The 72,089-nt window shown below is 44.0% G+C and overlaps 2 protein-coding genes across 2 annotated transcripts in view; both read left to right on the forward strand.

Annotated features, from left to right (window-relative positions):
* The first annotated feature begins 1,108 nt into the window (after positions 1-1,108).
* On the forward strand, positions 1,109-19,063 carry LOC106612850 (geminin coiled-coil domain-containing protein 1-like). Its single transcript, XM_014214424.2, has 5 exons — positions 1,109-1,498; positions 5,102-5,276; positions 6,119-6,207; positions 10,926-11,042; positions 16,898-19,063. The coding sequence occupies exons 1-5, from the start codon at positions 1,496-1,498 to the stop codon at positions 17,792-17,794; spliced, it is 1,281 nt and encodes a 426-aa protein (XP_014069899.2). The 5' UTR covers positions 1,109-1,495; the 3' UTR covers positions 17,795-19,063.
* A 27,606-nt stretch (positions 19,064-46,669) lies between these two features.
* Positions 46,670-72,089, forward strand: part of cpda (carboxypeptidase D, a) — a 42,578-nt gene continuing 17,158 nt past the window's right edge. The window contains exons 1-4 of the mRNA XM_014214420.2: positions 46,670-47,483; positions 48,669-48,916; positions 71,385-71,527; positions 71,823-71,992. Coding sequence (XP_014069895.1) covers positions 46,825-47,483; positions 48,669-48,916; positions 71,385-71,527; positions 71,823-71,992 — 1,220 coding nt within the window. The 5' untranslated portion in view covers positions 46,670-46,824. The remainder of the gene's footprint in view (positions 47,484-48,668; positions 48,917-71,384; positions 71,528-71,822; positions 71,993-72,089) is intronic.

Below are 72,089 nucleotides of genomic sequence, written 5' to 3' on the forward strand. Positions count from 1 at the left end.
CCCTTTATTTTTTTGAGCAGTGTAGTTAGCAACATATTGATGAGTTGAATGTCCCCCACAAAAAACATTCCACTGGCACTCAGCCAACTAAGTATCATGTACTGTGATTATAATTTAGGGCCTACCTGTTACACCTGACCCTGGTTAGATTTAGCCCGTCTTCCCTACGCATTCAACGGCATTGGTGAGCGCTAACACCCACAAACCATGACCATGCAGGTTCTAAAATTGTGTATTTTATTAATTTCTTGGATTTGAGAAATAAGTGTAGCCTACTAACACAATAAAGCTCTGTGATCTTCCTCTTTTAACAGTGGGCATCAAAACGGCTTTCATAGTCGTGTTTTCCCACGACTACATTAAGAACATTGTACAATGACTGGGCATGTATATTTCTCTCCGTGTGCGGCACTTGCAATTTCAATGAGCCTCGAGAGGAATATTGTTTTCTCATATAGAATGCGACAGGCTGAGCAATTGAATAGGTATACTATTCGTTCTACTGTGGGATTGTCTGACTTTGCTGTTACTTACTTGTGTTGTTGGCTGTGGAAAATTACATGTGGACAACCATTTTTTATTTGATAATTCAACTAACCAAAGGTACCGGGTGTCAGCTCCGCCTGGCTCTCATTTGGATCATAGGTGGGACCTGGACCAATTAAACCCCTGGTCGAGCCCCCCAAAGGGCGCAGGACCTTCCTTCATTTGAGGGGTGAAAAAATGATAAACAATTATGTAGCGAACTTTATACGGTTCCATTGATCGAGTGCACATATTTAGCTAGAAATCATTCAGAAAATATACCACCAGCATCATTACAATTAATACAGTACAACCCTACCCTCTCCCCCCCCCCGCGCGCTCTCTCACCTCATCTCTCATACAAGACCATGTTAATGTGTCACTCAAAGGTACCTTTCATTTAACTGCAAGTTGAGTGGAGGTGTGGGTATATGCATGTCTACCCATGACACACATTTGGTTAAATTAATTCCTCATGTCTCTTAACTATCTCTTCTTGGTTTAAACGTTAACTCGGTGCCATCCAATAGACAGAGTCCTGCGCACAGGTGCGCTCTGAGGATTTTTATCTCTCCATCATATCTCCTCCTTCGCAGAATGACTTGATGATTCGGCTATACACTCACACACATTGCGAAATAGAATAAGTATTGGTGTATGCTACTGCATTAAGTGACGTGCATAACTTAACTTGATTTATTCTGATTTAATGAAACAGGCGGCAAAGATGTGGATTACAATGACACCAACGGTCCAATATATCACGTCACAAGTTTAACAGCTTTAGATCCTCAAATTAGATTGCTTGGAGAAAAGGGGATATAGGGCTCAGGCGTCACTGCTACTGCAAAATGAAGATTAGTTGTAGCCTACATACTCACTGACCCCCAACCCAGCAGCAGCTCTCTTTACAGGTTCGGAGCATTCCCGAAGCCCCACACAGTCTACTCCGTATAACCCTACCAGATCAATGGTGAGTGTCCTGGTCACATCATTTGACACTTAAACATTTATGAATGTCTTGTTGTCCATTTTCCTAATTAAAATCAACTTTTTCCTGAGTTAAAGGTCCAATACAGCTGTATTTATATCAATGTCAAATCATATCTGGGTGACTGCGATTCTTTTTTTTCAATTAAAATTATCAAAAAGAAACAAAAATGGCTTCTTGGTAAAGATCAATTTCTCAAGGAAGATTTTTGCTAAGACTGTCTGGGAGTGGTCTGGGTGGAGAGGGGAAAACTGAAAACTAGCTGTTATCGGCAGAGAGGTTTGGAACTCTCTTTCTTATTGGTCTATTAACCAATTTACTGCCTGGTGATGTCATCCCACCAAAACAGGCTGAAATTTCAGGCAGTCTTTTCAAACAGTCTTTTCAAAAGTGCAATATCATCGTTTTCACAATTTCACAGTATTATTCTAACTGTGGAAGTATACAGTACCAGTCAAAGGTTTGGACACACCTACTCATTCCAGGGGTTTTTTGTCACGTCCTGACCAGTAAAGGGGTTATTTGTTATTATAGTTTGGTCAGGACGTGGCAGGGAGTGTTTGTTTTATATGGTTTTGAGTGTGTGTTTATGTAGAGGGTCGTTTTATTTATGTTTCCGGGGTTTTTGGTTTAGTTCTATGTTGTACAGTTCTATGTCTGTTTCTAGGGTGTTTATTTCTATGTTTAGTATTTGGGATTGGGGTCTTCAATTGGAGGCAGCTGGTTATTGTTGCCTCTGATTGAAGGTCCTATAATTAGGAGTTTGTTTGTTTTGGGGATTGAGGGAGATTGTTCTTTGTACTGCTGTGTGAGCCTACAAGGCTGTTTGTCGTCTGTTCATCGTTTTCTTGTTTTTTTTCGTGTTAAATAAAATTAGCATTCACATACCCGCTGCGCCTTGGTCCATCCATTACGACGATCGTGACATTTTCTTTATTTGTACTAATTTCTACATTGTAGAATAATATTGAAGACATCAACACTATGAAATAACACATATGGAATCATGTAGTAACCAGAAAAGTGTTAAAGAAATCAAAATATATTTTATATTTGCGATTCTTCAAAGTAGCCACCTTTTGCCTTGATGACAGCTTTGTACACTCCAAGCATATGTGTAATTTCATAGTTTTGATGTCTTCACTATTATTCTACAATATAGAAAATACAAAAATGTAAAGAAAACCCTTGAATGAGTTGGTGTGTCCAAACTTTTGACTGGTACTGTATATAAAACATAGGAAAATCACATTTTTGACTGCACTGGGCCTTTAATGTTCATCAGCACATTGTGATTGTGTTCACCGGCAATTTAGTGCTATTGCAGACTTGCATGTGACTAGTTTTATTTTAAAAAGATGTACTGTGCATTCGGAAATTATTCAGACCCCTTCCCCTTTTCCAGATTTTGTTACGTTACAGCCTTATTCTAAAATTGATTAAATGAATGTTTTCTGTCAACAATCTACACACAATACCCCATAATGACAAAGCGAAAACAGGTTTTTAGAAATGTTTGCACATTTATTTAAAATAAAAAAAAATGAAATTCCTTATTTACATAAGTATTCAGACCCTTTGCAATGACTCAAAGTTGCACTCAGGTGCATCCTGTTTCCATTGGTCATCCTTGAGATGTTTCTACAACTCGATTGGAGTCCACCTGTGGTAAATTCAAATGATTCGACATGATTTGGAAAGGCACACACCTGTCTATATAGGGTCCCACAGTTGACAGTGCATGTCAGAGCAAAAACCAAGCCATGGGGTCTAAGGAATTGTCTGTAGAGCTCTGAGACAGGATTGTGTCGAGGGACAGATCTGGTGAAGGGTACCAAAACATTTCAGCAGCATTGAAGGTCCCCAAGAACACAGTGGCCTCCATCATTGTTTAATGGAAGAAATTTGGAATCTATGATCACTCTGACAGAGCTCCAGAGTTCCTCTGTGGAGATGGGAGAACCTTCCAGAAGGACACCCATCTCTGCAATATTCCACCAATCAGGCATTCAGGGTGGTGGCCAGAGGGAAGCCACCCTTCAGTAAAAGGCACATCACAGCCTCCTTGGAGTTTGCCAAAAGGCACTTAAAGGACTTTCTGACCATGAGAAACAAGATTCTCTGGTCTGATGAAACCATGTTTGAAGTTATGGTGGTGGCAGCATCATGCTATGGGGATGTTTTTCAGCGGCAGGGCCTGGGGGACCAGTCAGGATCGAGGGAAAGATGAACGGCGCAAAGCACAGAGAGATCCTTGATGAAAACCTGCTCCAGAGCGCTCAGGACTTCAGACTGGGGCGAAGGTTCACCTTCCAACAGGACAACGACCCTAAGCACACAGCCAAGACAACGCAGGAGTGGCTTTGGGACAAGTCTCTGAATGTCCTTGAGTGGGCCAGCCAGAGCCCGGACTTGAACCCGATCAAACATCTCTTGTCCTGAAAATAGCTGTGCAGCGATGCTCACCATCTGACCTGACAGACCTTGATAGGATCTGCAGAGAAGAATGAGAGGAAGCCCCCAAATACAGATGTGCCACGCTTGTAGCGTCATACCTAAAAGACTCAAGGCTGTAATCTCTGCCAAAAGGTGCTTCAACAAAGTACTGAGTAAAGGGTCTGAATACTTATGTATATGTAATATTTATATATATATATATATATATACACACACATTTGCTAACATTTCTAAAAACCTGTTTTTACTTTGTTATTATGTTATTATCCCCAAATTAAAGTTTGTCTGTAGATTGATCAGGAGAGAATTAAAAATTTTTTTTTTTAGAATAAGGCTGTAACATAACAAAATGTGGAAAAAGTCAAGGGGTCTGAACACTTTCGGAATGCACCGTATTTAAGTTTGATTCAAAGTTTTATAAAACATAGCGTGGCCTACACTGTTGACTGAAGTGCTGAGATTTTGTGAACGTGCCAAGGGATCAGGAATTTGCACAGTTTGGATAAGTTGGACAAAACAGGTAGATGATGCTGATCGCTACAACTGTTGAGGAACCTTCTACACATTTCATATTACGACATGGGAAATTGCAGATAGCTTGAGACAATCTACTTATTTAGTTATATTTTAAACACATCTGGTTGTTGAATTTATTCGATCTAACTGGAATTCACATCAAATAAGGATGTTGCATCTAAGGTTCCTTGAAGCCAATTTGTGATAGTTCCATACAAGAGAGACAGATCACAATTCATTACATCTATCTGCATTAGGTGATCAATTATTGTCACAATTGATGATCATGAACATGTTATAATGTACAATGATATACTTCCAATATGACATTTTTGATAGTTCGACTGAACAAATATGGTCTACTTTAGGCTATCTACTATAAGGCCTTTAACTGGCCCTCATACCATCACGGCCACCTAATCATCCCCAACTTACAATTGGCTCATTCATCCCTCTCCTATCCCCTGAAACTATTCCCCAGGCCGTTGCTGTAAAATGAGAACGTGTTCTCAGTCAACTTACCTTGTAAAATAAAAAAAATTAAAAAAATAAAAAAATTGATAAGCTATGACTTTATTGATGAGCTATCCCTCGTGCCTATTTGTTTTACAGCGCACTGCCCAGACTTGCCAAGATCTGAGCTTCGTAGGGGGCCAACTCTACGACTGCCCTTACCCCGCCCCAACGTCAGCAGACAGTGTTGATGTTTCCACGGTGACTCTGGCCTCCTTTTGGGCCGCTGGTTCCCCGGACAACACAGCCTGCCAGCAGGAACCGACACAGAGGGGTAAGTTGTTTGAAATACATTTTTACTTAGCAGCAATATGCTATGTTCAGCGTGAGACTCCGTTGGGCTAGCACGTTTATCACTGGAATTATCCGCATTTGGATGTCACAGAATATGATTGATCTAACGTCCTGTCCTAAGTCTTCTGACTGTTTCCTTTCTTTTTCTTTCTTTCTTTCTTTCTTTCTTTCTTTCTTTCTTTCTTTCTTTCTTTCTTTCTTTCTTTCTTTCTTTCTTTCTTTCTTTTTCTTTATACTGTACACATTATTTACTAATGTAGGCCTGTCTATCTCTTGCTGACTAAACTCAACTCCAAAATGTGCATCACATCCACGGAGTTGAGTCGAGACTAAAGTTTGTGAAGTGAATCTTTGACTACTTTGAGTCGCTGTGCAATCAATACTTCTAAAATTGTAAATTCTTAAACCCTTACTGTGTACCTATGTTGGTCCACTGTAGCTGAGTGAATTTCTTTCTTTGCTGAAATCCATACTTTTTAGTAAATTGTTAATCAAATACAACCACTGACTGTTTGCTCGTTGAGATTCAATTGGCACATTCGCACTTAGTTGCCATTTAGAGCAACAGCAGCAGTGGTTGTATTTGATTAACGTTTTATTAAAAAGTATGGTTTCAGCAAACAGAAAGGCATGCAGCTACGTAGGACACACAGCGACTCTAAGTAGTTGGAGGTTAGTCTCCACTCAACTCCATGGATGTAATGTACATCATGCGGTTGAGTTTAGTCAGTAAATCTATCAAAAGCCTTTACTGCAATTTGCTGTTATTGGAATTATATGTTTTATATTTAGGGTCATGTCTCTGTCTCCTCTCCCACCTAGAACTCCTCTCCTGCTTGGACTGTGGGACCTCTCCACCTGACCCCAACTGGAATGACCACCTGTCGCCACATTTGCAGAGAAACAAGCAGGTATTTACACAAAAAAACTGGAGGGGTTCTTTCATCAGAATCTCATGTGCTACCTGCTGTTGGGTCCTTTCAAGGCACTCAAGCCCCTTACCAGGCACTTAACCCTGTTATAGTGCATTCGGAAAGTATTCAGACCCCTTGACTTTTTCTACATTTTGTTACGTTACAGCCTTATTCTATTTTCCTCATCAATTCTTATTTTCCTCATCAATCTACATACAATACCCCATAATGACAAATCAAAAACAGTTTTTCAGAAAACTGAAATATTACATTTACATACGTATTCAGACCCTTCACTCAATACTTTGTTGAATCATCTTTGGCAGCGATTACAGCCTCAAGTCTTCTTGGGTATGACGCTACAAGCTTGGCACACCTGTATTTGAGGAGTTTCTCCCATTATTCTTTGCGGATCCTCTCAAACTCTGTCAGGTTGAATGGGGAGCATTGCTGCATAGCTATTTTCAGGACTCTCCAGAGATGTTCATTCAGGTTCAAGTCTGGGCTCTGGCTGGGCCACTCAAGGACATTCAGAGTCTTGTCCCAAAGCCACTCCTGCGTTGTCTTGGCTGTGTATTTAGGGTCGTTGTCCTGTTGGAAGGCGCTCTGGAGCAGGTTTTCATCAAGGATCTATCTCTCTGTGCTTTGCTCCATTCATCTTTCCCTCAAACCTGAATAGTCTCCCAGTCCTTGCCGCTGAAAAACATCCCCACAGCATGATGCTGCCACCACCATGCTTCACCGTAGGGATGGTGCCAGTTTTCCTCCAGACGTGAAGCTTGTCATTCAGGCCAAAGAGAGAATCTTGTTTCTCATGGTCTGAGAGACCTTTAGGTGCCTTTTGGCAAACTACAAGCAGGCTGTCATGTGACTTTTACTGAGGAGTGGCTTCCGTCTGGCCACTCTACCATAAAGGCCTGATTGGTGGAGTGCTGCAGAGATGGTTGTCCTTCTGGAAGGTTCTCCCATCACCACAGAGGAACTCTGGAGCTCTGTCAGAGTGACCATCCGGTTCTTGGTCACCTCCCTGACCCTTCTTCCCCGATTGTTCAGTTTGGCCAGGCGGCCAGGTCTACAGTCGTGGCCAAAAGTTTTGAGAATGACACAAATATTAATTTTCACAAAGTCCGCTGCCTCAGTTTGTATGTTGGCAATTTGCATATACTCCAGAATGTTATGAAGAGTGATCAGATGAATTGCAATTAATTGCACAGTCCCTCTTTGCCATGCAAATGAACTGAATCCCCCAAAAACATTTCCACTGCATTTCAGCCCTGCCACAAAAGGACCAGCTGACATCATGTCAGCAATTCTCTCGTTAACACAGGTGTGAGTGTTGACGAGGACAAGGCTGGAGGTCACTCTGTCATGCTGATTGGGTTCGAATAACAGACTGGAAGCTTCAAAAGGAGGGTAGTGCAATCATTGTTCTTCCGCAACCACGGCCATCTCCTAAAGTTGAAATTCAGCTGCGGGATTGGGGCACCACCAGTACGGAGCTTGCTCTCAGGAATGGCAGCAGGCAGGTGTGAGTGCATCTGCACGCACAGTGAGGCGAAGACTTTTGGAGGATGGCCTGGTGTCAAGAAGGCCAGCAAAGAAGACACTTCTCTCCAGGAAAAACATCAGGGACAGACTGATGTTCTGCAAAATGTACAGGGATTGGACTGCTGAGGACTGGGGTAAAGTCATTTTCTCTGATGAATCCCCTTTCCGATTGTTTGGGGCATCCGGAAAACAGCCTGTCCGGAGAAGACAAGGTGAGTGCAACCATCAGTCCTGTGTCATGCCAACAGTAAAGCATCCCGAGACCATTCATGTATTGGGTTGCTTCTCAACCAAGGGAGTGGGCTCACTCACAATTTTGCCTAAGAACACAGCCATGAATGAAGAATGGTACCAACACATCCTCCGAGAGCAACTTCTCCCAACCATCCAGGAACAGTTTGGTGACGAACAATGCCTTTTCCAGCATGATGGAGCACCTTGCCATAAGGCAAAAGTGATAACTAAGTGGCTCGGGGAACAAACATTGATATTTTGGGTCCATGGCCAGGAAACTTCCCAGAGCTTAATCCCATTGAGAACTTGTGGTCAATCCTCAAGAGGCGGGTGGACAAACAAAAACCCATAAATTCTGACAAACTCCAAGCATTGATTATGCAAGAATGGGCTAACATCAGTCAGGATGTGGCCCAGAAGTTAATTGACAGCATGCCAGGGCGGATTGCAGAGGTCTTGAAAAATAAGGATCAACACGCAAATATTGACTCTTTGCATCAACTTCATGTAATTGTCAATAAAAGCCTTTGACACTTATGAAATGCTTGTAATTATACTTCAGTATTCCATAGTAACATCTAACAAAATATCTAAAGACACTGAAGCAGCAAACTTTGTGGAAATTAATATTTGTGTGATTCTCAAAACTTTTGGCCACGACTGTGGGAAGAGTCTTGGTGGTTCCAAACTTCTTCCATTTGAGAATGATGAAGGCCACAGTGTTCTTGGCGACATTCAATGCTGCAGAATGTTTTTGGTACCCTTCCCCAGATCTGTGCCTCAACGCAATCCTCTCTTGGAGCTCTACGGACAATTCCTTAGACCTCTTTTATTTTTATTTCACCTTTATTTCCTTTAGTAGTGGTTTGGTTTTTGCTCTGACATGCACTGTCAATTGTGAGACCTTATACAGACAGGTGTGTGTCTTTCCAAATCATGTCGAATCAATTGAATTTACCACAGGTGGTCTCCAATCAACTTGTAGAAACATCTCGAGGATGATTAATTGAAACAGGACGCACCTGAGCCCAATTTCGAGTCTCATAGCAAAGGGTCTGAATACTTACGGTACTTGTCAAAGGTTTGGACACACCTACTCATTCCAGGGTTTTTCTTTATTTTTACTATTTTATACATTGTAGAATAATAGTGAAACATCAAAACTATGAAATAACACATATGGAATCATCTAGTAACCAAAAAAGTGTTAAACAAATCAAAATATATTTGAGATTCTTCATAAGTAGCCGCCCTTTGCCTTGATGACAGATTTGCACATTCTTGGCATTCTCTCAACCAGCTTCATGAGGTAGTCACATGAAAGGCATTTCAATTAACAGGTGTGTCTTGTTAAAAGTTATTTTGTGGAATTTCTTTCCTTCTTAATGCGTTTGAGCCAATCAGTTGTGTTGTGACAAGGTAGGGGTGGTATACAGAAGATTGCCCTATTTGGTAACAAGCCAAGTCCATATTATGGCAAGAACAGATCACATAAGCAAAGAGAAACGACACTCCATCATTACTTTAAGACATGAAGGTCAGTCAATACGGAAAATTTAAAATATTTTGAACGTTTCTTCAAGTGCAGTTGCAAAAATCATCAAGCTCTATGATGAAACTGGCTCTCATGAGGACTGCCACAGGAAAGGAAGACCCAGAGTTACTTCTTCTGCAGAGGATACGTATATTAGAGTTAACTGCACCTCAGATTGCAGTCCAAATAAATGCTTCACAGAGTTCAAGTAACAAGACACATCTCAACATCAACTGTTCAGAGGAGACTGCGTAAATCAGGCCTTCATGGTTGAATTGCTGCAAAGAAACCACTACTAAAGGACACCAATAAGAAGAAGAGACTTGCTTTTGCCAAGAAACATGAGCAATGGACATTAAACCAGTGGAAATTTGTCCTTTGGTCTGGAGTCCAAATTGGAGATTTTTGGTTCCAACCGCTGTGTCTTTGTGAGATGTGCTATTGGTGAACGGATGATCTCTGCACGTGTATTTCCCACTGTAAAGCGTGGAGGAGGAAGTGTTATGGTGTGAGGGTGCTTTGCTGGTGACACTGTCCCGGAGTCACCTCTTCACTGTTGAATTTGAAACTGGTGTTTTGTGGGTACTATTTAATGAAGCTGCCAGTTGAGGACTTGTGAGGTGTCTGTTTGTTTCTCAAACTAGACACTCTAATGTACTTGTCCTCTTGCTCAGTTGTGCACCGGGGCCTCCCACTCTTTCTATTCTGGTTAGAGCCAGTTTGCGCTGTTTTGTGAAGGGAGTAGTACACAGCATTGTACGAGATCTTCAGTTTCTTGGCAATTTCTCGCATGGAATAGCCTTAATTTCTCAGAACAAGAATAGATTGACGAGTTTCAGAAGAAAGTTCTTTGTTTCTGGCCATTTTGAGCCTGTAATCGAACCCACAAATGCTGATGCTCCAGATACTCAACTAGTCTAAAGAAGGCCAGTTTTATTGCTTCTTTAATCAGAACAACAGTTTTCAGCTGTGCTAACATAATTGCAAATGGGTTTTATAATGATGAATTAGCCTTTTAAAATGATAAACTTGGATTAGCTAACACAACATGCCATTGGAACACAGGAGTGATGGTTGCTGATAATGGGCCTCTGTACGCCTATGTAGATATTCCATAAAAAATCTGCCGTTTCCAGCTACAATAGTCATTTACATTAACAATGTCTACACTGTATTTCTGATCAATTTGATGTTATATTAATGGACACATTTTTTTGCTTTTCTTTCAAAAACAAGGACATTTCTAAGTGACTCCAAACTTTTGAACGGTTGTGTATGTGTGTGTATATGTATGTATGTATGTGTATATATATATATATATATTCAAATGAGTAAATAAAATAATGAAGATATAATTTGTCCTGTTGATATTTACTGATTTTTCCTCAACTTTCCTAAGCTTCAAGACACATTGATACAAAGAGAGGAGGAACTGGCAAGACTGCAAGAGGAAAATAACAATCTCAAAGAATTCTTAAACTCCTCAAGTGTGAAAGCCTTGGAGAAAAAAACTAAGGTAATTACTTCATAGATGAATTGGTTGATTAATTTCATCTGAGTTGCTCTAAAGTTTCATCTCTAAACATAGCATAGTAAATAAGGTTGCCCTTTGGAAAGCCTGCAACCAATGTTCCCTCTAAACGGCGCGCGTGCCCCGGCACGCAGCAGACCCGAGACTGCCGCGCAGCTCCCCTTTGACTGCGGGATAAAAGAAATACAGTATCAGCCCATGGAGAGATGCACGAGATTGAACTTCACTCAATTTTCTAGATTTTTTCTTGTTAGTTAACACTGTCAACGTTTCCATTTACTGTGGCAATTGTGATCAAATCAACACAATATTAGTATTGACATGCTCTACACAGACCGGTGCTGCATAACCAATCAGAACTGCAGTAGGCTTATTTAAGCAATAAGGCCCGATGGGGTGTGGTATATGGCTAATATACCACAGCTAACGACTGTTCTTATGCCCAACGCAACGCGGAGTGCCTGGACACAGCTCTTAGCCGTGGTATATTGGCAATATAGCACAAACCCCCGAGGTGCCTTATTGCTATTTTATACTGGTTACCAACATAATTAGAGTAGTAGAAATACATGTTTTGTCATATCCATGGTATACAGTCTGATATACCACGGCTGTCAGCCAATCAGCATTCAGGGCTCAACCCACCAAGTTTATACAGTGAGGGAAAAAAGTATTTGATCCCCTGCTGATTTTGTACGTTTGCCCACTGACAAAGAAATGATCAGTCTATAATTTTAATGGTAGGTTTATTTGAACAGTGAGAGACAGAATAACAACAAAAAAGCGCATGTGTTATAAATTGATTAGCATTTTAATGAGGGAAATAAGTATTTGACCCCCTCTCAATCAGAAAGATTTCTGGCTCCCAGGTGTCTTTTATACAGGTAACGAGCTGAGATTAGGAGCACACTCTTAAAGGGAGTGCTCCTAATCTCAGATTGTTACCTGTATAAAAGACACCTGTCCACAGAAGCAATCAATCAATCAGATTCCAAACTCTCCACCATGGCCAAGACCAAAGAGCTCTCCAAGGATGTCAGGGACAAGATTGTAGACCTACACAAGGCTGGAATGGGCTACAAGACCATCGCCAAGCAGCTTGGTGAGAAGGTGACAACAGTTGGTGCGATTATTCGCAAATGGAAGAAACACAAAAGAACTGTCAATCTCCCTCGGCCTGGGGCTCCATGCAAGATCTCACCTCGTGGAGTTGCAATGATCATGAGAACGGTGAGGAATCAGCCCAAAACTACACGGGAGGATCTTGTCAATGATCTCAAGGCAGCCGGGACCATAGTCACCAAGAAAACAATTGGTAACACACTACGCCGTGAAGGACTGAAATCCTGCAGCGCCCGCAAGGTCCCCCCTGCTCAAGAAAGCACATATACATGCCTGTCTGAAGTTTGCCAATGAACATCTGAATGATTCAGAGGACAACTGGGTGAAAGTAATGTGGTCAGATGAGACCAAAATGGAGCTCTTTGTCATCAACTCAACGCGCCGTGTTTGGAGGAGGTGGAATGCTGCTTAAGACCCCAAGAACACCATCCCCATCGTCAAACATGGAGGTGGAAACATTATGCTTTGGGGGTGTTTTTCTGCTAAGGGGACAGGACAACTTCACTGCATCAAAGGGACGATGTACCGTCAAATCTTGGGCGAGAACCTCCTTCCCTCAGCCAGGGCATTGAAAATGGGTCGTGGATGGGTATTCCAGCATGACAGTGACCCAAAACACACGGCCAAGGCAACAAAGGAGTGGCTCAAGAAGAAGCACATTAAGATCCTGGAGTGGCCTAGCCAGTCTCCAGACCTTAATCCCATAGAAAATCTGTGGAAGGAGCTGAAGGTTCGAGTTGCCAAACGTCAGCCTCAAAACCTTAATTACTTGGAGAAGATCTGCAAAGAGGAGTGGGACAAAATCCCTCCTGAGATGTGTGTAAACCTGGTGGCCAACTACAAGAAACGTCTGACCTCTGTGATTGCCAACAAGGGTTTTGCCACCAAGTACTAAGTCATGTTTTGCAGAGGGGTCAAATACTTATTTCCCGCATTAAAATGCAAATTATTTTATAACAATTTTGACATGCTTTTTTCTGGATTTTGTTGTTATTCTGTCTCTCACTGTTCAAATAAACCTACCATTAATATTACAGACAGATCATTTCTTTGTCAGTGGGCAAACGTACAAAATCAGCAGGGGATCAAATACTTTTTTCCCTCACTGTAAATGCAAATAAACCATTACCATATATGGATCTGTGCCATTTACTTTGAACTGGACTGTTTAAAGCATGAGCAGTCTTGAGTAGATGCGCTTGTTTTGAGATCAAAGCGAGAGTAGCATGTAGCCACGTGTGCACATTTTGTTAATATCCTTTGTTAGTTCGTGAGTTATTAGCCCAGTTATAGATCATTTGTGGTCAGCAATTGTCAGGGATTTCTTCGTCGGAGGACGATATAACGAAATCATCGTCGGAAAAAGATGACCAATACGCAGCAGAGTTGATATAGTTCATTTTGAACATTTAATAAACTCAAAATGGATATACAAAATAACAAAAACAAACTCACGATAAACTGACAGTCCTGTTAGGCTTACTTACGCTAAACACGAAACAATCACCCACAAATAACAAACACACACACACCCTAATATATGGGACTCTCAATCAAAGGCAGATAGACAACACCTGCCTTCAACTGAGAGTCCCAACCCCAATTAACCAAACATAGAACCAGACATACTAGACTAAACATAGAATACATGGAAACCAAACAGTGCCAAAAAACCCCGGAATACTAAATCAAATGCCCCTTCAACAAACACACCACCCCGAACCACATGAAACGAATACCCTCTGCCACGTCCTGACCAAACTACAATACTAATTAACCTTTATACTGGCCAGGACGTGACAGTACCCCCCCCTTAAAGGTGCTAACCCCGGAAGCACCTTAAAAAAAAAAAAAAACAACCCCAAACAACAAAACCAAAATTCCCCTCTACTAAAGGGAGGGAAGGGAGGGTGGCTGCCGTCAACGATGGCACTGTGCTACACCCCCCCTCCCCAACCCACCTATATCTGGAGGTGGCTCTGGTTCCGGGCGTTCCAGGCTGTCCGGCCACTCTGGCATCGCCGGGGGGCAGTCGGACCAGTCTGGCGGTTCGGGACAGTCTGGGCAGTCTGGCAGTTCGGGACAGTCTGGGCAGTCTGGCAGTTCGGGACAGTCTGGGCAGTCTGGCCACTCGGGACAGTCTGGGCAGTCTGGCCACTCGGGACAGTCTGGGCAGTCTGGCCACTCCGGCAGTTCAGGGCAGTCTGGCCACTCCGGCAGTTCAGGGCAGTCTGGCCACTCCGGCAGTTCAGGGCAGTCTGGCCACTCCGGCAGTTCAGCGCAGTCTGGCCACTCCGGCAGTTCAGCGCAGTCTGGCCACTCCGGCAGTTCAGCGCAGTCTGGCCACTCCGGCAGTTCAGCGCAGTCTGGCCACTCCGGTGACTGTTGACTGGCGGGCAGCTCTGACGACTGTTGACTGGCGGGCAACTCCGACGACTGTTGACTGGCGGGCAGCTCCGACGACTGTTGACTGGCGGGCAGCTCTGATGACGACTGTTGACTGGCGGGCAGCTCTGATGACGACTGTTGACTGGCGGGCAGCTCTGATGACGACTGTTGACTGGCGGGCAGCTCTGATGACGACTGTTGACTGGCGGGCAGCTCTGACGACTGTTGACTGGCGGGCAGCTCTGACGACTGTTGACTGGCGGGCAGCTCTGACGACTGTTGACTGGCAGGCAGCTCTGATGATGACTGTTGACTGGCGGGCAGCTCTGATGACGACTGTTGACTGGCGGGCAGCTCTGATGACGACTGTTGACTGGCGGGCAGCTCTGATGACGACTGTTGACTGGCGGGCAGCTCTGATGACGACTGTTGACTGGCGGGCAGCTCTGGTGACGACTGTTGACTGGCGGGCAGCTCTGGTGACTGTTGACTGGCGTGGCTGGGTTTACGCACTTGAAGGCTAGTGCGGCGAGCGGGAACAGGACGAGTCGGACTGGGTTGATGCACTTCCGGGTCCGCACGAGAGACAGGAGCTGGAAACCCAGGGCTATGGAGGCGCACAGTCGGTCTTGATCTTACCTCCTGCACAACCCGTCTTAGCTGGATGGAACTAGTAGCCCTGTACGAGCGGGGTGCTGGTACAGGGCAGACTGGGCTGTGCAGGGGCCTGATGGTAGCCGTGCGTAGAGCGGGAGTTGGGTAGCCTGGTCCTCGGAGGCGTACCGGCGACCAGATGCGCTGCGCAGGCATCCTCCTACCAGGCTGGATGCCCGCTCTAGCACGGCACCTGCGAGGGGCTGGAACAACGCGCACCGGACTGTGCGTGCGTATGGGTGAGATAGTGCGCTCCTCAGCGAAACATGGCGCTCTCCACCCCATACGCTCCTCCATATAACCACGGGTAGCTGGCTTCCGGCTCTTCCTATGCCTAGCCAAACTACCCGTGTGCCCCCCCAAAAAAAATTATTGGGGGTGCCTCTCGTGCTTAAACGCCAGTCTTGATCCTCGGAAACGTTACCGGTCCTTACCAGCCATACTCCATGGGCCTTCTCCGGCCATAACCTGCTCCCATGTCCATCTCTCCACATAGTCCGTATCCTGAGCGTGCTGCTCCTTTCTCCGCTGCTTGGTCTTGGTTTGGTGGGTGATTCTGTCAGGGATTTCTTCGTCAGAGGACGATATAACGAAATCATCGTCGGAAAAAGATGACCAATACGCGCAGAGTTGATATAGTTCATGAACATTTAATAAACTCAAAATGGATATACAAAATAACAAAAACAAACTCACGATAAACTGACAGTCCTGTTAGGCTTACTTACGCTAAACACGAAACAATCACCCACAAATAACAAACACACACACACCCTAATATATGGGACTCTCAATCAAAGGCAGATAGACAACACCTGCCTTCAACTGAGAGTCCCAACCCCAATTAACCAAACATAGAACCAGACATACTAAACATAGAATACATGGAAACCAAACAGTGCCAAAAAAACCCGGAATACTAAATCAAATGCCCCTTCAACAAACACACCACCCCGAACCACATAAAACGAATACCCTCTGCCACGTCCTGACCAAACTACAATACTAATTAACCTTTATACTGGCCAGGACGTGACAGCAATAGGGGAGTGGTTGCTTCAGGTAACAAGCTTTTTTTTTTTTAAAGGGACAGTGGTGTATTTTGAGACAGGCTTCAATAAGCTAAGTAGCCAATAGGCAGAGGGTAGCGTAATTTGTCTGATTCTCTTAAATAATGGTATGGGAATAATAATGCATTTTATTTTGTGAAGTGGTTTCTTGCATCAAACAACACAACATTTTCAGTCACCTCCTTGTCTGAAGAACAAGTGGATAAACAGGTTAATGTCAAGCCCTGCATGTTTTCTCATGGAATGTAGGTGTACATTGAACACCACACATTGGCTACTACTGTAGGCTGAATTATAGAACAGCTATTTCCATGTTAAAATGTTATGGGATGCATTTTCTCCATTGTTTTAGTAGGTAGGCCACTGTTAACTGTAACTTAAAGCAGGAACAGCCTCAGTGTTCACAGTAAATGTGCCCTGGAAGTTGCACAGAATTTTACAACATTCAAGTTTGTGCTCAGTAGACCTGAAATTTGGTCAGTGCCTAACATTTGTTTAGGGAATATTGCCTGCAACATGATGGTGCATTTACTTCATATTCCCACTTTACATAGGTATAGTTTCTCTCAAACTGTCTCTTTCGCTTGTGTTCCTCCTTTTCCATAGAGCCTTCTCTCTGCTCAGAGTGGCGATGGGAGGAGGAACCGGAAGCGGAATTCTGAAATCCAGAATCTGCAGGGTGTTGGAGAATTCCGGAACCTCAGTGCCAGTCAGCTGCTCCTTGGTTCTCAGGTGAAACGGACCTGCCAGAACTTGTCCCTGGAGTTCTGTTCCGAAGAGGAGCTAGCCTGCACCGATTCTGTGGACCTGTGGATCTTGCAGACCTTGGGCCTGAAGGACGAGGACACCATCGATACATCATCCACTGAATACAGCTTCAACTGCTCCATTAGCTCCCTCACCAAATGCAGCTCCGTCACAGACTCCTCTGGTGACTACTGCCAAACAACCGATCATAAAAACACAGCTTATGACTCACCTACTGATGGCCTGTGCAATGGTGCCAGTATAGGACTATCCAATGATTACTGCTTTAACACCAACAGTGACTACAGTGTCTCTACAGACTCCGGCTCTGACTTCACTGGAACTGTGCTGTCTGTCCTATACAGCCCTAGCATAGAAGTCCCCCCCAATTTCCATGTCAACCCTTATGAACCTCCACTGCCCCAATCGGTCAACGCTCTCTCGCCACCTGATCCAATACAGTCATTCAGGCCCATCTTAGCCTCCTCACCCAACCTATCTCAGGACAGGAGTCCCGGACTGCACCACACTCCCAGCCTGCACTGCGGTAGCCCCTCCAGTCCCATAGGGGGTGACGTGATGACTACCCCATTGTCTACCCCAAGTAGCCAGACAGAGCTGGCCTTCAGCATATCCCTAAACCCTTCCAGCAGCGTCAGACTCAATACACACAGCTTTCCTCAGGGACAGGCCTTCGTCCGCAAGAACACCCAGGGAGGCTGGAACTTTACCTGGGTCCCCAAACAAGGCCCGTAAGCCTCATTTATACCCTACGTACGTACAAACGCAAGCTCTACAATTAGCTATGCAAAGTGCGGACCCTAAGTAGTTGGATAGCAAAAACATATTAACCCTATTTTGAGTGTCAATGATGATAGCAGTGATGTCGGTAAGAACTTCCTGTGTTCCTGTATAGGGACCAGAGTTTTTCATGGTCAGGTCAATTGGATAGGAAAGACTTGTGACCCTAGCTATTATCCTACTCCCCTTCTACAGACCAGAAACCGAGCCTGTCATCCAATCAGAGCTCAATCAAACCAGTACCCAAGGAAAAACTCCCTAGATCAGTGCTCACCCACTAGTCGATCACGATCTTGACTTGATTCAGCAGCCCTAGTGCCAGGAATGCAAAGTGTTCCCATGTTGAACCATTTAATGTGTCTGAAGGTAGAACACCGCCTACCCAGCAGTTCCAGAGAACAAATCAAGTGCACCTATTAGGTGGCCAATCAGATAGCTCAGATCACAGTGTCTGCACAATTTCCTTGAACACACAGCAAAGTTGATAATGTAATATTTCAAAACTATAAAAACCATGACTAGAGAGAGACTCAACAAATACAGCAAAGAGCAACTTTTTTAAATGAGTAAGTTTAAGTTGTTATTCAGCACCGTCAACACTTATACGTTTTATAAGCCATAAAATGTGTGTTATCCCTACTTCCACTCACACCACAACCAGCACTGCAGCTGTAATGAATGAGTATAGCAAAGTGTTTCAATAAACTTATGTTTTTATTATTTTTGGCTTGTCTTTTTTAATATCGTGGAATATTTCACTCATAGGAGTAACATGAATTGATGCATGAGGCAGAAATAATACTGTGTGACTTAAGTTTTGCCATCAGCTTATAAGAATATTTTGTAGATACATACACAACGCAGAGGACGAGAGGACTAGAATGAATGATCAATAGGGAATTCTCAATGGAAATAGTTGGTTTTCAGTTCAACAGCTGTTTAGAATCTGTGGAATGTCAGTCCTGAACTCAGAGCTACGTGTGTCACGTTTTCATTGGTCTGTACATTGAGTCTGGAACAGGATACTTGTTATTTGGCCATTGGCCCAGTTGTACTGCAAGGACTTCTGATTGGTCAACCCCAGGCTAGGGTGGGGGGTTATAAGTGTCATCCTGTTTCTTTGTTCTGTGGATTAAAACTGAGGACAGGGAAGACTGAACGTCTACTTCTCAGCATAACATCTATGATTTGTCCTTCTCAAATAAAGCTATTTTCTCCCCCTGATTTGCTTTGGGGTCTGTGTTATTGAAGAATAACATAAACTGCTAACAAGCTGGAAGACTGTGTCCCCTTTTCTCAGCGGAGAGAGGAGGGACGGTGATTCGGTGAAGGTGTAGGCTACATTACATGGATTTATTAGACTTTTTAAAATGTAGATGTTCCAAAGGTCTGCATCAGTGGCTTGTAGGTTATGTGTGGAAGCCAGTAGATGCTAAATGGGTTTATGTTAATTAACAGTCAATTACCATGAGACCGGCTGTTATTTGCTTGACAATCACCGGCTGAAAGTTTCGTGACCGCCACAGCCCTACCCTATGCCTCTTAAATAAATTTGAGCTGAACATTTTTTTCAGGTTATTCTGTTAAAACAACTAAAGCCTATGCGCTTTTGTTGTTATCACATTTTTTATCTTAATTGGCGCCTTTAATACTGTCCTTTTGTTAGGCGCACCCGGGAACTAGTTCTGTACAATGGTGAGTGGTGGGGTCAATAAACCAGAATTGGAGGGTCCTCCATCATCGTTTAAATCTCTAGTTTGATAAACTTTTTGGCTTCCCAGTAGATTACAACCACGATGGCCAGAGAGTTGCGGATAAAACTCTTAACAGTATGTTGCTTTGCTCAATGAGAATATCCTATGCAGCTGCCAATACCTCATATGTTGACACATTTACGCTGACATCACTCCCAGAAAGACTGAAACGTAAAGAAACAACACAACATCGCCTCTTCTCTGCATTCAAACAGCCCTTGAAAATAAATGACAAGAGCGGTAGGTAGGCTATGTTTATATTTTTTACAGTCTTTGATTTATAGCCGTGGATAGATACCCATTCCCTGTGGTCGAGAATAGGGGGTTTCAGCACCTCATGAAAGTGCTCGAGCGACGTTACGAACTTCACTCTTGCACCCATTTCAGCAAACAGGTAGTACCCGCTCTATACAAGCAAGCCAAAGACTATGTTTTCAATGAATTAGCCAATTGTCACGGCTGTCGTGGTGAATGGATGACCAAAACGCAGACGGGATGTGAATGCTCATCTTTCTATTTAATTAGAATAAAATTAACACAAAAAACAAGAAACAATAGACCGACAGGAACAGTTAGCAGGCTAACATAAAGCAGTGTTAAAACAAAACAACCCACAACCCCAAGAGAAAAACACACACCTAATATATGACTCCCAATCAGGAACAACGATATCCAGCTGTTCCTGATCAGGAGTCACAAGACTAACACAGAAACAGAACAACTAGAAACTACATACAACACACAACTTCTGCCACGTCCTGACCAAATACTAAACAACTACTCCCTCTGCTGGTCAGGACGTGACAGTACCCCCCCTAAAGGTGCAGACCCCGGAATGCACCTTAAAAGAAAACACACAAAAAAAATCCCCCAATACTACAAAAAAAACAAAAAAATACCCCCTAAACAAAAAAGGGAGGGAAGGGAGGGTGGCTGCCGTCAACGACGGCACCTGTGCTACACCCCCCCTCCCCAACCCACCTATATTGGAGGCGGCTCAGGTGCGGGACGTGGACCCCGCTCCACCCTCGGCGTCGCCCACTTAGGTGGCACCCCTGGCCGCGTCGGAGGACTGGTGGGCGACCCTGACTGCGCCCGGCTGGCGGGCGATTCCTGCTGCGCCCGGCTGGCGGGCGACCCTGGCTGCGCCCGGCTGGCGGGCGACTCTTGCTGCGCTCGCCTGGCTGATGACCCTGGCGGCTCCGGCCTGGCTGATGACCCTGGCGGCTCCAGACTGGCGGGCGGCTCTGGCGGCTCCAGACTGGCGGGCGGCTCTGGCGGCTCCAGACTGGCGGGCGGCTCTGGCGGCTCCAGACTGGCGGGCGGCTCTGGCGGCTCCAGACTGGCGGGCGGCTCTGGCGGTTCCAGACTGGCGAGGCTGGGCTGATGCACTAGAAGCCTGATGCGTGGGGCTGGTACTGGACGTGCCAGCCTGGAGACACGCACCTCAAGGCTAGTGCGTGTAGCGGGAAACACTGGACCGTAGAGGCGCACTGGCGGTCTCTAGCGCAGGACTGGCATCACCCCTACTGGCTGGATGCCCACTTTCCCCTGGCACATGCGGGGAGCTGGTACTGCGCGTACCGGCCTGAAAATACCCGGCCTCGCCACAGCATCCATCACCCCAAAGCACGGGACCTGTCCAGTATGTCTCTGCCCAAAAAGAGTACGGGGAGCTGGCCTGGGGCTCCATCCACGCCCAGCCAAACTACCCTTGTGCCCCCCCAAAAAAGATTATTGGGGCTGCCTCTCGGGCTCCCTTACCAGCCGTGTTCCCCGGTCCTCACCAGATTTCCTCCACTGCTTGGTCCTTTTAAGGTGGGTTGTTCTGTCACAGTATTCTCCTTCGTCTGAAGATATCTCAAAATCACTGTCAGAAAAAGTGGACCAATACGTAGTGGATTGCATGCTCAACATCATTTTTAATAAATTATGATGTACACGGACAAAACAATAAACACGAATGAACCGGTGACAGTTTTACAGGCTATACATAAATCTAGCAGTGTAAAATAAAACAACCCACAACCCCAAGAGAAAAACACACACCTAATATATGACTCCCAATCAGGAACAACGATATCCAGCTGTTCCTGATCGGGAGTCACAAGACTAACACAGAAACAGAACAACTAGAAACTACATACAACACACAACTTCTGCTACGTCCTGACCAAATACTAAACAACTACTCCCTCTGCTGGTCAGGACGTGACACCAATGCACCCAGTATTGCGTTTACTTAAGTGACAGTCCATCACATTGCCCCAGAGTGGGAAATGTACCGTGCTACAGACACGCCCCCTACATGACAGTAACAACTGCGCATCTGGCCCTGAAGGAGGCATTGTCATGGAAAGTGGGAAAGTCCAGTTGAACGGGCCTCCAACTGGTAATTGCTAGTGGGCAACTCATCTATCATCCTGAGCACCCACTTCCCCCACATGTTGACCTCTGATGTCACCTACTAAGGAAATGTCCTCTATAACAGCATTTTCAGCAGTTAAATGCAACAGCAAAACATAATCTATAAAAAGCAATCTATTGTTGTAGTTTTTTAAGTCTATAATTTGTTTACAAGCATGATAGCTGTACTATTAGTTTTTGGTTGACGCAGCTTGTTGGTCATTTGCCAAATTACGTTTCTCCCATCACATGAATGAATCCAACTGGTATTTACGACTTCACCACTGGTAAATTCCTACCTCTCACATGGTTACAAACACAACATCAGAGTGGAAACGTATGAGGTCCAACATAGAAATCCTTTCTCAACAGACAATGCAAGGAACATTGTGAATGCTGAACACTGTGAATGGCTTTTCATTTTCCAGCTGTACTTAAACCGAATCGAACTTTTACCCCAAAACCGCAATACATACCGAACCATGGGTTTGGTGAACCATTACACCCCTCTACTTAATCATTGCTGTTTGAACTGTCTGATTGCCTAGTACTTGTGACTGTTGCTGTGGACTTAGATTAGTTTAAGGGCTATTTGTGTAATCGTCTTGCTAATTCGTAGGTGTTTTGTGCTCTGCTAGGCAATCAGCAATTGTTGTTTTTTTCAGCAGCAGCTGTAAGTGGCGGTCTTGTCAAGCAGCGGTGTTGTCGCCGCCGTAACGAAGATGTTCTGCCGAGCTGTTCTGCAGAGATGTTCGAGGAAGGAAAGAGAGGAAGGCTCCACACCACTCTCTCACTTGAGTATCTTACCTAGTTATCTTCTGATGATCTCATTTTGCTCTTTTGCAGTGGCGATTTTAGCATGTAAATCTTGGTGGGGCAAACTCAAAACTATTTTTTTAGATGCATGCCAGCAAAGCCACTACACAACACAACACTAAACAATACATGACATGGACTATAATGGTGACAAACGGTGCCCACAAACATTTAGGGCCTACAGCAGAGTCCCGACAGCAGTCCCATCACTTTATCCACTGTTACACCTGGCTATCAGCGAAGACTTGTCTGGCAGCAAAACAGTTCACTCATTTACTGCCTTTTAAAAAAACATAGCTGATATGGCTGACTTGCTTAAACAAATTTGGTTTTTACTGACCATTGAGATGTACAAACTATGGCATAAGGGGACGACGAGCGGATAAGAGGCAATCTGTAATTTCGATTAAGACATTAATGAGCGAGCTAGGACGGACGTAGTCAATATAACTATCTGTTCAGCACTTTTGAAATGTACAGCGACAGAATTCAGAACGTGGGCCGTTCTTACAGTATTCTTCCTGTACACCAAGTCATAACCGTAGGATAAATAAAGGAGGTGTTACGAATCCCACCGAAGGTGGCTCCCCTGCCTTCTCGGGCGGTGCTCGGCGGTCGTCGTCGCCGGCCTACTAGCCGCCGCTGATCCCTTTTTCCTTTTCGTTTGGTATGTCTTATTGTTTGCACCTGTTCCTTATTTGTGTCTCTTGATTTATGGTTATTTAAGCCTGTTTAGCCCGCCCAGGTTTGTGCGGGATTATTTTCGTCAGAGTGTTTTTGTTGTTGGATGTGCTGGCGATCTGCTTGTGTTGTTTTATATGCGTACTGTGGACCCGTTGTATTTGGGCACTTCGCTATTCACGCCGGTTGTGTTGGCGTCGACCGTTTTTTCGTTGTTAAGGAATAAACACATTTTTCCTTACCTCTGCTCTCTGCGCCTGACTCCTACCACCACTCCTAGAAATCTTCACTGTGGCTCAGTTGGTAGAGCATGGTGTTTGCAACGCCAGCATGGTGTGTGCAACGCCAGGGTTGTGGGTTCGATTCCCACGGGGGCCCAGTACAAACAAACAAAAAATGCATGAAATGAAATGTATGCATTTACTACTGTAAGTCGCTCTGGATAAGAGCGTCTGCTAAATGACTAAAATGTAATGTAAAATGTAAATCGCTGACAGAATCCCGCACCACATTATGGAGTCAGCAGGAGCAGCCGCACCTCCTCTCCCATTGATGGAGGAAAGGGTCCTCCATCATACCAGCATTCTCCACCGAATCGGTTCAGCGATGGATCAGATGATGGAGAGGATGGACTGATGGGAGAGGAGTGGCCTCCCTACCGCATCCCCAGCACCTACTCCCCCTCCACCAGCTACCCCTCCTCCGGCCTCCAGACCCGGGGCTCTACGCCTGGCTCTCCCCAGGGAATACGATGGAGCGGCGGCTGGGTGCCAGGGGTTCCTGCTACAGTTGGAGTTGTACCTGGCTACCGTTCGTCCGACTCCCTCGGGAGAGGAGAGCGTGAGCGTCCTCGTCTCCTGCTTAACGGGACGTGCCCTGGAGTGGGCCAACGCAGTGTGGTATGGCCCAGACTCGGCAAGGGATCACTACCCCGAGTTCACCAGCCGTTTCCGGGCCGTGTTCGACCACCCACCGGAGGGCCGGGCGGCGGGTGAACGGCTGTTCTACCTGCGGCAGGAGACGAGGAGCGCACAGGACTTTGCTCTGGAGTTCCGGACCTTGGCTGCTGGAGCGGGGTGGAACGACAGGGCCCTGATGGACCACTATCGGTGTAGCCTCCGGGAGGATGTCTGCCGGGAGCTAGCCTGTCGAGACACTACCCTCTCACTGGATGAACTAATTGACATGTCCATTCGTCTCGACAACCTGCTGGCTGCCCGCGGGCGTCCAGACCGGGTCCTGTTGGTTCCACCTCCAGGCCCTCCACCTCCCATCCCTATGGAGCTAGGGGGGGCCGCGTCGAGGGGAACCGGAGGAGGAGGCTCCTCCTGTACCCGGTGTGGTCGGAGAGGACACACTGCCGACCGGTGCTGGGGGAGCTCCTCTGGGAATCGGGATGGCAGGCGGAGCGCTCCTCGTTCACCCCAGGTGAGTAAGCACCAACCTCACCCAGAGCTCCCTGTTGGTCATATGTTTGTACTTGTAACTTTCCCTGAGTTTTCTCCCTCTTTCCAGCATAAGGCGCTAGTCGATTCAGGCGCAGCTGGAAACTTTATGGATCGTGGGCTCGCGTTAAGGCTAGGGATTCCCCTGGTGTCGTTGGACCAACCTTTCCCTGTGCACTCCTTAGATAGCCGACCATTAGGGTCAGGGCTGGTCAGGGAGGCCACGGTGCCACTGGACATGGTAACGCAGGGGGATCATGGGGAACGGATTAGTCTCTTCCTCATTGATTCGCCTGCGTTTCCGGTGGTGCTGGGGATTCCCTGGCTGGCCAATCACAATCCTGATATTTCATGGAAACAGGGGGCTCTCAGAGGGTAGTCAGAGGAGTGTTCAGGCAGGTGTAAAGGAGTTTCCATCGGTGCGACGACGGTGGAGAGTCCAGACCAGGTTTCCACTGTGCGCATTCCCTCTGAATATGCCGATTTGGCCATCGCCTTCTGTAAAAAGAGGGCGACCCGATTACCACCTCATCGACGAGGGGATTGCGTGATAAACCTCCAGGGAAACGCTACACTTCCCAGGAGTCACGTGTACCCATTGTGACAAGAGGAAACGTTGGCTATGGAGACATATGTCACGGAATCTCTGAGACAGGGGTACATTCGGCCCTCCATGTCACCCGTCTCCTCGAGTTTCTTTTTCGTGAAGAAAAAGGATGGAGGTCTGCGTCCGTGCATTGATTATCGAGGTTAAATTCCATCACAGTAGGGTTTAGTTACCCGCTACCTCTCATCGCTACGGCGGTGGAATCATTTCACGGAGCACGTTTTTTTCACGAAACTGGATCTCAGGAGCGCGTACAATCTGGTGCGTATCCGGGGAGGAGACTAGTGGAAAACCGCATTTAGTACCACATCGGGCCACTATGAGTACCTCGTCATGCCGTATGGGTTAAAGAATGCTCCAGCTGTGTTTCAATCCTTTGTCGACGAGATTCTCAGGGACCTGCACGGGCAGGGTGTGGTGGTGTATATTGATGACATCCTGATCTATTCCGCCACACGCGCCGCGCATGTCTCCCTGGTGCGCAAGGTGCTTGGGCGACTGCTGGAGCGTGACCTGTACGTTAAGGCTGAGAAATGTGTGTTTTTGAAACGAGCTGTTTCCTTCATGGGGTATCGCATTTCCACCTCGGGGGTGGTGATGGAGTGTGACCGCGTTAAAGCCGTGCGTAATGGGCCGACTCTGACCACGGTAAAGGAGGTGCAGCGGTTCTTAGGGTTTGCCAATTACTACCGGAGGTTTATCCGGGGCTTTGGTCAAGTGGCTGCTCCCATTACCTCACTGCTGAAGGGGGGTCCGGCGCACTTGCGCTGGTCAGCAGAGGCGAACAGAGCGTTCAGTCGTCTGAAGGAGCTGTTTACCGACGCTCCCGTGCTGGCTCATCCGGACCCCTCTTTGGCATTCATAGTGGAGGTGGACGCGTCCGAGACTGGGGTGGGGGCCGTGCTATCACAGCGCTCAGGCACACCACTCAAACTCCGCCCGTGCGCTTTCTTTTCTAGGAAGCTCGGGCCGGCGGAGCAGAACTATGACGTGGGGTACCGGGAGTTGTTAGCTGTGGTCAAGGCTCTGAAAGTGTGGAGACATTGGCTTGAGGGGGCTAAGCACCTTTTCCTCATCTGGACTGACCACCGTAATCTCGAGTACATCCGGGTAGCTAGGAGACTGAATCCACGTCAGGCCAGGTGGGCCATGTTCTTTACCCGTTTCACTATCTCTTATCGGCCAGGTTCACAGAACACGAAGGCCGACGCACTGTCCCGCCTATATGACACCGAGGAGAGGGCCATCGATCCAACGCCCATCCTCCCAGCGTCGTGCTTGGTAGCACCGGTGGTATGGGAGGTGGACGCGGAGATCGAGCGGGCGTTACGGTTGGAACCTGCACCATCTCAGTGTCCGGCAGGTGTTCAGTACGTGCCGCTTGGTGTCCGTGATCGATTGATTCGATGGGCCCATAATCTCCCCTCTTCAGGTCACCCTGGGATCGAGAGGACAGTGCGGAACCTGAGGGGAAATTACTGGTGACCCACCTTGGTAAAGGACGTGCGGTTTTATGTTTCCTCCTGCTTGGTGTGCGCTCAGAGCAAGGCTCCTCGACACCTGCCTAGAGGGAAATTACACCCCCTCCCCGTTCCACAGCGGCCGTGGTCGCACTTGTCAGTGGACTTCCTCACCGACCTTCCCTTACCTCAGGGGAACACCACAATCCTGGTCGTTGTGGATCGGTTCTCGAAGTCCTGCCGTCTCATCCCGTTGCCCGGTCTCCCTACGGCTCTGCAGACTGCGGAGGCCCTGTTTACCCATGTCTTCCGGCACTACGTGGTGCCCGAGGACATCGTTTCTGATCGGGGTCCCCAGTTCACGTCCAGAGTTTGGAGGGCGTTCATGGAACGGTTGGGGGTCTCGGTCAGCCTGACCTCGGGTTTCCACCCCGAAAGTAATGGGCAGGTGGAGAGAGTGAACCAAGAGGTGGGTAGGTTTCTAAGGACGTATTGCCGGGACCGGCCCAGGGAGTGGGCGAGATACGTCCCATGGGCAGAGGTAGCCCAAAACTCCCTACGTCACTCATCGACCAATATGTCACCGTTTCAGTGCGTGTTGGGCTACCAGCCGGTCCTGGCTCCATGGCACCAGAGCCAGTCCGAGGCTCCTGCGGTGGAGGAGTGGGTGCAGCGCTCGAAGGACACTTGGAGAGCCGTCCAAGACGCACTCACTAAGGCGAGTGGACGGCAGAAGAAGAGCGCTGACCAGCACCGCAGTGAGACCCCTGTGTTTGCACCAGGGGATCGAGTCTGGCTCTCGGCTCGAAACCTGCCCCTCCGCTTGCCCTGCCGGAAGCTGGGCCCGCAGTGTGTAGGGCCGTTTAAAGTCCTGAGGAGGATAAACGAGGTGTGTTACCGGTTAGAACTTCCATCTTACTACCCCCTCGTATTAACCCCTCGTTTCATGTGTCTCTCCTCAGGCCGGTGGTGGCTGGTCCCATGCAGGAAGGTGAGGTGCCGGAGGTCCCTCCACCCCCGCTGGACATTGGGGGGTCCCCGGCGTATAAGATACACGCCATTCTGGACTCCAGACTTCGGGCGGGGGGCCTACAGTACCTCGTCGACTGGGAGGGGTACGGCGTGGAGGAGAGGTGCTGTGTACCTAGGAAGGACATTTTGGACCCCTCACTACTGAGGGAATTCCACCGCCTTCATGGGGATCGCCCTGCGCCTCGTCCTCCGGGTCACCCTCGAGGCCGGTGGCGGCGCGCTGCGGGAGCCGCGCGCTGCGGGAGCCGCGCGTCAGGAGGGGGGTACTGTTACGAATCCCACCGAAGGTGGCTCCCCTGCCTGCTCGGGCGGCGCTCGGCGGTCGTCGTCGCCGGCCTACTAGCCGCCGCTGATCCCTTTTTCCTTTTCGTTTGGTATGTCTTATTGTTGGCACCTGTTCCTTATTTGTGTCTCTTGATTTATGGTTATTTAAGCCTGTTTAGCCCGCCTAGGTTTGTGCGGGATTATTTTCGTCAGAGTGTTTTTGTTGTTGGATGTGCTGGCGATCTGCTTGTGTTGTTTTATATGCGTACTGTGGACCCGTTGTATTTGGGCACTTTGCTATTTACGCCGGTTGTGTTGGCGTCGACCGTTTTTTCGTTGTTAAGGAATAAACACATCTTTCCTTACCTCTGCTCTCTGCGCCTGACTCCTACCACCACTCCTAGAAATCGCTGACAGGAGGCATATAAGCAATGAAAGCTCTTACAATATTAGACCATGAAATTTCTCCAAAACAGACTATAGGCTACATGTGCACCACCGAGTCAGAACAGCAGGCTAAATTATGAGGGGAAAAGGGACCAAATTATTAGGGTGAGGCACATGGGCTACTAACAGCTTACTACACAACATACACTTAGTATTACTTTCTTATCTACAGTATACATATCTCCCTGGCATATTACATTATTTGTGCAGCAGCATACAAGACATTTTTGCACTAACCTTGTTGTGCTGTGCTCAGTAGAACAGAAAGGTGGCGTGGCGGTCCTTCTTGGGCAAATGTTCTCATCAAACTTTGTCATTAAAGTCTGGCATTCTCTGGATTTATGCTGGTTTCAAGACAAGTGGGAACTCGTAAAAAAACAAGGTTGAATCATGACGTTATTGATCTTCAGGTTGGAGCTCTAAAAAGAGGCCAGATTTCCCGACTTGGAATTACGAGTTGGATGACTGTTCTAAATGTATTTCCCAGTTGAAGCTGGTTTTGTTCAGAGTTCCTGGTTGTCTTGAACTCTCTGAAGTCTGAGATTTCCCAGTTCAGAGTTTCCAGTTGGTTTGAAAGCAGCAGAAGTCATGCTGGAATGACAGCATGGCCAATGTTGAATGTTTATCATTTTATGCTTGGAAAAGAGACCCTTAAACCCAGACTTGGACCACACATCCACTCCACTGAATAGCAGGCTAGTGATTGCTTTGCAATGCTTGTAGTTAGCCACTGATTCCTTCCAAACCACTCATTGTTCAATTTTCAATTTCCAACTTGTTGTGTAATGTTTGTCTAATTGCGATGAGCACCGATACGTTTTATCTATACTTTCTCTTCATAATTTCTCTTTGCCAGTAGATTGTTGACTTGATTCATGATGAAGACTGCTAGCTTGCTAGCTAAGATTTTGAAAGTATGATGTTGACATGATCAGTCCAATCAAAGCTACTGTAGATATAATGTGATTTAACGTCATTTTATCTGTGGCCAATGACTTTGAGCCTTCTTGGATGGGCACTTCTAATGTAACTCTATGGCAGCACCCAAGGGGCTTGAGTTTTCGAGCTCTCCCTGTAGATTTTGCGGTGACGTAGTGTCCCCATGAGTGACAGAACACTGAGCCAATCACGGCGCAACTAGAGAACATTACCAACCTCTACGCTCCGATTCTGTGCTTCCAACTTTGTGGCAACAGGTTGTGGAAAACCAAGATGGTGGACTGAACTCAGCTATGTAGACCACCTCAAGATAAAAACGTAATATTCAATATCGGTAAGTTAGACTAAATATTCGCACTACACAATCTGGTGGGTAATAACTTTCAATCTGGGTAACACCACAAAACAAATCATAAGACTAGAGAAATTTATCGACAAATATTACGAAAACAAGCAACACCCAAACATGACGGAGAGTAAGGCTATTTCAAAACGAAATCATGACTCTTCTACAGACACAGACGATTTAATCTTTTTACCATCGGGAATGGTAAAGGTTGAAACCGATCTGTTAAAATCAATAAATTACAAACTGGGCATACTTGAACTAGTCAGTAAGGATATAAAAGAGTTGAAGGCAAACCTCGAGAGGAGTGAAAATGCTGCGACATTGGAGAAAGATACAAACAATCTAAAAGGGACAGTCAATAAGATTGAAACCGAAGTTAATGAACTTAAAAAGGAGAACATCGTTCTGAGAGAAGCCTTACTTGACACACTGACTAGATTCATGAGAGAAAATCTGGTACTTACAGGTATCCAAGAGAAAGAAGGAGAAGTTCCTGAATATGTAGTTAGAGAGTTCCTCCTTACAGCCCTTCAGATCCCATGCAAAGCTATCGACAAAATCCAACTCGAACGTGTACACCGCTTTGGACAGAGGTATGAACGCCAAATCGTTCGCAAATTTGCTTTCTTTAAAGATAAAATAATAGTTAAGCCTGGGTAAAAGACTTGCTGGCACGAAAATAGGCATGAATGACCAGTTCCCGAAGGAAATTGCAGAAAGGCGCACATTTCTGTATCCAATTTTCAAGGAAAATAGATCGAAAGGGAAACGTGTAGCTCTCATGTCGATAAACTGTATATTAATAACCAGTTGTTCAGAGACACAAAGACTACTCCATGGCTATTCTAAAAATGACAAAGTTCTCATAGAGGAGCCAAATAATGAAACACACAGTTCTAGCCATGTTATGGATTGTAATAATACAACAAAAAATATAGCTTTTCTATCTATCCTCAAATATAACTAATTGGAACACAAAAGCAGTAATTCAACATGGTAGAGATAAAAACACAGCAGACAGAAGGCACAGTATGTGTGAATGTATTGAGATGGATGGTGTGGTGTGTGTTTTTTGGTGTTTGGGAAAGTGTGGGGTTGAGTGAGAAAGGAAATGGTCGCATGTCCCAGAACCAATGTATGTCTGTGAGCAGGGGTTGTGAGAGACCTTTCAATTTTGTGCAGATGAGGAATATACATTTTATAATGAATTATACATATTATTTATTTTTTATTGTCCTATCATGGTGCAATAGCGTTTTAAATAAATTATACATCTAATTTAGTTATTGTCCTATCATGGGGAACTACATTAAAAAAATTAATTATACATCTAATTTGTTTATTTATGGTCCTATATTTATGGAATGGTGCACAACCCTATACCCTAGACACCCACCTGAACGACCCAGATACTAAGGAGAGGTCCCTATCTGTTTTATGGGCCTGCTGTAAGTGGCTTGTATGCAGCCAAAATGCAGTCAGAGACCTTCTAGAGGAGCACCGCCCCCTCAATATTCTGAGCCTGTCTGGCAGGGTTGGTCCTGCAGAGCCAAAGCCCCCTGATGGGAGAGCAGAATATACAAGGAAATTCTCAAAGCTGCTAATGAGAACCTTGACGACCTTGTACCTAGCCGGTAGGGATTCCGGTGGGGTGTCCCCACTCAGGCAGTGGCAGTGTGGGCAACACTAGCTGCAGTAACCCATGGGGAGGGGGTCACACTCGGACATTCAGAGAGGGGGCATATTATTGTGGCCATGGTGGCACAAAATCAAAGGTCTGACTGCACGGAGATGCTTGGGAATATGGTCACTACGGGGGACCATGTGTGGGTGTTTCAGGGTAAGGGGTAAGGGGATATATCTGACCTCCATCACCTAGGACGTGACAATGGTTAATCAAATCTCCCCATTTCTGCCCAATTTATTTGCTCAGTTTTGCAGACTTTCTCATACAGCTGCAACTGTATATGCAGTTGCAGCTGTGCTTACAGCCCAACACCGTGCAGGACGTTTGGCATTTGCCAGAGAACACCAAGATTGGCAAATTCGCCACTGGCGCCCTATGCTCTTCACAGATGAAAGCAGGTTCACACTGAGCACATGTGACAGACGTGACAGAGTCTGGAGACGCCGTGGAGAACGTTCTGCTGCCTGCAACATCCTCCAGCATGACCGGTTTGGCGGTGGGTCAGTCATGGTGTGGGGTGGCATTTCTTTGGGGGGCCGCACAGCCCTCCATGTGCTCGCCAGAGGTAGCCTGACTGCCATTAGGTACCGAGATGAGATCCTCAGACCCCTTGTGAGACCATATGCTGGTGCGGTTGGCCCTGGGTTCCTGCAAGAGGAAGGCATTGATGCTATGGACTGGCCCGCCCGTTCCCCAGACCTGAATCCAATTGAGCACATCTGGGACATCATGTCTCGCTCCATCCACCAACGCCACGTTGCACCACAGAGTGTCCAGGAGTTGGCGGATGCTTTAGTCCAGGTCTGGGAGGAGATCCCTCAGGAGACCATCCGCCACCTCATCAGGAGCATTCCCAGGCATTGTAGGGAGGTCATACAGGCACGTGGAGGCCACACACACTACTGAGCCTCATTTGGACTTGTTTTAAGGACATTACATCAAAGTTGGATCAGCCAGTAGTGTGGTTTTCCACTTTCATTTTGAGTGTGACTCCAAATGCAGACCTCCATGGGTTTATAAATTGGATTTCCATTGATTATTTTTGTGTGATTTTGTTGTCAGCACATTCAACTATGTAAAGAAAAAATTATTTAATAAGATTATTTCATTCATTCAGATCTAGGATGTGTTATTTTAGTGTTCCCTTTATTTTTTTGAGCAGTGTATATACAAGGATTATTTCAAATGTTATTGGACTATAAACAGATATGGCTTATTAACCTATACAGTCCCAATAATGATGATCCAAGCTTCTTTGAAAATATATATAAGAATGTATCAACTCTACAAGCAACACTAGACTCTATTATTATGGTGGGAGATCCTAATCAGACAGGTTTTTTACATGGACAATACATTGGAGATAATATAAGAAACTATAGAACACTGTCAAACTGGAAACAATATTTCTCAGGGAAACCAGGCCTGGTTTTCATAGATGATTTTGAAAAGACTTTTGATAAAGTATGATTGGAGTTTATATAAATATGTCTAGAATATTACAATTTTGGAGAATCTCTTATAAAATGGGTTAAAGTTATATATAGTAACCCTAGGTGTAAAATAGTAAATAATGGCTACATCTCAGAAAGTTTTAAACTATCTAGAGGAGTAAAACAAGGTTTTCCACTATCGGCATATCTATTTATTATTGCCATAAGAATGTTAGCTGTTCAAATTAGAACAATCAAACAATAATATTAAGGGATTAGAAATCCGTGGCTTAAAAACTAAGGTGTCGTTGTACGCTGATGATTCATGTTTTTTAAAACCACAATTAGAATCTCTCCACGGCCTCATAGAGGATCTAGATACATTTGCTAACTTCTCTGGATGAAAACCAAATTATGATAAATGCACTATATCACGTATTGGATCACAAAAAAATTTTTTACATTACCGTGTAGTTTACCAATAAAATGGTCTGACGGGGATGTGGACATACTCGATATACATGTCCCGAAAGAAAGAAATGATCTCACTCCAATACATTTTAATAGAAAGTTAGCAAAAATAGATGAGATCTTGCTACCATGGAAAGGAAAATACCTGTCTATTTGTGGAAAAATCACCCTGAGTAACTCTTTAATCATATCACAGTTTACCTATTTGCTTATGGTTTTGCCTACACCTAGTGACCTGCTTTATAAATTATATGAACCAAAAAGATTCAATTTGATTAGGAATGGCAAGTCAGACAAAAGTAAAAGGGCCTAGTTATATAATTAATATGAATTCGGAGGACAGAAATGATTAAATATTAAAGCATTAGACCTTTCACTAAAGGCATCAGTCATACAAAAGTTATACTTAAATCTGAAATGGTTCTCTAGTAAATTAGTAAGAATGTCTCACCCCGTGTTCAAGAATGGCAGTATTCCCTTTATTCAGATTACAACTGCTCACTTTCAGTTTTTTGAAAATGAAATAATTTCCAAAATATCGTTATTTTTTAAACAAGCCTTAGAAAGTTGGTTGAAATTTCAGTTTAATCCACCAGAAAAGACAGAATAAATACAACAAATATTGTGGATATACTAATTGATAAAACTTATTTTTCAATATTTTTTTTTAAAAAGGTATCATTTTTGTAAATTATATCATAAATAGGACATACAGCTAACACAGACATATGGAAATGTCTGCTCTACCCAAAATTACAACCAAGTAATTGCAGCATTACCACAAAAATGGGAGAGGCAAGTGGAAGGGGGAGAAAGTAAGGAACTTGTCTGTCGGTTAAAGAAAATTGTGATAAATAAAAATATATCAATTTCATTTAAGGACCAAAAACATGACAGCTGTGCCATATGAATTGCAAAATAGTTGGGAAGAGATTTTCAATGTACCGATTCCATGGCACATGGTTTATGAATTGACACGCAAAACGACGCTGGATTCAAATCTTAGAATTTTTCAATTTAAACTATTATACAAAATTCTTGCAACCAATAGAATGTTATATATCTATGGGGGTTACAATCTTCCCAGCTCTGCAGATTTTTCTGCGAGGAGGCAGAGTCATTAGATCCTTTATTTTGGTATTGTCCATATGTAGCTCGTTTTTAGTCACAGGTCCAGGAATGGCTGAAGAATTGTAACATTTACCTAGAACTAACACTGCAGATAGCAATCCTGGGTGATTTGAAAAGTCATAGTCAATCGATCAATAATATAATTATTTTAGCAAAAATGTTTCTTTAATTAACAATCTGTAGAAGCTATGAAAATAGAAAGGTTCAGGACTTCTGTGAAGCATCACAGCACAGTTGAAAAATATATGGCAAATCGGAATCCAAAATAGATGGTGTTAAGAGATGGATGGGAGGGGTTGAATGGATCTGAAGGGTGGGACTAATAACAAGATAACCAATGTAAAACATACAGGGTCTGTAAAATGTACATAGGTTCAGAAATTTTGTGAAATAGCACAGTTACAAATAGAAATCAAACTGGATGGACATCAGAAATAGAGGAAGGACTAAAAACAAACAAAATATAACTATTGTAAAATGGATTGTCTGTAAAGTGTGTATAATATGTATAAACTGAAGGTAAGTGTTATCGTTTATTAGTTTACTCCAATTGGTGGAGGGGTGGTAGGGTTTTCAGGGAATAATAAAAGTATTGTAGCAGGCTCAAGGGTGTGGGGTTTCCACATCACCAAGTTCAATAAGAAAACAGGCACCAGTAGCACAAATAGACTGCAAATGGGAAGTTTATTAGGGGTTTTGGTACACTGGGGAAGAGGGGGAAATGCACCAATCAACTCACAGTCCACAAGCCATTCTCATTGTCAGTTCCATTTTCCAGTGGTACTCCTCACACTCAGGTCCTTGTGTACTATTGTTTGTACAGATGAATGTGGTACATTCAGGTGTTTGGAAATTGCTCCCAAGGATGAACCAGACTTGTGGAGGTCTACAATATCTTTTCTGAGGTCTTGGCTGATTTCTTTAGATTTTTTGTATGTAAACTTCCGACTTCAACTGTTGCCTGGCCCATAGGCCTATTTGTTTTGATAAGGTTTATATCACAACTAAAGTGGCCAAATAACATCTTAAAATGAAGCACATTAATCCGCTTTAATCCACTTTACAATGGGTGTAGAGCCTAACTGGCACACATTTTATAATAAAAGCATTACATGCATAATCACATTTGTGGTCCCTTTTGAGAATGGTGTTTTCCTGGTAATGGTGTTTTCCTGGTAATACTGCCGTGTGCACATTGCTGCGCTTATAATATGAAGAAATAGCCTAATAGTTTATCAACATTTTAAGCTAAACTTTCTCATCTTCTGCATCAGGCCCACTGCTTAAAACAGGTCTTTTGATGCTAGAGGTTGTATTAATTTGAGATCTATCTTATCCCACATCTGTCCCGGACTATGTTTGGAATATTTATTTCTCGCACAGAATAGAATAGGTCAACTTTTGTACTATGGGGCATAGTAGATTGACACAGGCTAGTGCTTTTGCTGTTTGTTAGGCCTACTCATCTTGTTGGCTGACGAAAAGTAAATGTGGACAGTTCTTCCAATAGCTTCAATATGCGCCTTGGAATTGGATAAGGACGTGCACAGTTGTGTCCCGGATGTGAGAAAGATCCGATCACGTAACTGAGAGCCATGTGAATGAGAGGTGCTTTGGCACACAGCAGGGAGAAGGGCCACTGGCCGCAAAAGGCATGGAGTTTTTAGGGGGATTATGGCCACACAAAGGGGATGCAGCCGGGAAATTCAAGGCATTATTAAGTGCTTGTCAAATTGTGAATGAGAGACTGATGAAGTGTGTACAGCCTGCGCAAAAAAACAAAGCAGAGCTCCTGCCTTTCAAGCTACTTTTTTCAAATCATTAGTCGCATCATGCAGCCTTAAATATCAAAACATATAGCTCAACATTTGTATCACAACTAAAGTTACATAAATAACAATAATTTAAGCATATACTGTAGGAGTACCTGTATCTTTGTTAACTCTCTCAAATCGGTTGGAGAAAATATCCTTTCTATTTTATTCAGCTATGTTCAAATGTATTCTTCTTACCTCAAAATAATAAAGAATTCTAAGCAAATCTTGTCTGCGAAATTAACTAGTGTAGCCCACAGCCATATGGCATAGCCAGATAAAGGCCTAACATCAGGACAACTCAGAGTATGATATTCTGTTCTCCTGAAATAGACTACATTTTCTTCATATCATGTTTCTTTAGACCTGTCTAAAAAAAGTATGGATTTATTGTGATGGTTTAGGATATATTACATGGATTTATTAGAATTTAAAATGTAGATGTTCCAAAAGTCCGGCAGTTGTTCCAAAAGTCCGGCAGAGACCGGCAGTTATTTGCTTGACAATCAACAGCTGACAAAATGTAATGACCGCCACAGCCCTAGCCACTCAGCTCAATGCATGGGTCGCTGTTGAGTAAGTTTGAGGGGTGAATGTAGCACATGGGGATGTGTGAAACTTCTTAACCTGAAGTGTCCCCACTTGTGTCAGTGAATAGCTAGCTTTTCAAAGTAGTGCCGACTGGTAAGACGCTTCAGGAGGGCAGTCAGGTGTGCTAGCAAGCCAGAGGTCCCAAGTTCGTGCCAGGTATTGGCCGAATTGGGAGGAAGTGGTACTTGCTAAGAAAGCAGTGTGACGTCCTTTACAGATAGAAATGACATATAGAGGAAATATAGAGCAGTAAGTGTGCTGAAATAGCAGTGGGCTGGATTCAAACCCATGCTGCAGCGGTATATTTGATCGGGAGGCATTGGTTTAGACAGCTCTACCACCCTAGGTCACTCCAAGCCAACCTTTAAAGCTCTGTTACAGGGGTGACCTACCATGCTACATTAACTAAGCTTGCTACGGCACCTGTTTCTCCACACTTTCCACAAGCTTTTTGTTCCCCTACACTAAAAAGAAAAACAAGAGACGACCAGAAGCTCCTGGGAGAGATAGCCACACTGATCCACCCACCTAATTAATGATAGGCCGCACCCCCTGGAGGGCCAGAGACGGGATACATAACCCCCTCTCGGGCTAAGGGAAAGTTACCAGAGTTAGCCATGGTGGTGCCTGAGCGGGTGGTCTCTCCTTAATGACAAGGTAAAGCCCCCTACAGATGTCCACCAGATTGGGTTGGGTTGGTAAAGCGTATGAAAGGCAGACAGACCCTGAGACAGGAAGCTTGGCTGGCTAACCCTCAGTCAGTCCATTGTTTCCTGGCAAATGGGTCATTAGGTGGACCTACCGTGCTGAAACTCAATATGGCTCCCAGTGTTTCTGAGGATGGGGATCATGATGTCAATTTTCATCCAGCTGACAGCCTTGCTAGCTGCTCTAACTATATCATCATCGCTGGCGTTGACTGACGTTAGTTAGACTCACGTATACAAATTTGCCTAATGCAGATGTTTTTAAATGAGACAATGAATTGAACATTATAACCAAACATTATAACCTAACAAACCATGAACAAGAAATTTGAATTAGACACTGAGGGTGGGTTTCCCGGACACAGATTAAGCCTAAAACGTTATTTTAGCGCTAATCGCGGTTAACCCAGAACTAAAATCTTGCATAATTTGGTCAGCTGCGTGAAGTTCTGGGTCTATACGCGTTAGAAATGTTGAGTTCCGGTTTGTCAAGTCTCCACCCTCGCAAAAGGAAACTCTTAGCCAAAGCCCCCAGTTTGTCACGCCCTGATCTGTTTCACCTGTCCTTGTGCTTGTCTCCACCCCCCTCCAGGTGTCGCCCATCTTCTCCACTTATCCCCTGGGTATTTATACCTGTGTTTTCTGTCTGTCTGTGCCAGTTCGTCTTGTTTGTTCAAGTCAACTAGCGGTTTGTCTCAGCGCTTGCTTTTCCCCAGTCTTTCTTTTCGCATCCTTCTGGTTTTGACTCTTGCCTGTCCTGACTCTGAGCCTGGCTGCCGTCCTGTGCCTTTGCCCCTGGATTACCAACCTCAGCCTGACCTGACCCTGGGCCTGCCTGCCGTCCTGTACCTTGGCCCCCACTACTTTGGATTATCGACCCCTACCTGCCTTGACCTGTCATTTTTCTGCCCCTTTTGTTGCAATAAACATTGTTACTTCAACACAGTCTGCACTTGGGTCTCACCTGATACAGTTAGTAAGTAGGAATGGTATGACGTGTTATTTATGACTGGGAGTCTACAGTCTGAGTCAGACAAAAGGTTTATTTCAGGGGTGTATTCATGAGGAACAAATGTTGTCATAGTTGGATGACAACAACAGTCAGTTCCGTTGGTCTTGGTACCCTGTGGTCTCTCTTGTGTCTAGTTTAGTGTTTATCATCATGATTTAGCATGAGGCTGAAATGAGAACTGCTAGGCCTACTATAGGTCTGTTTTTCCGGTTATATTTGTTTTTCATAACTGACTGTTATCTCATAGTTGGGCTGCTGTTTTCTAGCTCACTGACATCACAGCTAACTTGTTATCAGCCATCAGGACAAATCATTATGCTGTAGTAGAGAACTATATTGAAGAACATATGTGGCCTCATTTACGGTTACAATACTGAAGGCCGATTTGCTCCAGCTCTGCACTGAATGTTATTCAAACAAGGTTGTTTTCCTACTAGCCGGATTAGGTACTCTGTATTCATAGGCCTTGCAGATTTGTGTTTGCAGCTTTTGTCTGGATTCTGGAATGAATCAATCCTTTACTGGCGAATGAGAACAGGGCTGGTTGAGCAAGGCAATAAATAGGTCACTGTGGTCTGGGTGGAAAGCCAATACAAAATGTATTGCAGGATTAGTAGGCCTAATACTACAAACATTCATCACTGCAAACAGAGAGAACTAAAGACATGATGGTGATTGTAGAGATGATGAGCGTAGTTATTGGGGATTTCTCTTTTTAAAAGTTTATTGCCATAACACTTTCACATGTCTTGAGGTGAATCTTGTCGAAGGTCTGTCCTCTTATGATTATCAAAGTCAGTCAATGATCCTCTTGTCTTGGGATGTGAGGTTAATGTACAACAACTCCCTGGGAGACTCTTGGACAATAGCTGTGTCACATTAAGGATGTTTTTTGTGACATTGTGTTGGAAAATGTATCATTTGAAATTCAATCAAATTCAGCTACTACAATATACTACTGTATATTTGAAAGTAAGTACATTGCCTTACTATTTTAACCTAGGTCTGGTTTACACACATGTACATTTCAGAATCAGAATGTCAGAAAACCCACAAACCATAAGGGCTGATAACAGTAGTGTTACATTCATTCCTGTTCACCTTTCTCTTTGTCCTCTACCACTTTAGAGTAAAGTGAAGAGGGAGTAACAGGCCTAGTGTATTTACATTTAACCCCACGTAGCCTCTTTAACGACATTCGTTCTTATATTATGTATAGTTCTCATCTGTGAAAGCTGGGGGCGTTGCCCAGGACATGGGTCAGGTGATAGATATAGACACAATAATTACCTCACAGTGAGATGAGGGTGTGTCACTATCACTCCGTGTGTATCCTGCCTGGAGGGAGGATGTGGAGGGTGGGGCTGATTGAGCTCATGACAGGACCTCTAGCCTATGTCTGGAAGATGTTTACTCTCAGATATTTTCTAATATGACATGTTGCCATATGATAGACATCACAGGTGCTCCTGGGCGAATTTTGTTAAACACGAAAAGTCAGTATAAGATTGGTATTTTTAGGAGCATTGTTGCAATGCACACTGTACAGTTTATGTCATGCTAAGGTTATTAGCCAGTGTCCATAGAGGCACTGTCAGAGACATAGCCTAGGCCTGTTGCACCCTGCTGGTGTCACCATAGGGGACTAAGCCCTTGGGAACTATTCTAACATCCCTAAAGTACTCTCTAAACAGGCTCACATGGGGCACTGCCCTGTTGATCTGTTTCACCACAGCTGTCAGCTTAGCACAACTAGACGGGTTTACACACACCCTGCCATTAAACAGCCATGCAAGGCAGTCCAACAAGTGTTGCAATGTTTCCTCTACCATGACTCAAGTAAAATACTCAAATACTATATGTTATGCTGCCACCATAAAGTCTGCATCAAATAGATTTATTATAACCCACCAAATAACTGTCTTGTGTTTTTTAATCTAAACTCTTTACTAGTCCAATGAAAACCACAGAACCCAGAATTCATCTGCATGCCAGGCAGTCACAGTGATGCAGCCATTTGAGAGGATGTTCAACAGCTGCATGTACCACTCTGGCTTGTATTCTAGCTTGTCCTGGGCTGACTCAGTATTGTGTTAGTAAGGACTTACTCTGTGCTTTCTGGTATCTTTCCTCTCTCAGTGAGAAGTAGCCTAACACACACACATTTAACCCTGATGTGTGTGGATTAAACAGCCTTACTAGAGATTGCTTTTTATCTGGTGCCTGGTAAATGATTACAGTCACTCACTGATGATGGATGGATGGATGGATGGATGGATGGATGGACACTTGTTTCCTATTTTCCACCAGGCCACAGCGAAAACACTTTTCTCCCCACCTCATCTCCTCTCACTGCATCTGTGTCAAATACCTTCTGAGGATTCCTGTATTAAAGCCACATCCTGTAGTTGGCCAAATCTAAAGCAGCCATGTTAGCTGTCTCTGCAGGTGCGTGTGTGTGTGTGTGTGTGTGTGTGTGTGTGTGTGTGTGTGTGTGTGTGTGTGTGTGTGTGTGTGTGTGTGTGTGTGTGTGTGTGTGTGTGTGTGTGTGTTTAACTATAAGAATAGTAAACAAGCTAAGATTTGACCGACTGTGGATATTTTGTTAGTCCCCACAAGGTCAAATTCTATTTCTAGCGGGTTTAGGGTTAAGGTTAGAATTAGTGTTAGGTTTAGGGTTAGGAGCTAGGGTTGTCTGGCTCTGTGCTGAGGGCATTCTGGGAATGCTGCCTGAGCGGCAGGTGGCACCAGGCCACAGCAAACACATTCCTCCACCAGGCAGCCCTGGACTGGAGGAAAGGCTGGTGGTGGCCTCAGCCTACTCTGCTCTGCCAGAGGCACTTTGCATTGATCAACATTTTGTAGCCTACATCCTGGGTTATGTGAAGATTTAAGGAAGTTTCTGATTCAAACTGTTAGGCCTGTATCCGTGCTGTTGCTTTCATGACCTAAACAGAAAGATTGAGTCAACACACTTGCTTGTGACAGTCAAGTTTATTTTTTATGCTTGCCCACTTTCTTTGGTTTGTGCTTCCAAAAGTGAGTGGTTTTGAAGCAGAGACAATGAAGTGTTTACAGGTAAAATGTTTGACATAGGCTATTTTTTATAATCCCTGTTCAGGAGGCATGCAGGACTATAACTACCTGAAGCCAACTTCCTGTTCCTGCCAGAACAGGCCAGACAGGCACTATGTGGGCTACGTTCCAATAGCCATTCTAGCATTCCACTTAGAACACCCAATACATTGCTTCATTCACATAGTATGCTAGTACTGATATTGGAACAGAGGCCCAATAGTGGAACAGAAGCCCAGGTTCTGGCCTCAGTCCATGTCTCTGGCTCTTGTGACTGACACTGACAGAGTCTAGGTCTACTCACTGTTAATGACACTGACATTATTACATTTAACAGATACAAGTAGCTATCCTTGGTAGCCTCTACCGGCATTAATGAAAGCATTGAATGACTAAATTAATTAAAGATGTAGGACATCATGGAAAGCAAACACATAATTATAAAGATCTCGTACTTTCCATCATAATTCTACACAGTATATCTATGGTAAATAGGGCTAAAACAGGTTGAATGTGACCTGAAATTGACCACTCCTCTGTCTGAACTGCACAAAACCATGAGTCCAATATTGTGGCGTTGGAAAGGGAGAATTTAATTGTCAAACAGTGGGAGATGAACGATCACTACCCCTCCTTGCAGTCCATGGGCTGGGGCAACAACAAGATCGGATCCATGCAGGTCCAGAACGGAGTGTAAGTAAAATTAGTAAAAGTCCTGGCTTCCTTTTTCACACTACAGAAGATTATGTTCATAACAATCTGAAATAGAAGAATCAATTGAGTCTAGTGGTCGCAAAACTTGGACAAACTGCAAAAAAAGTGCAGTATGCAGTAAGAATAGCTGTCGCGCCCTGACCATAGAGAGCCTTTTATTCTCTATGTTGGTTAGGTCAGGGTTTGACTAGGGTGGGTTATCTAGGTTGTTTTATGTCTATGTTGGCCTGGTATGGTTCCCAATCAGAGGCAGCTGTTTATCATTGTCTCTGATTGGGGATCATATTTAGGCAGCCATTTCCCCACTGTGTTTTGTGGGATCTTGTTTTGAGTGAGTGCATGTAGAACCTCTGTCATCATGGTTCGTTGTTTGTTTCTTTTTATTGTTGGTAAGTTTCAGTAATAAATGATGTGGAACTCAGAACACGCTGCACCTTGGTCCGTCTCTCCACACAACCGTGACAATAGCACAGAATAGTTAAATATAAAATATAACACAAGCCACTATTGTAAAGCTACAAAGTCTATATAAAGTCTGTGAAATGTATATAAAGCAACTTCATTACTTTTCGGTCCTTTCCTCTTCAACAGTGTTCTGGCCGGGTGGTGAGTCTGATCTACTAGATCAACTGTGACAGGATAATCATTTCTGTCATAGATCATAATAGAACTAAGTAAAACCCAATTTCAGGACTAAAATTATGAATTATCTAAATGAGTGTCCTGTGACCTTACTGACCTCCCTTTGTCAAATGTGTTAAAGGAACACTATGGTGAAAAATTTGAAACAATGAGCTATTATATGGTGTCCCTGGATATTATACAGAGGACTAACATGTACTGTAGAGGCTAACTCTTTCTGATCTACAAGTGCCTAGATTAAGGGCTGGGGCTTGTTTCAAGATATTTTCTCCCTCTCCCCCATTAGCTGGGTGTGCTACCAGTTCCCCGGTTACCGTGGCTACCAGTACATCATGGAGTGCGACCGTCACGGCGGAGAGTACAAACACTACAGGGAGTGGGGCTCCCACGCTCAGACTTTCCAAGTCCAGTCTCTGCGCCGCATCCAACAGTGAGAGCTTCCACAACCTCCTCTTCCTCCTCGCCTCCTCCTCTTATCCCTCCTCCACCCTATCATTCCAAGCTTGGCCATTAGTCTTGTCAGACCTCCAATACCAACGGCTCCTGACGCTTCTAGTGCTCCACAGCAACAACCATGTTTACCTGCACTTTTGTTTTGTTCCATCGCCGAAAAAATTAAAAAAGAGAGAACAAGAGAAGAAAGAAAATAAATGTGACTGAACCACCCCACAGCAAGAGAGAGTTGGCAGAGAAGGGTCTCGGGTGGTGTGGTGGTACGACTCAGGCTTTGATGCTGTTCTTCAGTGTTGTCACGGGGTATTCACAGCCACAGTGATCAATAAAGAGAGAATGAGCAACAACAATAAACAGTGATACAAGAGTGCTATAAACCTGCTCTGGTGTCAATTGTCTTTACTTGTTTTAACAGTTGTTTCTCTCTACTCTACTAGTATATTTTTCAGCAGTTCTCAGTAGTCCCATCTCCTTGAACAAACCATTTCCACCATTGGTTATAAAAAATATAGGAAATATAAATATCAAACTATATTACACCCTATAGCACACAATTACAAACCCCAGAAATCTAAAACATGTTAGCCATAATGCAAAAGAAAATACAAAGCTTCAATCATGAGTCAAATGAAATACTTTGTGTAAGGTAAAATGTTTCAATTTAACCCAGCTCTATTGAGATGTCATGAAGTGTTTATCCAACACTGCCCCTCTCAGCCAACACTAAAACCCCCAATCTGTCTCAATTCAGTACCATTCTCCATCTGAAATATTGAGCATAGGACAAATCGTGCCTAAATGCATGGTATCTGTCAGGCTTATCCAATGCAATTTGGTAGCTAATAGCCTATACTGTATGAGGATTATGTTTGGGAAATTGAGACAATGAAAATTATTCGCTGAAATTGTTGCAACCCCATCACTAACCTATTCAACCTCTCTTTCGTATCGTCTGAGATCCCCAAAGATTGGAAAGCTGCCGCAGTCATCCCCCTCTTCAAAGGGGGAGACACTCTAGACATAAACTGTTATAGACCTATATCCATCCTGCCCTGCCTTTCTAAAATCTTCGAAAGCCAAGTTAACAAACAGATCACCGACCATTTCGAATCCCACCGTACCTTCTCCACTATGCACTCTGGTTTCCGAGCTGATCATGGGTGCACCTCAGCCACGCTCAAGGTCCTAAATGATATCATAACCGCCATCGATAAAAGACAGTACTTCATCGACCTGGCTTTCGACTCTGTCAATCACCGCATTCTTATCAGCTTTCTCAATAGCCTTGGCTTCTCAAATGACTGCCTCGCCTGGTTCACCAACTACTTCTCAGATAGAGTTCAGTGTGTCAAATCGGAGGGCCTGTTGTCCGGACCTCTGGCAGTCTCTACGGGGGCGTCACAGGGTTCAATTCTCGGGCCAACTCTTTTCTCTGTACATATCGATGATGTCGCTCTTGCTGCTGGTGATTCTCTGATCCACCTCTACGCAGACGACACCATTCTGTATACATCTGGCCCTTCTTTGGACATTGTGCTAACAAACCTCCAAACGAGCTTCAATTCCATACAACACTCCTTCTGTGGCCTCCAACTGTTTTTAAATGCTAGTAAAACTAAGTGCATGGTCTTCAACCGATTGCTGCCCACACCCTCTGGACGGTTCTGACCTAGAATATGTGGACAACTACAAATACCTAGGTGTCTGGTTAGACTGTAAACTCTCCTTCCAGACTCACATTAAGCATCTCCAATCCAAAATTAAATCTAGAATCGGCTTCCTATTTCGCAACAAAGCCTCCTTCACTCATGCTGCCAAACATACCCTCGTAAAACTGACTATCCTACCTATCCTCGACTTCGGCGATGTCATTTACAAAATAGCCTCCAACACTCTAACCAGCAAATTGGATGTAGTCTATCCCAGTGCCATCCGTTTTGTCACCAAAGCCCCATATACTACCCACCACTGCGACCTGTATGCTCTCGTTGGCTGGCACTCACTACATATTCGTCGTCAAACCCACTGGCTACAGGTCATCTATAAGTCTTTGCTAGGTAAAGCCCCGCCTTATCTCAGCTCACTGGTCACCATAGCAACATCCACGCGTAGCACACACTCCGGCAGGTATATTTCATTGGTCATCCCCAAAGCCAACACTTCCTTTGGCCACCTTTCCTTTCAGTTCTCTGCTGGCAATGACTGGAACGAATTGCAAAAATCACTGAAGCTGGAGTCTTATATCTCCCTCTCTAACTTTAAGCATCAGCTGTCAGAGCAGTTTACCGATCACTGTACCTGTACACAGCTAATCTGTAAATAGCACACCCAACTACCTCATCCCCATATTGTTATTTATCCTCTTGCTCTTTTTCACCCCAGTATCTTTACTTTTACATCATCACCTGCACATCTATCACTCCAGTGTTAATGCTGAATTGTAATTATTTCGCCTCTATGGCCTATTTATTGCCTTACCTCCCTACTCTTCTACATTTGCACACACTGTACATAGATTTTTCTATTGTGTTATTGACTGTAAGTTTGTTTATGTGTAACTCCATGTTGTTGTTTTTGTCGCACTGCTTTGCTTTATCTTGGCCAGGTCGCAGTTGTAAATGAGAACTTGTTCTCAACTGGCCTACCTGGTTAAATAAAAGTGAAATAAATAAATAAATATTGAGAAAACAATGGCAATTTACAATCTACCACGTTTTATAAATATTCATACAATGCATCGCACTTTTTGGGGGGGGGTTAATACAAAACTGACTAATATTGTCAGATATACATTTTACAGAACTAAAATACACTATAGTTCTGTACTGTAGTCTGAAATGATATATTCTGCAAGCCACTTTAAAAAGAGGATCCTCCTCAAGAAGAGTGACATCAAACCAAAGTCCCGCCCCTATGAAAGCTTAACTGGAAGTTGAACGCATACAGGCAGGCTGGCGGAGAGACAATACTCGAGGTTAGCTAGATAACAATGTTCTAATCGTTGACCTTTTTATTTCACAAGACTGGATATTCAAGAGGTAGGAGAGTAGGAAACATGGCAACATATTTGCTGGAGCATCGACATACAGCGCCGAAACTATGCGTCTCACTTTTCGTCTTCCTCCTTTTTGTTGTTGGCCCCATCACGGCTCTCAGCGTCGGCGAGGCGAGGCTTGTCAGAAGCAACACCGTCGCAAAAGTAGAGGTAGAAGACTATACAAAATACTACAATTATGTCGAAATGACCAGGCTACTGAAGTTCATGGCCATGAAATACCCTTACATCGCCAACCTGTCCAGTATAGGCCAGTCCGTGCAGGGCAGGGAGTTGTGGGTTATGCGAATCACAAAGGACCCCAACGCTGACGTACCGGGAAAACCCAAATGTAAATACGTGGGGAACATGCACGGGGACGAAACTATCTCGAGGCAGGTGTTGGTGTACCTTGTGAACTACCTACTGACGAGGTATGGAGAGGACCCGCGTATCACGGAGTTGGTGACGAGCACGGATATTTACATTATGCCCAGTATGAACCCAGACGGGTTCGAAAGGTCCAGAGAGGGGGACTGTAGTGGCGACGCTGGGGGTCGTTCCAACGCCAAGAACATGGACCTCAACAGAAGTTTTCCTGACCAGTTTGACAAAATCAACGTCCAGCAAGAAGATGTTCCAGAGGTTACAGCTGTCATTAAATGGATCCTGGAGAAAAAGTATGTATTTCTTTCTTTCTCTATTTACATAGACCAAACGTTACACACAACATTGTTTGTGTTTGTTTAGCTTACGTTGTTTATAACCTAATTCAGATGGCTCAAATGTATGGGCTACACCAGGGGTAGGAAACCCTTTTCCTGGAGTGGCGCAGGTACTGCAGAATTTTGTTCCAACATAGGCACCACACCTGACAAACTGAGATGATTGATTGCCTAAATTCAACACACCACACACCTGTTCTTCCAGGTCAGTAAAATAAAAAATGTGAAGTGACTGCGGCACTCCAGGACCCTGGGCTCCACGGACATCGCTTACTGCAAATGGTAACTGCTGCACCCAAGGACTTTACTGGCAGCCTGCATCTGTCATTGTTCCTATTGTTCTTAAGCACCTCCTCATGGACCCCAAATACCCCCCCCCCGAAGGATCTCTCCATTTACCTAAAGACCCATTGTTGCCAGCTAACTGTTGGGAATGACCTCGATCAACATCAGACTCCAATAGGCCAACATAAGTAGCCTGCCATACAACTTTAGGCCGGCCACCTTTGTCTAAAGACCTGTCAAAACAAGCACTATACCTTCCAGCTGTCACTAAACAAGCAGCTGTTGAAAAACATCTAATGATGTTGGCTGGAGTCTTTGCCAATTTCAAGGGCCTTTCTCTGACACCACCTAGTATAGAGGTCCTGCATGGCAGGGAGCTCGACCCCGGTGATTTACTGGGCCATACGCACTATCCTCTGTAGCGCCTTGCGGTCGGATGCTGAGCAGTTGCCATACCAAGCGGTGACGCAACCAGTCAGAATGCTCTCGATGGTGCAGTTGTAGAGCTTTTTGAGGATCTGAGGTCCCATGCCAGATCTTTTCAGCCTCCTGAGAGGGAATAGAGGTTGTCGTGCCCTCCTCACGACTGTGTTGGTGTGTTTGGACCTTGATAGGTCCTTAGTGATGTGGACACCAAGGAACTTGAAGCTCTCGACCCGCTCCACTACAGCCCCATCGATGTGAATGGGGGCATGCTCGTGTGTGTACTTCAGATCAGCCTTGGATAGTGAAAGGTTTCCCCACCCCTTTCCCCTTGGCCTTGACAATAGTATGTAGGCTACAGACAGTAGATACCAGGCTTACTATATATCCCCTGCCTCCTGATAACATTGTGTTGTTGTTATGTCCCTCCAGGTTTGTCCTGTCAGGGAACCTGCATGGTGGCACTGTGGTGGCCAGCTACCCCTTTGATGACTCGGCCTCCCACATGATGCAAGGTTACTACAGCAGCTCTGTGGACGACAACCTGTTTAAACACCTGGCGCTGACCTACGCCAAGAACCACCCCGTCATGAGGACCGGGGAACCCAAGTGCCCAGATACCCCCGACGAAACCTTTGAGGATGGCATCGTCAACGGGGCAAAGTGGTACGATGTACCCGGTAAGACTTTTTCCTTCTTAACTATCAGACCACTGATGATGCTCTTTTTAGGGAGGTCATGTTCTTTTTCCTTCTTAGTTTGTTGAAAAAGAGGTGATGGTTCACACACAAAGTATCCTAGACCAGCTCCAATATCTTCCTTTCTTGATTTCTAATATATTTTCTTCTCTTCTTCGTAAGTTGTTTCCTAGGCTTTCCATTTCTTGAGAAAAGCTTCTTCAGCTGCTTTTTTTTGATTGTTTAACTCATTATCCCTCCTCTCACTCTCAGAATAATCGCACATTGTTGAGACAGAGCGGAGTGCTGGGTTGCCATGACGATTAAGTCAATTGGTGTCTATTTTGAATTTTTCTCTTCTCAGGGACTGACAAAATCATGTGGTAATTTTACTTTTCAGGCGTTCATAATCAGTTGGAGATCAGGTTTTACTCAGCTCAGTGTTGTATGAGTTTATGGAGACACCTTGAAATGAATATCGAATGACATGTACTGTACATTTACATTTAAGTCATTTAGCAGACGCTCTTATCCAGAGCGACTTACAAATTGGTGCATTCACCTTATAATATCCAGTGGAACAACCACTTTACAATAGTGCATCTAAATCTTTTAAGGGGGGGGTTAGAAGGATTACTTTATCCTATCCTAGGTATTCCTTAAAGAGGTGGGGTTTCAGGTGTCTCCGGAAGGTGGTGATTGACTCCGCTGTCCTGGCGTCGTGAGGGAGCTTGTTCCACCATTGGGGTGCCAGAGCAGCGAACAGTTTTGACTGGGCTGAGCGGGAACTGTGCTTCCTCAGAGGTAGGGGGGCCAGCAGGCCAGAGGTGGATGAACGCAGTGCCCTTGTTTGAGTGTAGGGCCTGATCAGAACCTGAAGGTACGGAGGTGCCGTTCCCCTCACAGCTCCGTAGGCAAGCACCATGGACTTGTAGCGGATGCGAGCTTCGACTGGAAGCCAGTGGAGAGAGCGGAGGAGCGGGGTTGTAGGCTTATAGTAGGGTAATAAAGGGTTTTTGATAACATGTATACTGTCACCCCCCCACACTCATTTTGGGTCTATTTGAGAACCAAACCAGCAGATCCACAACTGGGATTGTCTGTCTAGTCTTAATTTAAAACCCCACTAATTAGGCTATTTAATCAGAGTATGGCTTTGAACATACAAGAAAAATTAGCACAGAATTTTTACAGTGAATTATTGTAATGTTTGTGTCAATTAATGCCATAAGGGATGGGTTGCCAACTGGCGATTTGACACCCAAATAAAATCCAATTAATTCAAAATGTCATTAATTCATTCATTACAGGTGTTCCATTGCACTGACTTCACTATCTAGCAAATGAGCTGTGGCAGAGGACAGCAGACCCAGCTAGCTAGTATTGTTTTATTCACCCCTGCAGGACAGACCTGCTCTCTGTTCTCTCCTCACAGAAAGCCTGACTGGTCTCAGGTTATTTTACGAGGTGTGTGTGTGTGTGTGAGACACAACCTGTCCATGCAGCTTGCTGTCCCCCCCCCCCCCCCCTTCATGTTCAGGAATTCCAGTGTCTGTGGTCCACAGGCAGTAACCGGACCCCCAGTCTCCGTGTTGTGCTGTGTGGCTGCTGTCAGGTCAGGGGGTTGGGAGGAGAGCCAGACGAGGGGCTATGCGATGGTACTGTAATCTGAGTCTGAAGGTTTCAGGTGACCGTCAAGGCTTTTCCTGTAAAGACATGTGCGGTCATCATGTGCGGTCATCATGTGCGGTCATCATGTGCGGTCGTTCCTGCTGGAGCGTGTGCTACGGGTGGATGTTGCTATGGTGACCAGTGAGCTGAGATAAGGTGGGGCTTTACCTAGCAAAGACTTCTAGATGACCTGGAGCCAGTGGGTTTGATGACGAATATGTAGTGAGTGCCAGCCAACGAGAGCATACAAGTCGCAGTGGTCGGTAGTATATGGGGCTTTGGTGACAAAACGGATGGCACTGTGATAGACTACATCCAGTTTGCTGAGTAGCGTGTTGGAGGCTATTTTGTAAATGACATCGTCGAGGATCGGTAGGATAGTCAGTTTTACGAGGGTATGTTTGGCAGCATGAGTGAAGGAGGCTTTGTTGCGAAATAGGAAGCCGATTCTAGATTTAATTTTGGATTGGAGATGCTTAATGTGAGTCTGGAAGGAGAGTTTACAGTCTAACCAGATACCTAGGTATTTGTAGTTGTCCACATATTCTAGGTCAGAACCGTCCAGAGTAGTGATGCTAGTCGGGTGGGAGGGTGTGGGCAGCAATCGGTTGAAGAGCATTCAATTAGTTTTACTATCATTTAAAAGCAGTTGGAGGCCACGGAAGGAGTGTTGTATGGTGTTGAAGCTCGTTTGGAGGTTTGTAAGCACAGTGTCCAAAGAAGGGCCAGATGTATACAGAATGAGTCGTCTAATGAAATATCTAATGAAATATGAATCCATTCTCTGAACTTTGAGAACAGACTTACACAATGCTCAATGAGGAAATGACAGGACTGAAATGTACCCAACGATATCGTAGGATCATATTAGAACATTACGAATGTGAGTTTAGAATCTAGATAATTGTCATTATGACCTTCCGAGAGGTGACTGTTGAGAAATAATAATGGAGGGAGGGAGGGAGGGAGGGAGGGAAAGTTTATGTACTTGGCTTGGTGGGTTGACTTGGATAATTGCAATAGATGACTGATAACCTTTTGACAAGCTTTTTTTGTAGACCCATTTTATAGCTAGTTTACCTCTTTCCTGTATGCCAGGGGTGTCAAACTCATTCCATGGAGGGCCTAGTGCAGCATTTCCCAAACTCGGTCCTCGGGACCCCAAGGGGTGCATGTTTTGTTTTTTTTCACTAACACTACACAGCTGATTCAGATTATCAAAGCTTGATAATTTGTTGGTTATTTGAATCAGCTGTGTAGTGCTAGGGCAAAAACCAAAACGTGCTCACCTTTGTGTCCTAAGGACCGATTTTAGGAAACCCTGGCCTTGTGTCTGCTAATTCTTCCTTTCAACTCAATATGAATTAATGAACAGTTTATAAACTACTTGGGCCTATAGCCTATTCATAGCCTAAATCATTTTAAGTAGCCTAGTCCTTTTACTAACCAGCAATACCCACTGCTCGGTTTCTGACTGTTCATATTAGTATTGATTTTTGTACCTTTATTTAACCAGGAAAACCCCATGTGAGACTCAGTCTCTTTCAAGGGAGACCTTGCCACGAAGACAGAAACAATCAATACATTACACAATTAAAACTTACAACAATACAACCTAAAAAAGCATTTACACTCCTCCATAAGAGTCTCCCATCAAATTGTTCAATTAATTCAGTGGCACTTACCCGAAAGGGCTTTGTAGATGAACGCATACAAATGTAGCTTTCTGCGCATATAAAGTCAGGTCCATGCAACAATGGTGGGTGAGTGACTTGGTATTTGTAATAAAGTGCAAGGATGCATGATAAACAGAGTCCTGTCTCTAAGACAGAGGAGGCTGCATGATAAACAGAGTCCTGTCTCTAAGACAGAGGAGGCTGCATGATAAACAGAGTCCTGTCTCTAAGACAGAGGAGGCTGCATGATAAACAGAGTCCTGTCTCTAAGACAGAGGAGGCTGCATGATAAACAGAGTCCTGTCTCTAAGACAGAGGAGGCTGCATGATAAACAGAGTCCTGTCTCTAAGACAGAGGAGGCTGCATGATAAACAGAGTCCTGTCTCTAAGACAGAGGAGGCTGCATGATAAACAGAGTCCTGTCTCTAAGACAGAGGAGGCTGCATGATAAACAGAGTCCTGTCTCTAAGACAGAGGAGGCTGCATGATAAACAGAGTCCTGTCTCTAAGACAGAGGAGGCTGCATACATATTCAGTTGAAGTCGGAAGTTTACATACACTTAGGTTGGAGTCATTAACTTGTTTTTCAACCACTCCACAAATTTCTTGTTAACAAACTATAGTTTTGGAAAGTCGGTTAGGACATCTACTTTGTGCATGACACAAGTACATTTTCCTACAATTGTTTACAGGCAGATTATTTCACTTATAATTCACTGTATCACAATTCCAGTGGGTCAGAAGTTTACTGTGCCTTTAAACAGCTTGGAAAATTCCAGAAAATTATGTCATGGCTTTAGAAGCTTCTGATAGGCTATTTGACATAATTTGAGTCAATTGGAGGTGTACCTATGGATGTATTTCAAGGCCTACCTTCAAACTCGGTGCCTCTTTACTTGACATCATGGGGAAATCAGCCAAGACCTCCACAAGTCTGGTTCATCCTTGGGCGCAATTTCCAAACGCCTGAAGGTACCACGTTCATCTGTACAAACAATAGTACGCAAGTATAAACACCATGGGACCACGCAGCTATCATACCGCTCAGAAAGGAGACGCATTCTGTCTCCTAGAGATGAACGTACTTTGGTGTCAAAAGTGCAAATCAATCCCAGAACAACAGCAAAGGACCATTAAGATGCATCGGTCCGTGGAACCCCTAACCGATCCAAATGTATATACTCTGTCAGAAAAACGTCATGAATCGTTGGTTCACAAATTTTTTTGTTGCTCATATTACTTTTTTCTACCTTCTAAAAATACCTCATATTTTGTGACAACTGCGTTAATCTACAAGTCATTTTACATTCCGAACAACCTCAATATCAGCAGCCTAGTCACACTGTGCACTGTGCTCTGCTTTACGGTCTGACCAACTTATTCCTGATCTTGCACATCTGTGTGGCACCTTCAGCATTCAAATGCTTGTAAAATGGCTTGCGCAATATTAGGCTTTATTATTGAGTGACAACCAATTGATTTGATAGGTTATTGTTGTCAAATGCGCTGTTGAAAGTGGGGTTTTACCGGAATATAAGTAAGGTACCAAAGACACAACTCATCTGGCTAATGGCCCAAATGCTGAACAGGGTTTACATCTGATTTTATTTTAATCAGGCTCACCATCAGTAATAGTTTTGGTAGTTTTGCTTTATACAATCAGTGTATATGGTCATTTTTAGATATACAGGGTAAAGTTGATAATTTCATAATGATGACAGCCATCATCACTTTTGCGAGGGAAGCGGCACTGCATTGTCGAAACGGGAGGAGCTCGCTCCATAAAAACTTCCAAACGGTCAAAATCATTCCATTTTGAGACTTGGTGAAATCCGAAGTTCTGCTATATATTCATTAGCTATGTCATGGCTAATTTGTAAAGATACATATTGATACATTACTAGCTCACTTTTAAGTGGGTGATGGTTTAAAGCATTCATTGCCTCCCCCTAATCTAATAGTGGGGTGGTAGATGCCCACTAGTATCCCTTATGGCTCAGGTGACTACATACACCATAGACATATACATACAGACAGACAGACCGACAGACGTCAGCTCAAACAGATCCCGCTCATGAGCTCCATCAGAAGCAGATTTTAATTTAGTATGGTAAATGAATGTTTATTCACGAAATCTCATCGATTTGTTTGTCTAATCAAACCAAATCGCTTCAAATTATTTCAAACTAAAGCGTATCGTTCCTGCATTGTATCGGTGCCATGATATGTACGAATCGTCTTGAAAGATGTACATCCCTACCTACTATTTAACCTTTATTTAACTAGGCAAGTCAGTTAAGAACAAATTCCTATTTACAATGTCGGCCTACCCCAGCCAAACCCTAACCTGGGCGACGCTGGACCAATTGTGCGCTGCACCTATGGGACTCCTAATCACGGCCGGTTGTGATACAGCCTGGAATTAAACCAGGGTCTGTAGTGACACCTCTCGCACTGAGATGCGGTGCCTTAGACCGCTCTGCCACTTGGGAGCCCTATAGGTCTGTTATTTGTTTTTCATAACTGACTGTTATCTCATAGTTGGGCTGCTGTTTTCTAGCTCACTGACATCACAGCTAACCTGTTATCAGCCATCAGGACAAATCATTATGCTGTAGTAGAGAACTATATTGAAGAACATATGTGGCCTCATTTACGGTTACAATACTGAAGGCCGATTTGCTCCAGCTCTGCACTGAATGTTATTCAAACAAGGTTGTTTTCCTACTAGCCGGATTAGGTACCCTGTATTCATAGGCCTTGCAGATTTGTGTTTGCAGCTTTTGTCTGGATTCTGGAATGAATCAATCCTTTACTGGCGAATGAGAACAGGGCTGGTTGAGCAAGGTAGTAGGTCACTGTGGTCTGGGTAGGAAGCAATACAAACAGTATTGCAGGGTTGGTAGCCTACTGCTACAAACATTCATCACTGCAAACAGAACAACAGACATATGGTGTTTGTACTGATGACAAGGTTAGTTATGGGGAATTTCTCTCTTTTAGAAGTCAATTGCCATAAGACTCCCACTTGTCTTGTTGAAGGTCTGCCCTCATATGATTATCAAAGTCAGTCAATGATCTACTTGTCTTGGGATGTGAGGTTAATGTAGGGCAACGGAATTGTGCTGAGACTCAGATTTTTCACTTAAAATGTATGCCAAACAAAAACCATTGATTTCAAGCTCTGCATAAGGACTATTCTTAACAATTTACACAGAACATTTTACAAAAACATATTCACTGGAAGATTGCATATTTGGGTATTATTCTATACACTGGCTATTAAGTAAGCATTTCACTGTAAGGTCTACACTTGTTGTATTCGGCGCATGTGACAAATAACATTTTTATTTGATTTTAGATTTTATTATTTTAATGAGCTCCACCACCAAACAAGACCTAATTTGGTTGGTCCGGACACGACCAAATCTGAATCAATCATAGATGTTTGTTTCACAAGTTTGGACATCCAAAGTACAGCACAGTGCAGTAGAGTTCAGTAGAGTATACTGCAGTACATTATAGTGTATTCAACTCTAGTGTGCTCAACTGTGTACTGTACTCCACTACTCTACTGTACAGGAATGTACTGTACTGAACTATACTCGACCTCTTTACTGTACTGTGCTCCACTGTACTGTTCCGTCCAAACTTGTGAAACATGGACGTCTATGATTAATTCAGATTTTGTCCGTACCAAATGGACGTATATGTTTGGGCCACATGAAGGCTGGTCTAGACGTCTGTGGACATTTTAAATCAAGGCTGGTTGGGACCAGACCAAAAAACGATGTCTGTGGACGTTGAAATCAAGGCCAGGGCAGACTGACCAAATTTAATCTACATTTCAATGTCAATGGACTTCCGGTGTTGGTCGGTGCTCAGTGGGTGAGGATGCTGGTTACAGTAAATGGAAAGAGAGGCTCATGGGTAGGTGTAAGAGCCGGGAGAGGGAAGTAGGTAAAGGGAAGGATAGGGACTGCAGAAATTCTGTTACAATTTTTTTTTTCTGAACTTCTGTTACTGATTTGGTAAAATTATTTCCTGTTTTAGTCACTTATCAATTATTTTTATGGATTATTATCAGTAAAAACATGAACTAATTGATAGGTCTACCTTGTTACTTTTGTGAACTTTAATTATCCTCCCTCCTTATATGGGAGAACATTTAGAAAATATCGTAACGATATGTGGGTTTTTGGTAACGGAATTCCAAGACACAAGCCAATGTTTTATTTTGATGTACAGTGCCAGTCAAAAGTTTGGACACACCTACTCATTCAAGGGTTTTTCTTAAATTTTTACTATTTTCTACATTGTAGAATAATAGTGAAGACATCAAAACTGTGAAATAACACATATGGAATAATGTAGTAACCAAAAAAGTGTTAAACAAATCAAAATATATTTTAGGTTCTTCAAAGTAGTCACCCTTTGCCTTGATGACAGCTTGGCACTCGCTTGGCATTCTCTCAACCAGCTTCATGAGGAATGCTTTTCCAACAGTCTTGAAGGAGTTCCCACCTATACTGAGCACTTGGCTGCTTTTCCTTCACTCAATTGGGTTGAGGTCGGGTGATTGTGGAGGCCTGGTCATCTGATGCAGCACTCCATCACTCTCCTTCTTGGTCAAATAACCCTTACACAGCCTGGAGGTGTTTTGGGTCATTGTACTGTTGAAAAACAAATGATAGTCCCACTAAGTGCAAACCAGATGGGATGGTGTATCGCTGCAGAATGCTGTGATAGCCATGCTGGTTAAGTGTGCCTTGAATTCTAAATAAATCACACACCATGTCACCAGCAAAGCACCATCACACCACCACCTCCATTCTTCACGGTGGAAACCACACATGCTGAGATCATCCGTTCACCTACTCTGCGGCTCATATAGACGCGCCGGTTGGAACCCAAAATCTCACATTTGGACTCATCAGACCAAAAATCAGGTTTCCACCAGTCTAATGTCCATTTGCTCGTGTTTCTTGGCCCAAGAAAGTCTCTTCTTCTCATTGGTGTCCTTTAGTAGTGGTTTCTTTTCAGCAATTCGACCACGAAGGCCTGATTCACACAGTCTCCTCTGAACAGTTGATGTGTCTGTAACTTGAAGTCTGAAGCATTTATTTGGGCTGCAATCTGAGGTGCAGTTAACTCTAATGAACGTATCCTCTGCAGCAGAGGTAACTCTGGATCTTCCTTTCCTGTGGCGGACCTCATGAGAACCAGTTTCATCATAGCGCTTGAGGGTTTTTGCGGCTGCACTTTAATAAACTTTCAACGTTCTATACATTTTCTGGATTGACTGACCTTCATGTTTTAAAGTAATGATGGACTGTCATTTCTCTTTGCTTATTTGAGCTGTTCTTGCCATAATATGAACTTGGTCTTTTACCAAATAAGGCTATCTTCTGTATAGAACCCCTACCTTGTCACAACACAACTGATTGGCTCAAACGCAAGAAATTCCACAAATGAACTTAACAAGGCACACTTGTTAACCTCTTACATCTAGACGTTCCGCTAGCGGAACACCTGCTCCAATATCCAATGATAGGCGTGGCGCGAATTACAAATTCCTCAAAAATACAAAAACTTCAATTTTTCAAACATATGACTATTTCACAGCATTTTAAAGACAAGACTCTCCTTTATCTAACCACACTGTCCGATTTCAAAAAGGCTTTACAGCGAAAGCAAAACATTAGATTATGTCAGGAGAGTACCCAGCCAGAAATAATCAGACACCCATTTTTCAAGCTAGCATATAATTTCACAAAAAACAAAACCACAGCTAAATGCAGCACTAACCTTTGATGATCTTCATCAGATGACACACCTAGGACATTATGTTATACACTACATGCATGTTTTGTTCAATCAAGTTCATATTTATATCAAAAACCAGCTTTTTACATTAGCATGTGACGTTCAGAACTAGCATACCCCCCGCAAACCTCCGGTGAATTTACTAAATTACTCACGATAAACGTTCACAAAAAGCATAACAATTATTTTAAGAATTATAGATACAGAACTCCTTTGTGCAATCGAGGTGTCCGATTTTAAAATAGCTTTTCGGTGAAAGCACATTTTGCAATATTCTGAGTAGATAGCCCAGCCATCATGGCTAGCTATTTAGACACCCACCAAGTTTAGCCCTGACCAAACTCCGATTTACTATTAGAAAAGTTTGATTACCTTTGGTGTTCTTCGTCAGAATGCACTCCCAGGACTGCTACTTCAATAACAAATCTTGGTTTGGTTCAAAATAATCCATTGTTATATCCAAATAGCGGCGTTTTGTTCATGCGTTCAAGACACTATCCGAAGTGTAAATAAGGGTCACGAGCATGGCGCATTTCGTGACAAAAGATTTCTAAATATTCCATTACCGTACTTCGAAGCATGTCAACCGCTGTTTAAAATCAATTTTTATGCCATTTTTCTCGTAAAAAAGCGATAATATTCCGACCGGGAATCTGCGTTTAAGTAAAAAGACGAAAGAAAATAAAGTATGGGGTCGACTCGGGCACGAGCCTGAGTCTCACAGTACTGTGACCAGCCACTATCCAAACGCGCTACTTTTTTTCAGCCAGAGCCTGCAAAGCCACGATTCAGCTTTTTGCCGCCTTCTGAGAGCCCATGGGAGCCGTAGGAAGTGTCACGTAACAGCAGAGATCCCCTGTAATGGATAGAGATAATCAAGAAGGCCAAGAAATTGTCAGACAGGGCACTTCCTGCATGGAATCTTCTCAGGTTTTGGCCTGCCAAATGAGTTCTGTTATACTCACAGAAACCATTCAAACAGTTTTAGAAACTTTGGAGTGTTTTCTATCCAAAGCTAATAATTATATGCATATTCTAGTTTCTGGGCAGGAGTAATAATCAGATTAAATCGGGTACGTTTTTTATCCGGCCGTGAAAATACTGCCCCCTTGCCATAACAGGTTAATTGAAATGCATTCAAGGTGACTACCTCATGAAGCTGGTTAAGAGAATGCCAAGTGTCCAAAGTTGTCATCAAGGCAAAGGGTGACTTCTTTGAAGATTCTCACATAGAAAATATATTTGTTTAACACTTTTTTGGTTACTACATGATTCCATATGTGTTATTTCATAGTTCTGATGTCTTCACTATTATTCTACAATGTTGAAAATAGTAAAAATAAAGAAACTCTGTAATGAGTAGGTGTGTCTAAACTTTTCGCTGGAACTCTATTTCTAATAACTTGTAATACTTTTTCTAAGACCCCTTTTCCATCTGTTTGACATGTTTCCACTTCACTTTTTCCACTTAATTTCAGGCTTCTGCTCATTTAAAAGTTTCAAGTTTGCTAGTCAGAAAAGTCTGTGTAGCCTTCTCCCGCTAAAATGAACGATATGCATCTTCTAGTGATCTATTGATACGACAGTCACAAAGCGAGTGATGAACTGGAAACACTGCTGGTTTGTCAGTCGGCTGTCTGTCCCTCCGCTTGGTACCTGTGTTGTTTTTGTTATCTGTGGTTGGCTGCAGTCAAATTTCTTTTCACGGAGGAGGGAGAGCATGATGCTCCTTCATCTCCTGGGAGTGAATTTACACGTCCCAGTTGATGTAAGTGGTAACAATGAGTTGAAATCCACTTAATTACTGTTTTTGGGCACATTCATTTATTTTATGTTGCGTGTTTCAACTTTCATATAGCCAGCCACGGAGTCGGATGCATAGGCCATTTACTTTCCTTTGATTGGCGACCGAACAGCAAATGTTGACTAGTTTATAAAAGGTGTCGAACTGACTAAATAAAGTAAATCTCCTTATATCCCTTCGCTATTTTTAAATCATACAATATGGTTATGTCCATGGTATTGCTTTGGGACAAGTAAAACAAATCTCGTTTGTTTATTAGGTACACCACCCTGTTCACAAATGGTTCGCTCCTACAGCCAATGAGTCACGTGACTGTGGCTTGCTAAATAAAGCAGGTAGATGGGCATAGAGGCATTCAGTTACTGTTCGAATGAACGTTATAATGGGCAAAATGAGTGACCTTAGTGACTTTGAGCGTGGTATACTCGTCGGTACAGGGCGCGCCTGTTCCAGTATCTCAGAAACGGCCTGGCTCCTGGGCTTTTCACGCACGACAGTGTCTAGGGTTTACCAAGAATGGTGCGACAAACAAAAACATCCAGTCAGCGGCAGTCCTGTGGGCGAAAAAAAAAAAAAAAAAAAAGCTTGTTGATGAGAGGTTGAAGGAAAATGGCAAGAATCGTGCAAGCAAACAGGTTGGCAACAAACAGACTAATAATGGCTCCATACTAGAGGTCGACCGATTCATCGGAATGGCCGATTAATTGGGGCCGATTTTGAAGTTTTCATAACAATCGGAAATCGGTATTTTTGGACGCTGATTTGGCCGAATTTTTTAATTTATTTATTTTTTTAAGACCTTTTATTTAACTAGGCAAGTCAGTTAAGAACACATTCTTATTTTCAATGACAACCCACCGTTCCTAGTCTAACTGCCTTGTTCAGGGTCAGAACGACAGATTTTTACCATGCCAGCTCGGGGATTCAATCTTGCAACCTTACTAGTCCAACGCTCTAACCACCTGCTTTACATTGCACTCCACGAGGAGCCTGCCTGTTACCCGAATGCAGTAAGAAGCCAAGGTAAGTTGCTAGCTAGCATTAAACTTATCTTATAAAAAACAATCAATCAATCATAATCACTAGTTAACTACACATGGTTGATGATATTACTAGTTTATCTAGCCTGTCCTGCATTGCATATAAACGCTTAGGTACACGTTGCTCCAACCATAAACATCAATGCCTTTCTTAAAATCAATACACAAGTATATATTTTTAAACCTGCATATTTAGTTAATATTGCCTGCTAACATGAATTTCTTTTAACTAGGGAAAATGTGTCACTTCTCTTGCAACAGAGTCAGGGTATATGCAGCAGTTTGGGCCGCCTGACTCGTTGCAAACTGTGAAGACTATTTCTTCCTAACAAAGACAGCCGACTTCGCCAAACGGGGGATGATTTAACAAAAGCGCATTTGCGAAAAAAGCACAATCGTTGCACGACTGTACCTAACCATATACATCATTTGCCTTTCTTAAAATCAATACACAGAAGTATATATTTTAAAACCTGCATATTTAGCTAAAAGAAATCCAGGTTAGCAGGCAATATTAACCAGGTGAAATTGTGTCACTTCCTTGCGTTCATTGCATGCAGAGTCAGGGTATATGCAACAGTTTGGGCCGCCTGGCTCGTTGCGAACTAATTTGCCAGAATTTACATAATTATGACATAACATTGAAGGTTGTGCAATGTAACAGGAATATTTAGACTTAGGGATGCCATCCGTTAGATAAAATACGGAACGGTTCCCTATTTCACTGAAAGGAAAAACGTTTTGTTTTCGAGATGATAGTTTCCGGATTCGACCATATTAATGACCAAAGGCTTGTATTTCTGTGTGTTATTATGTTATAATTAAGTCTATGATTTGATAGAGCAGTCTGACTGAGCGGTGGTAGGCAGCAGCAGGCTCGTAAGCATTCATTCAAACATCACTTTCGTGCGTTTTGCCAGCAGCTCTTCGCTGTGTTTCAAGCATTGCACTGTTTATGACTTCAAGCCTATCAACTCCCAAGATTAGGCTGGTGTAACCAATGTGAAATGGCTAGCTAGTTAGCGGGTGCGCGCTAATAGCGTTTCAAACGTCACTCGCTCTGAGACTTGGAATAGTTTTTCCCCTTGCTCTGCATGGGTAACGCTGCTTCGAGGATGGCTGTTGTCGATGTGTTCCTGGTTCGAGCCCAGGTAGGAGCGAGGAGAGGGACGGAAGCTATACTGTTACACTGGCAATACTAAAGTGCCAATAAGAACATCCAATAGTCAAAGGTATATGAAATACAAATCGTATAGAGAGAAATAGTCCTATAATTCCTATAATAACTACAACCTAAAACTTCTTACCTGGGAATATTGAAGACTCATGTTAAAAGGAACCACCAGCTTTCATATGTTCTCATGTTCTGAGCAAGGAACTTAAATGTTAGCTTTCTTACATGGCACATATTGCACTTTTACTTCTCCAACACTTTGTTTTTGCATTATTTAAACCAAATTGAACATGTTTCATTATTTATTTGAGGCTAAATTGATTTTATTGATGTATTATATTAAGTTAAAATAAGTGTTCATTCAGTATTGTTGTAATTGTCATTATTACATTTGTAAAAATCGGCCGATTTAATCGGCAGCGGCTTTTTTGGTCCTCCAATAATCGGCATCGGCGCTGAAAAATCATAATCGGTCGACCTCTACCCCATACAACAGTGGTGTGCAGAACGACATCTCGGAACGCACAACTCGTCAGTCCTTGTCACGGATGGGCTATTGCAGCAGGCGACCACATTGGGTTCCACTCCTTTCAGCTAAAAACAAGAAGAAGCCACTTCAGTGGGCACGCGATCACCAACACTGGACAATTGAGGAGAGGAAAAATAATCCCGGTTGCGTCATGCTGATGGCAGAGTCAGGATTTGTCATAAGCAGCATGAGTCCATGGCTTCATCCTGCCTGGTGTCAATGGTACAGGCTGGTGGTAGTGGTGTAATGGCATGGGGAATGTTTTCCTGGCATGTTAGGTCCCTTGATATCAATTGAGCAACGTTTCCATGCCCCAAAGAATTCAGGCTGTTCGGGAGGCAAAGTGGGGTCTCACCCGGTACTAGCGATTATCTGCGGCTACATTTTGAAAACATTCAATGAAGATGTTGAATCCTCACTGCAGGAACAGTAGGTAGTGTTAAGAGAGCCTCATTCTGGTCCAAAATATGATAACAGATTGAAGGTTATAAAAGGTAATGATACTTCTATGGTATTATTGAAGATATTGATATAGGCCTACTGATTTCATTAAAGTGTCAAATGTAGTAGTCAACTGCTGCTTTCTGTGTAGCAAAGACCATTTTTAACACCTGCTTCATTCTTCAAAACCTGTAGGTCTATTCATGGGCACCTGACTTTGTGCACCCCCACTTTTATACAATCTGTCGTGGGGTCTTACCACTGAAAATGTTAGCATTTTTAAAACCATTTTCCTGCAATTCTATATTGTTTCTCAGGCTGTACATATGACTTTATTCTCAAGAGGACAGGTTTAATGTTAAAAAGGTTATCTTATTTAAAAAATTGTCTTGATCGTATAGGGCTAGGCCTAGACGATATCCGAAGAACACACTGAATTCATTTTTACTTAATACCACATCTCATTTGACCAATCTGGGAGGTAAAATCTTTAAAGTATTCAATCATTTAGTGTAGTGTATTTTGGATGGAATCGAGCCATTTGAATGTACCAGAGGCCACCAAAATAGAGCTCGTTCTGCAAAGTAGCTAGCCGGAACTCCCTGGCTGGCTACTTTTTCCCTATTTGGCTGGCTACTCCATGTACTTAGGGAAAACACTGGATGAGGGTGTGTTTAGCCTATTCCAGGAGAGAATGACTTCCCTCTCTCATTGAAGCCACGGAAGTTCAAGGCCAACCACGGTACTGCAGGTATTGGTAGCAGAAAACAGGATCCCCATTATAGTGAATGGAAAAATGGCAATCTTTATGTAAATTGAAAAAACATCTAAGACAATCATGGCATCAATAATTGCTTCTAATACACCAGATGTATGTCATTGAACCAATTATTTTAAAATAGCACACAGAAGAAATTCTAAGGATAATTTAGTTGCTACAGTACAAGTACCCGGTCGGCCTTCAACTCAATGAGAGGGTGCAGACTGCAATGCCACTTCCTGGAGTTGCTCAAACTGCGCATGTTATGTTTCCATGAGACGTCATCTTAACCGACTTCATTTGGCTTTAATGCACTATTGAGTATTCACATAGGAATGAATGGTGTCACATGATTGATGGCTTTGTCCATTCATACACTACATGACCAAAAGTATGTGGGACATCTGCTCGTCGAACATCTCATTCAAAAAATCATGAGCATTAATATGGAGTTGGTCCCCCCTTTGCTGCTATAACAGCCTCCACTCTTCTGGGAAGGCTTTCCACTAGATGTTGGAACATTGCTGTGGGGACTTGCCTCCCTTCAGCCTCAAGAGCATTAGTGCTCTTGTGCTGATGTTGCTTCCAGAGGCTGTTTGGAACTCAGTAGTGAGTGTTGCAACTGAGGACAGAGTTTTACGCGCTACCGTTTCAGTACTTGGCAGTCCCGTTCTGTGAGCTTGTATTGCCTTCCACTTCACAGCTGAGCCATTGTTGCTCCTCGATGTTTCCACCTCAAAATAACAGCACTTACAGTTGACCGGGGCAGCTCTAGCAGGGCAAATATTTGATGAACTGACTTGTTGGAAAGGTGGCATCCTATGACTGTGCCACGCTGAAAGTCACTGAGCTCTTCAGTTAGGCCATTCTACTGCCAATGTTTGTCTGTGTAGATTGCATGACTGTGTGATAGATTGTATACACCTGTCAGCAACTGTTTTGGCTGAAATAGCCGAATCCACAAATTTGAAGGGGTGTCTACATACTTTTGTATATATCGTGTATATACAGTCATTGGTGTATCCTGCCTGGAGGGAGGATGTGGAGGGTGGGGCTGATTGAGCTCATGACAGGACCTCTAGCCTATGTCTGGAGGATGTTTGCTCTCAGATATTGTCTACTATGACATGTTGTCATATGATATTAATATTGCAGGTGCTGCCAGGCAAATCGTTATACACAAAAAAGTCACTATAAGATTACTATTATAACGGAGCATTGTTGCAATGCACACTGTACAGTTTATGTCATGATAAGGTTATTAGCCAGTGTCCATAGAGGCACTGTCAGAGACATAGCCTAGGCCTGTTGCACCCTGCTGGTGTCACCATAGGGGACTAAGCCCTTGGGAACTATTCTAACATCCCTAAAGTACTCTCTAAACAGGCTCACATGGGGCACTGCCCTGTTGATCTGTTTCACCACAGCTGTCAGCTTAGCACAACTAGACGGGTTTACACACACCCTGCCATTAAACAGCCATGCAAGGCAGTCCAACAAGTGTTGCAATGTTTCCTCTACCATGACTCAAGTAAAATATTATGAACTGTAGAAATATATTTTGCCGCCATAAGACCTGGCATCAAATAGATTTATAATAACCCACCAAAAAACTGTCTTGTGGTTTTATATCTAAACTTTTCAATTCAAAGTTTATTTGTCATGTGTGCCGAATACAACAGGTGTAGACCTTACAGTGAAATGCTTACTTACAGGCTCTAACCAATAGTGCAAAAAAGGTGTTAGGTGAACAATAGGTAAGTAAAGAAATAAAACAACAGTAAAAAGACAGTGAAACAGTAGCTAGGCTATATACAGTAGCAAGGCTATAAAAGTAGCGAGGCTACATACAGACACCGGTTAGTCAGGCTGATTGAGATAGTATGTACATGTAGATATGGTTAAAGTGACTATGCATATATGATGAACAGAGAGTAGCAGTAGCGTAAAAAAGGGGTTGGCGGGTGGTGGATGGCGGGACACAATGTAGATAGCGCGGTTACCCAATGTGTGGGAGCACTGGTTGGTCGGCCCAATTTGAGGTAGTATGTACATGAATGTATATTTAAAGTCACTATGTGTATATGATAAACAGAGAGTAGCAGCAGTGTAAAAAGAGGGGTTGGGGGGCACACAATGCAAATAGTCCGGGTAGCCATTTGATTACCTGTTCAGGAGTCTTATGGCTTGGGGGTAAAAACTGTTGAGAAGCCTTTTTGTCCTAGACTTGGCGCTCCGGTACCGCTTGCCATGCGGTAGTAGAGAGAACAGTCTATGACTGGGGTCTTTGACAATTCTAAGGGCCTTCCTCTGACACCGCCTGGTGTAGAGGTCCTGGATGGCAGGCAGTTTAGCCCCAGTGATGTACTGGGCTCTACGAACTACCCTCTGTAGTGCCTTGCGGTCAGAGGCTGAGCAATTGCCGTACCAGGCAGTGATGCAACCAGTCAGGATGCTCTCGATGTTGCAGCTGTAGAACCTTTTGAGGATCTCAGGACCCGGCCCGGTCTCTGACCACCTCCCTATAGGCTGTCTCGTTGTTGTCCCTGATCAGGTCTACCACTGTTGTGTCGTCTGCAAACTTAATGATGGTGTTCGAGTCGTGCCTGGCCATGCAGTTGTGGGTGAACAGGGAGTACAGGAGGGGACTGAGCACGCACCCCTGTGGAGCTTCAGTGTTGAGGATCAGCGTGGCAGATGTCTTGCTACCTACCATCACCACCTGGGGGCAGCCCGTCAGGAAGTCCAGGATCCAGTTGCAGAGGGAGGTGTTTAGTCCCAGGATCCTTAGCTTAGTGATGAGCTTTGAGGCCACTATGGTGTTGAATGCTGAGCTGTAGTCAATGAATAGCATTATTTTTGTCCAGGTGGGAAAAGGCAGTGTGGAGTGCAATAAAGATTGCATCATCTGTGGATCTGTTTGAGTGGTATGCAAATTGGAGTGGATCTTGGGTTTCTGGGATAATGGTGTTGATGTGAGCCATGACCAACCTTTCAATGCACTTCATTGCTACAGACATGAGTGCTACGGGTCTGTAGTCATTTAGGCAGGTTGCCTTTGTGTTCTTGGGCACAGGGACTATGGTGGTCTGCTTGAAACATGTTGGTATTACAGACTCAATCAGGGACATGTTGAAAATGTTAGTGAAGACACCTGCCAGTTGGTCAGCACATGCCCGGAGCACACGTCCTGGTAATCCATCTGGCCCCGCAGCCTTGTGTATGTTGACCTGTTTAAAGGTCTTACTCACGTCGGCTACGGAGAGCGTGATCAAACAGTCATCCGGAACAGCTGATGCTCTCATGCATGCCTCAGTGTTGCTTGCCTCGAAGCGAGCATAGAAGTGATTTAGCTCGTCTGGTAGGCTCGTGTCACTGGGCAGCTCACGGCTGTGCATCCCTTTAGTCTGTTATAGTTAGCAAGCTCTGCCACATAAGACGAGCGTTGGAGCCGGTGTAGTATTATTCAATCTTAGCCCTGTATTGACGCTTTGCCTGTTTGATGGTTCGTCGCAGAGCATAGCAGGATTTCTTGTAAGCTTCCGGGTTAGAGTCCCGCACCTTGAAAGCGGCAGCTCTACCCTTTAGCTCAGTGCGAATGTTGCCTGTTATCCATGGCTTCTGGTTGGGGTATGTATGTACAGTCACTGTGGGGACGACGTCCTCGATGCATTTATTGATAAAGCCAGTGACTGATGTGGTGTACTCCTCAATGCCATCGGAAGAATCCCGGAACATGTTCCAGTCTGTGATAGCAAAACAGTCCTGTAGTTTAGCATCTGCTTCATCTGACCACTTTTTTATAGACCGAGTCACTGGTGCTTCCTGCTTTAATTTTAGCTTGTAAGCAGGAATCAGGAGGATAGAGTTGTGGTCGGATTTACCAAATGGAGGGCGAGGGAGAGCTTTGTACGTGTCTCTGTGTGGAGTACAGGTGATCTAGAATTCTTTCCCCTCTGGTTGCACATTTAACATGTTGATAGAAATTTGGTTGAACTGATTTGTTTCCCTGCATTAAAGTCTCCGGCCACTAGGAGCGCCGCCTCTGGGTGAGTGGTTTCCTGTTTGCTTATTTCCTTATACAGCTGACTGAGTGTGGTCTTAGTGCCCGCATCTGTCTGTGCTGGTAAATAAACAGCCACGAAAAGTATGGCTGAAAACTCTCTAGGCAAATAGTGTGGCCTGCAATTTATCACAATATACTCTACATCAGGCGAGCAAAATCTAGAGACTTCCTTAGATTTTGTGCACCAGCTGTTTACAAATATGCAGAGACCACCCCCCCTCGTCTTACCGGAGTGTGCTGTTCTATCTTGCCGGTGCAGCGTGTATCCCGCTAGCTGAATATCCATGTTGTCATTCAGCCATGATTCCATGAAACATAGGATATTACAGTTTTGAAGTCCCGTTGGTAGGATATTCGTGATCGTACCTCGTGTAGTTTATTGTCCAATGATTGCACGTTGGCGCCTTCTCCGGGTCCTGACCAGGCATCCGGGTCTTTGTCCTCTGTACCTGCGTCGCTTTCTCTTGCAAATAACGGGGATGTCGACCCTGAGGGGTGTTTGGAGAATGTCTTGTGCGTCGTCCTTGTTGTAGAAAATATCTTTATCTAATCCGAGGTGAGTGATCGCTGTCCTGATATCCAGAAGCTCTTTTTTTGCTGTAAGATACGGTTGCAGAAACATTATGTACAAAATGAGTTAAAAATAACGCGAGAAAAACAAATAATTGCACCAGTAAAACTGCTGCCATTTCTTCTGGCGCCATTTTACAACAGTCTTTACCAGTCAACCAAAACCACAGTACCCAGAATTCATCTGCAGGCCAGACAGTTACAGTGATGCAGTCATTTGAGAGGATGTTCAACAGCTGCATGTACCACTCTGGCTTGTATTCTAGCTTGTCCTGGGCTGACTCAGTATTGTGTTAGTAAGGACTTACCAGAAAGCACAGAGTATCTTTCCTCTCTCAGTGAGAAGTAGCCTAACACACACACATTTAACCCTGATGTGTGTGGATTAAACAGCCGCCATACTGGATATTACTTTTTTATTAACGGGTCCCTGGTAAATTATTACAGTCACTAACTAATGATGGCTGGATGGACACTCACTTCCTCTCCCCTCTGTTTCTCCTTCTCCTGTTCCCCTCCTTTCCCTCTGTGTCAAATACCTTCTGAAGATTCCTGTATTAGGGCCACATCCTGTAGTTGGCTAAATCACAAGCAGCCTCGTTAGCTGTCTCTGCTGTGTGTGTGTGTGTGTGTGTGTGTGTGTGTGTGTGTGTGTGTGTGTGTGTGTGTGTGTGTGTGTGTGTGTGTGTGTGTGTGTGTGTGTGTCGTTTGATTATGTAAACGCTGAATCTGCTGTGTTGCATCTTGCCCACATCACGCTGTCTAATATCATATGCACACAGCAGCATTTGTAACCTGAGGCTGGTAGGTGGCAGATGAGGCAGATAAAGAGCTGGCGTTGTTGTTTGTGCTGTTTCTCCTGTGAATTAGTGTGTGGGTGTGTGCATTTGTACCCTGGATTGTGTCTGTTTAAGGATGACAGAGTGACTTGGCCTTGTTTGTGTGAGGGAGGAAGAGGGTTGAGTATCCTACTTCTATTGGGTTCAGGATTTCTGTTAGCTGGTAATAACCGGCTTTTGGACGATTTTAATAAAATTGACCAAAATAGAAAAGCCGAATTTTAATTTTTTTTTAAATTATTTTTTAATTAAAAAAAAATATATATATATATATTTTTTTTTAATTATTATTATTTTTTAAATAAAATTGATGCAGGCCAATTGTCCGGGAGAAGAAAAAATCTCATTGCGAATAATGCTTTTTAGACTTTTCATTGATTGAAATACCATTTGATGGAAATGCATTTGATTGGTCATGCTTATCGGTCTATACTCTATCGGTTACTTTGCGTAATTTAGTGGAATTAAATTGGCGTGTGTGTACAGGATATTTGTTATGCATCTTGTTTATCACACGTGTAAAGCATAGAGAGATACAAAGCCTTTGAGCGTTAGATCTGTCAGACAGCGCGAGCTGCTACTACAGCATCTCAAACAGCGGGTCACACACCACTTTGCAATGAGCAGTATGCATTTTCAAATCATACTTAAATGTTTGAAACCTGAAAGTTTTACTACATGTTATGAGGCATGTTTTACCTTGCTTCAAAGTAGCCTAGCCAAAATCTGACCATATCCTTGGAGGAAATGATTTTATATCAACTTTCTTTCATTGTCCAGTATTTAAAGCACAATCCTAGTGATATTATCAACCCATGTAGTTGTGGCGTATTAGATCTCCACTCTTTCTAAATAATATTTTAATCTCTGTCACATGAAACTGCTCGCATGTGCAGTGTGCTTTTGACAGTTTTCCTGCTAATTGCGTTATGGAACAAACATTTACACTTAGCCTTGTGCGCATTGCTGCGTTTATAATCTGAAGAAATAATAGTTTTATCAACATTTTAAGCTAAACGTTCTGATCTGTTGCATCAGCCTCATTACTTTTTAATGTTGTTTATGCCTACTGGTTGTATGAATTTGGGATCTATCGTCCCAGAGTCTGTTTGGAATAGGCAATTATTTGTATCGACAAGCTGACCAATAGAATAGGCCTGGGTAAACCTTTCTACTGTGGGGACTATGGTCTATTGACAGGCTAGTGTTTAGCTGTTCCTTACTCGTCTTGTTGGCAGAGGAAAAGTACATGTGGACAGTTATTCTAACATCTTCAAAGTGTACATCATATTTCAGTAAGGACCACACATCGTTGCATCCTCGTCTTGCATGTTCTTCTAACATGAATTACGCTCGTTGATTTCTGTCTTTCTGAGCACCATGGATGGACGCCCTAGTCAGGTTAGGCACCCAATGCATATGGGTCCGGTAAATTTCTCAAATGTCTGGTAAATTAAAATTCTGCCGGTCAAACCCAGTCATGGCAACCTTCCAGAGGCCTACTGCCTACTGCCTGCCTGCCTACTGCCTGCCTGCCTGCCTGCCTGCCTGCCTGCCTGCCTGCCTGCCTGCCTGCCTGCCTGCCCCCCTGCCTGCCTGCCTGCCTGCCTGCCTGCCTGCCTGCCTGCCTGCCTGCCTGCTGTCTGGCTTTGTGCTGAAAACAACCTGGGAACGCTGCCTGAGTGGCAGGTGGCACCAGGCCACAGCAAACACATTCCTCCACCAGGCAGCCCTGGACTGGAGGAAAGGCTGGTGGTGGCCACAGCCTACTCTGCTCTGCCAGAGGCACTTTGCATTGATAACACCTTTAGCCTACATCCTGGGTTTGGTGTAGATTTACGGACGTTCCTGACTCAAAGCATTAGGCCTGTGTTCATGCTGTTGCTTTCATGACCTCAACAGAAGTCAACACACTTTCTTTTGACAGTTTATTTTGTATGCTTGTCCACTTTCTTTAGGTTGTGGTTCCAGAATTAATACTGATGTCCTCGTAAGTGGTTTTCAAGCAGAGAGATCTTGAAATGTTTGCAGGAAAACATTTTGACATAAGGTACAATTTGTCATCCCTGTTCAGGAGGCATGCAGGACTATAACTACCTGAATGGAAACTGCCTGGAGATCACCATGGAACTGAGCTGCTGTAAATTTCCACCGGCCTCCGAGTTAAAGAAAGAGTGGGACTATAACAGGGAGTCACTCATTGCCTACCTGGAGCAGGTTGGCTTTCACAAGACACAGTATCACACTCAAACTTTTAAACTATCGCGCACACAATTTCATTGCACATATGACTAGCTGTAGTATTTCTAACCACTCTCTGGTTCTTACTACTGTACTCTATCTATCTATTTATTTATTTGAATTGAAGAGATTGTTTCATCTTGACATCCATTTGCAGTAGTTAGTTACTTCTAGGCAGCACTTCAGTTTTTTGAGCTTCATTTGTTCCCAGCTACTGAGGCAATAGAAAGTGTCTGAGATCTCTTCTGACGTTATCCTGTTGATCTCCCAGGTTCACATTGGAGTTCGAGGCTATGTGAACGAGGCTACCAATGGGACAGCTCTGCCTGATGTCAGCATCGTGGTGGCTGGCATCAACCATAACCTGACCACGGCCAAGTTTGGTGACTTCTACCGCCTGCTGCTTCCTGGGACGTACAATGTCTCAGCTGTAGCCACAGGGTGAGTACTGCTGGAGGAATGAACTCCTCTCCTGCTGCTACAGTAACTTGCAGGCACAGGGTACAGAAAATAAAGTCTTTAACAAAATAAATATACT

This window comes from Salmo salar, chromosome ssa09, assembly GCF_905237065.1.
Source record: "Salmo salar chromosome ssa09, Ssal_v3.1, whole genome shotgun sequence".
Classification (NCBI taxonomy): Eukaryota; Metazoa; Chordata; class Actinopteri; order Salmoniformes; family Salmonidae; genus Salmo; species Salmo salar.

Bases quoted from the DNA above. Each gene is read 5' to 3' on its own strand.
- LOC106612850 (XM_014214424.2), top strand. The intron at 5,277-6,118 runs GTAAGTTGTTTG...TCTCCCACCTAG, and splicing joins GCAGGAACCGACACAGAGGG to AACTCCTCTCCTGCTTGGAC. The intron at 6,208-10,925 runs GTATTTACACAA...AACTTTCCTAAG, and splicing joins ATTTGCAGAGAAACAAGCAG to CTTCAAGACACATTGATACA.